Source organism: Meriones unguiculatus (assembly GCF_030254825.1).
Source record: "Meriones unguiculatus strain TT.TT164.6M chromosome 13 unlocalized genomic scaffold, Bangor_MerUng_6.1 Chr13_unordered_Scaffold_28, whole genome shotgun sequence".
Taxonomy (NCBI): Eukaryota; Metazoa; Chordata; class Mammalia; order Rodentia; family Muridae; genus Meriones; species Meriones unguiculatus.
In genome coordinates this window covers 12,023,278-12,095,366 of record NW_026843644.1, presented here as the reverse complement: position 1 = coordinate 12,095,366, position 72,089 = coordinate 12,023,278, and positions in this window count along the sequence as shown.

The window sequence follows — 72,089 nt, the reverse complement described above, 5'->3', positions numbered from 1 at the left end:
CAGGAGGCCCACTCCATGAGAAGGAACCTTGATCCAATACTGCTTGATTGGCCAGGAACCTGAGTCTACAGAGGCCAAGGACATAAGAGAAATCTAAATGCTACAGTTGTGCTAAAGGAGCACAGCCATACTCACAGATTAGTGCCTTGCTAGGTCATCATTGGAAATTCCTCCTGCAGGAGATGGGAATAAATACAGAGACCCACATCCAGTCGATATGCAAACAGTGAGAAGCCTTGGACCATTCCACCCTAAATGAGATGTCTGCAAGAAACCCTAAGCCCCTAAGGGCTCAAGAAACTCTGTGTGCAGAGTGTAAGCGCCAGAGTGGATGAAGGACACAAGGGTAACAAGGCCTTGTAAACACAGCAGGACCAACACACATATGAATGCACCCTGACCCACAAGCTATCTTTTCTTTCACTTTCCCCTGTTGGGGTTGCCTCGACAGGCAAAGAGTATGTGTTCGGTCCTGATGCCACTTGATATGCTGGGGTGGGTGGGTATGCACAGGAGAGGCAGGGTGATCCTCTTTTCTGAAGAACCAGGTGAGGGATGATAGTGGAAAAAAAGGGAGGGTATGACTGGAAGGAGAAGAAGGGGAGGTCTAAGACAGGGATGTAAAATGAATAAATAAAAATTTAAAAAATAAAAATAAGAAATAAGGGGGCAGGAGAGATAGCACAGAGTTTAAGATCACAGGCTGCTCTTCCAGAGTTTCTGAGCTCAATTCCCAGCACCCACATGGTCATATCAATCTATAGTGAGACCTGGTGCCCTCCTCTGGCATGCAGACAGAATAGTGTACAAATAATAAAAAAATCTTCCATAATAAAGAGAAGTACACCAGGAATCATAAATAAAGTTTCCCTCACTCCAAAAAGAACACTCATTCCCAATAATAATAATAATAATAATAATAATAATAATAATAAAATGAAAATCTTTTTTTTCTCCAAGGGACTCTCATTGAGGCAACAAACCAGACTAATGTGTAGGTCCCATGAGAAGCAATAGATGGCAAAAGAAAAACTCAAGGGTATACTTGTGGGTTGTCAATGCTGCCTCTTCAGGCACCAGGCATCCACCTGGTACACAGGCACACCTATCCATGCAGGCAAAACAGTCATACGTGTAAAAATAAACAAATAGATGGGATTTACACTTCTTAGAAGAAGGGAAAAAAGCACAAGGGTCCATTAGTAAGTAAAGCTAGTTTATTGCACACATAGCCCCAGCTTAAATTTATGTATTCCCAGTTTAAATGTGCCAGTTCAAAATTCCCTGCTCAGCCAGGGCCCAGCCATTCCCTGCTCACTGCAGAAGGAATCCTGTAGCCCCTTCCCCCCATTTCTTTTCGTGACTGCCAACTCTCCCAGTCAAAACAGTGCTGGTCTCAGGAAGGCAAACAGAGATTATAAGTCGTTTTTAAAGACTATAACAAGAAGCCAGGTGTGGTGTCACATGCCTGTGGCTGTCAGTGGGGCAAGCAGATGCTGGTGTGAATTCCAGGCCATATGGGTTTGCAAAACGAGTTCAGGACATGCAAGGCCACAGAGAAACCCTGTCTCCAAAGGCAAGGGTTTGCACCCCTGCCAGCTCTTCACACTCACTTGTCTAGACATGTCCTAAGTCATAAAGTATGACTACAACCAGGCTATAAGAAAGCCCTGCCAAGCACAGTGCACACACATTTAATCCCAACACTCGGGAGGCAGAGGCAGGTAGATGTCTGTGAGTATGTCTGGGAGTTCGAGGCCAGCCTGGTATACAATGAGGCCTGGAAAGCCAGGGCTACACAGAGAAAACCTGTCTCAAAAACCCAAATTAATAATAATGATAATAATAATAAGATTGAAATAAAAAAATCAGAGCCAGGCCTGCTGGCACATTGTCAGAACCAGGTTCCTTTCCCAAGGAAAGCACACAGTAGAGTTTATGGGAAAAATAGCAGATGGAAGAAAGATTTGAAACTTCATTTTATTTCATTTTTTAAAATCTCAATTACATTAATTCTTAGTGGATTTGACAGAGCAAAGACTTAAAATCAGTGGGTATTGTTTTAAAGTTTAAAGCATAAGCATGAATAAAGCCTAGTTAGTTGGAAACATGTCCAGCCTCCTTTGGGGAAGAACTAGCCTTAAGGGGACAAATTAACCTTACTGCATTCTTTCCTGCCCACTAATTATACAGTTGCTAGGAAACTGGCCCATAGGACCAGGCCAGAACTGTTTGTGGTCTTGATGCCCAAAGTAACCAATCATTTCAAACTGAGTTTCCATTACACAATCATGTAAAGCCAAAGCATGTAAGTCCCTGCTTGCAGTTTTGCCCCATAAAAACCTTGCTTCCCTAGATCTCAGGGCTACATTCCTGTCCTGTGTCCACAGGAAGTTTGTGTCCCATGTCTGAACATGTATACAATTTTAAAAACCTCATGTATTTACAGCAGAGTGTATCCCAGGTCTTTTGGGGTTCCCAAAATGGCATAACAGTTTCACTCTGAATAATACCATTAGTAATTTATAAACATCTCCCAATGACAATAAACACTTGTAGCCACAGAAAACAACCAAAAACCTACCCAAACCTATTTTCCATATTAAGGAAAATATGACATCATTCTCATTGATTTCTTCTAGCTGACATTTTGGACATGCAGAAATCCTGTTGGGGGCCCAAAGAAAATTGGAAAAATGTTTAATTAAGTAAGCAATATTTGTGGTCCAGTCTTTGAATGTTGAGAAAATAATAAAAGTCCTGTTTAGAACAGTTTAAAATGCCGGACCAATTAAGATTTGTAGCTTTCTTCAAAGCTCTCTTGGGAGCAGGCCGTGATGAGAAACAGCAATTGAAGTTGTTGAGGCAGGAACAAGCACAATTCTGGAACATGCAAGATACAAACAGATGTGTCAATGTCTCAGCATGCTGGAAGAAAAATTCTGTCAGGTTTGGTCCAGCATCTCCAGTATTCACTCCTTTTGTTCTAAACACATATAATTTCTCACAAGCATCACACAGTTCTAAAATTATAAATGTATGAGATGTTCAGAATAAAATTGAACTGTGAACCAATTTTGTCAATGCCAATTAAAAGAATGGCATAATAAATTTTGAGGATATTATAGCCAAGGATTTATTGGCCATGTACTGCTGAAGTTCTGGTTAGAGACTTTTTTTTATGTCTCAGTCAGTTTTAGAGTTGTTCCCATGTGAAGGGATTATCAAATTATATTACCTGTTCTGTTTGGTCTTCTTGATTTCTCTCTTCTTGTGTGTGGCCAAGGTCTTCAGGTGGTCTTCCTCTGTGATACCTGATATTTATTAGTTTTGAAGGAACCTACAATTTCTCTTCTCCTGTATGAACATATGCAAAACCTCTTCCCCAGTGTAACACATTTCCTACTGTCCATTGTGAAGTTAGGGTATCTTTGAAATATATAGACTGAAATAATTCAGTAGTTTTTTTTTTCTATAACCCAGTGTCTCTGTGCAGCTGCTGATTGCTGTTCATTAACATTTAAGATATTAAAGGTCAATAAATCATTATGTAATCTATCTCTGGGGGTGGGTAATAACCTTCTCTGTTAAGCATGTCCCTTAAAGTATGATTCGATTTTTCAATGACTGCTTGACTGGCAGAATTGTGAGGTATACCTGTTACATGTTTTATCTTAAAATATGTAAAAAAAAATCTTTCCATTTTATTAGAGACATATAATGTAGTATTATCAGTCTTAATTTGTGTAGGAATAACCATAACTTCCATCACCTCTAATAAATACATAATAACTGAATCAGCCTTCTCAGAACTTATGGCTTTTGCTCATTAGAACCCTGAACATGTGTCTATAGTATGGTGCACATATTTCAGCTTACCAAACTCTATAAAATAAAACACATGATTTACCAAATTTCATTTCTTTATTTACCGATAGGGTTACTCCCTGCAGTTAGTGAAGTTTAGTTATATAATGAATAAGTGAGACATTTTCACACAATTTCTTTGGCTTGTTGCCAAGTGATAGAAAACTCTCTTTTGAAACCTTTGCTGTTAACATGGTGTTTTAATGAAATTCTGAGGCCTCTAACACACTTCCTATCAATAGTTGATCAATTTCATCATTGTCTTGTGCTAGAGGGCCTTGTGGACCCATATCAGATCTTATCTACGTTATATACAGTGTATTATTTCTATTTCTGATTACTCGTTTTAATTGAAGAAACAGTGACATTAAATCCAAATTATCCTGAATTAGCTCAGCAGTTTCTATATGCAGAAAAACTCTTTCTGCATATTGTGAGTCAGTGACTATATTAAGAGATTCTTGAAAATTTGATAACACCAAGAGAATTGTATATAATTTTGATTTTTGAACTGAATCATAAGGATTCAGTTTTTAAGTTTTTATTTCGTTTGTGTGCCAAAAATATCCATTCTAAGACAGTCCTCCCTCTGCATAAGAATTCCAGTGGGTGAATGAGTGGAAAGCAAGATAACCAAAATACAGGCCCTCTTTGGATCAATATGGTCTATATATGCATCTGTAATTTCCTTTCTACCAGAGCCAATTCATTTTAATCTTCAGTTGATAACGTTCTTGGACTTCTAAAATCCTTATCATCCTGTAAGGTTTGAAATAAGTTACTTAGCTCTTGAGTAGCTAAACCGAAGGTAGGCTATAGCCAGTTAATATCTCACAGCAATTTTTGAAAATCATTAAGAGTTTTTAATTGGGTTCTTCTAATTTGTACTTTTTGTGGTCAAGTTTTCTGTAGACCTATTTTGTATCCTAGGTAATAGAATCTCTTCTTTGTAATCTTTCAGAAGCAATCTCTAAACCCCAACAAGGCAAAGTTCTGTTTATATCATCAAAAATATTTTCTAATGTTTTTGTATCTGAATCAGCCAATAAGATAGCATCTATATAGTGATAAATTATGGATTGAGGAAACTGCTTACGAATTACCTCCAACGGTTGTTGTACAAAATATTGGCACAAAGTAGGACTGTTCAACATCCCCTGTGGTAAGACCCGAGTGATATCTCTTTATTGGACAACTTCTATTCAAAGTGGGTCCTGAGAAAGCAAACCTTTCCCTATCATGTTCATGTAAAGGAATTGTGAAAAAGCAATCCTTTAAATCAATCACTATAACAGGCCATTCCTTAGGTAACAATGAAGGCAATGGGATTCTGGATTGTAACGATCTCATTGGCTGAATAATTTTGTTAACAGCTCTGAGATCTGTTAACATCCTCCATTGGCCAGATTTCTTTTTGATGACAAATACAGGAGAATTCCAAGGGCTGTTGGACTCCTCTATATGCTGAGCCTCCAGCTGCTCCAGGACTAACTGTTCTAGTGCCAGTAATTTTTCTTTACTCATAGACCATTGTTCAATCCAAAAAGGTTGGTCACCCAACTACCTTGATAAGGCTGTGGGGGGTTTATTAGCAGTGGCTTCCCAACAGGCAGTTGAAAAGAATGCCTCTGTTGTATTTTGTTTATGGACAGCCTGAAACTGTTGTTGATGACATTTTTTTTTAAAAAAATTAGCTTCTTTATCAGTAGTATTACCTGTTTTTTGGCTTGTCTCAGAACTTGGGGGGATGTTAATCTGGGTCTTCCATTGTTGTAACATATCTCTTCTCCATAAGTTTATGGCTATCTCAGCCACATATAGTCTTAGTTTTCTTATTTGACCTTCTGGTCCTGTACGCTTAAGGCATCTAACAATTTGTATCACTTTAGATAAAGTTTCAACTCTTTGGAATTGAATATCCACCTCAGGTGTAGCACTTCCACAGGGTACCATTCAGCCTCATGGTAATCCTGTGGGTGATCATCTTCTGCTGGTCTCTGTTGTACACTGAATAAATAAGCTAACATTTGTTTTCTAACCACCTTTCTTTGGCTTTCTTTATTATTATCTTTTGCGTCTGCCTGAGTATTTTCTTTACTTAGTATTCTAAACTCTTCTTTTAAGGTCAGTACCCATATTTCACACCTATCTCTCTGTTGTTTGTTTTGTTCAATAATCTCTTGAATGTCTTCTTTTATGCCTTGCTTCTAACTTTTAATTTTTTCTTTATATTGTTCTAGTTGTTCTTTGTGTTTTCCAGTATCTTTTCTAAAACCTCTCCCCTCTTTTCCTGTTGTTTATCATGTTCTATAAGTTTTTGTATCTCGTTTTATGTCCTGTTTCCAAACTTCATTTTTTCTTCATATTGTTCTACTTGTTCTTTGTGTTGTTCCACTATCTCTTCTAAAGGCTTTGCCTTTGAGAAGACATAAAAGGCTAAGTCAATTATAAAAGTTAAATTGAGGACTATGAATGTAACCATAGTCATAATTTCTAAACTTTCCTTTATTTCTGTCTTAAAACCATAGAAGAGATTATCAGCGAAGCTCTGAGAAGTCTGTTTTAATGTTTCTCTCATCCTGTTAGAATGTAGTGGCAGCCAGTTTTGTTCAGTCTCAGTTCTGCCCAAAGTAGGCTGTCTTTTGTTATGAGGCATGTTTAAGAGTCTCTTTTAAAGAGCCAGTAATTTACCTGGGAGTTTTTAGGTTTAAAGTTTGGGTTGTATCGCTGAGAGCTTATTCCTCTTCCCCACCAAATTAAATTGAAGTAGGATTTAAAGGGTGTGGATACTTAGATTAGTTGGGTGCCATTTGTTGTAGATTATTAATATTTACTGTTGATTAATCTTTTAGTTAAGCAGTGGTTATTCCTAAACAGCTGTATAGCCAAATCACCACACAGAGACTAGGATTCATTTAATTAACCTAAAGCACAATGCTGGCCAACAGTTACTCCATCCTAAACCTCTAAGCCCACAGAGTTTCCTACCATTAAGATTCACCCATCATATGGATTTTAGTGATATCTTAGTTCCAGTTCATTTCTACATGTGGTGCCAAGACCTCTCCTGCAGATTCTCCTCTTCTCCTCTCCTGCCTCCTTCCTCTTCCTCCTACTCTGGACCAGGATGTCTCACCCTATCCTCTCTATTGCTCATTATTTGGCTGGTTGTTTTAACTGACAATATAGAGAACAAATGGTGGCATGTTTATGCAAACTTGAGGCAGGTGATGCTTAGAAAAAGCAACACAATGCAATAACTGGATTGAAACCAGACAGTGGAGGAGAGAAATCAGTGGAGGATCTACTTTTTCAGATATGGCTGTTGTGAAATCTCAACACAAAGACAAATATTTTAAATCCAAATTTGGCATCCAAATAAACACAGTCAGTGTCAAATACATAATTTAAAATATCTTCTGAATAATGTCTTTATATATTGACTATACATTGAATTATATTTTGGTAATATCGAGTTAAATAAAATATACCCGGATCTTCTCTGTTAAAAACAAACAAACAAACAAACAAAAAACAAAACAAAAACTTCTGGAGGTATCTCCATCTTGGATCTCAAGCTGTACTACAGAGAAACAGTAAAAACGGTGTGGTATTGGCATAGAAACATACTGGTGGATCCGTGGAATTGAATCAAAGAACCAGAAATAAACCCACATACCTAAAACACCTGATTTTTTACAAAGAAGCTAAAACCATTCAATGGAAAAAAGAACATCTTCAACCAATTGTGCTTGTCTAACTAGATGTCCACATATAGAAAGATACAAATAGATTCATACTTATCACCCTGCACAAAAATAAAGTCCTGGTAGATAAAATACCTCAACATAATAACACTCTTAATCTGTTATAAAAAAAAAAGTGAAGAAGAGGCTTGAACACATTGACACAGGAGACAACTACCTGAACAGAACACCAGCAGCACAGGCTCTAAGATCTACAATCAATAAATGGGATCTCATGAAACTTAAAAGCTTCTCTAAAACAAAGGACACTGTCAGCAGAACAAAATGATGGCTTACAGACTGGGAAAGGATCTTCATCAACTCTGCATCTGACAGAAGGCTAATACCCAGAATATATAAAGAACCCAAAAAATCAAATAATTCAATTAAAAATTGGGTACAGAGCTAAAGAGAAATTCTCAACAAAGGAATATTGAATGGTGTAGAAACACTTAAAAATGTTCAACGTCCTTAAAAATCTGAGAAATGAAAATCAAATTCCTGTCATAACGCAATGTCTATACTTCATATCTTTGTAGAATTTATTTATGTGCTAAATCTAAGTATTCTTTCATTATTTTGGTCATACAACACCAAAGTGATACTGTGCAAGCTAATATTTCTAGAAAAAGTTAGTCCTAATACAAACTTTGTTTGCCTTTTAAGAATACATTGTTCTGATTATTTTCTTCTTGAGGAGGCACAGGGGTAGATTTTGCAAGACTATCTTGGAGCTAAAGTCTCATAAGGAATTATCTGCCATTTTTATGTGAGTGACAACTTCCACGAGGAAGACATTCATGTAGGGCCAGATAATTGATATTTTTCCTAAAAGTGAGCAGGACAGTATGCTCAGGATTTTTCTGGAGAAGCTTAGAAGCAGTACTCCAGGGTGAAGGCATAAATGATTCATTAAAAAATTTCCCATTGCTCCAATGGCCCCAGGTTGTACATGTACTGTAAGGCCTCTAAGCATGTAGCAAGTGGAGATCAAGACCAAGCCTGAAAGATAGCATGAAGGCTATTGTAACATGCAACTCAGCTATGCTGTTTGTCAAATAACTGTGCTGACTTCAAGACTTTAACTGTATATAAACTTTGGTGAGGTTTTAATCCATTTGGAGGTGACTTTTGAGTGAAAATAGGCATCTATTTCCATGTTTCTACATATAGGCATCTAGTTTGGTCAGCACCATTTGTGAAGATTTTATGTTTTTCCAGTGTGTATTTCTATTTTGTTATAGTACTAGTGTATTTACATAATCAAATATTACTCAGACATTTAAAAACTCAAATCATGAAATGTGAAGGTAAATTCACCTTTGCAGATAACTGAGAGTGAGAGAACCTAGACCCCAAAAGACAAATAGGGTGTGTATTTGCTTTTACATATATATTACTTGCAAGATGTATGATATGCAAGCAACTGAACATAATAATGCAGGGGATACATACAGATTAAGAACTGGAGGTTAGGGGAGGCAGAAATTTCTCCAGAGGAAAGGGAAATAAATACTTGGAACAAATGGAAGGTGGGCTAAAAAGATAGAATTGAAGGATATTGGGAAAGGAAGAGGGCAATGACATGGTAACATGAGGAAAGACAGGTAAAATTAAGGGTCATTTATTTGGTACAGTGGAAACCTAATGCAATAGAAACTTTCTAAAATATATACATATAAGAAGCCAATATAAATGAAATCACCACACAAGGAGAAAGTCCCAACTGGAAATCTCTTGGCACTAAATTAGGAATCCAGTACTGGTAATGGTTTATATTTAACTGAGGTATTGGCCAAAGTAGTGTGATAGTAATGCCAAAACAATACAGGCTTTTGCCAAAACTATAGGCTGCTCTCCACAAATTGACTGCAATGCTCTGTTGCTGGAGACAACACTTACATTTACATGGAACATAGATAAATGGAGCTTGTGCCTACATAGAACCTTCACACTAACATTCTAGCAACTTTGATATAGGGAGTACTCTGCAACTACAAGAGGATAAATATAAACACTAACCCAGCTACCAAACTTTTGAACTATAACAATGTTCTACCTGTAAGACATATTAGTGCAAGAGTTGTAGGAGTAAATAACCAATCTATAGTTTGAATTAAGGAACACTTCACATGATGGAATCCATACCTGACATTGGTTTATTGATCAAGAAAAAGAAATTACACAGCCCATGGTTCTGGGGGAAAAGCAAATACTGCATTCTACTAAAAGTAATAAAATGACCATTGACACCATTCTGCTATACTCATAGACCAGTATCTTGTTCAGCCATCATCAAAAAAATGTCATCCTGCATCTGATGGAGACAAAATCAGAGACCCATAGGGAAAATAGACATTCAGTGAGAGACCTCAGAATATGCCCTTCAGGCTCTTAAGTAATTCAGGCAGAAGAGTGTAAGAGCCAGAAGGGATGGAGGATATCAAAGAACAAAGCACTATAAATTTAGAGGACTGAAGACTAGATAAACTGTGAGAGACTGAGGCAGCATGCACAAGCCTTTAGCGTTCTGTCCTTAGCCCTATCTCTAATTGATAAATGCTTGCAAATGAAAATGTAGTTTTCTCCAAGGGACACTCATTTTATCCAAGAAACTACTCTTAATTGTACATTTAAGAGTACATTCCAAAAGGTAGATGGCCAAAGATTTCCCTCACTGGCAAGTTAGGATTCTCATGTCCTAGAATTCTGGCATTCATTTAAAATGTTTTTATCATAGTTCTCATTTTAATTTGCTGAAGATTGTTTTTCTATTTTTAAAGCTACATGTCCTCTGTGTGTATACTATTGTTTCAAGTTTAATATTTTATGAGATTCCTGCATGTATGAACAAGTCTGCATCTTTCCCAACTTGGGCTCTTTTACTTTTTTTTCCTACTCAGATGTGTTTGCTTTTGTCTTTTTGCTATTTTATTTTCTTATTATACATTATGGCCCTCCTTGTTTAATATGAGGGTGAATTTAGACAGGATAGAAGTGGAGATGGGAAAGAGATGCCAGGATTAGAGGAAGGGAAAACTTTTTTCCAGATGAAAATATAAGTAAAGTGACTATTTTTAAAAGAAAAAAAAGGAGAAGGGGGAGGATGAAGAGAAAGAAAAAGAAGAAGGAAGAGTTGGAGAAAGAAGAGAAGCAGGAGGAGAAGGATGAGAAGAAGAAGAAGAAGAAGAAGAAGAAGAAGAAGAAGAAGAAGAAGAAGAAGAAGAAGAAAACAGCAATTGTGTCAACAGAAATGTTAAATAGCCATGCACAAAAGATCCAGAAAATCTAAAAAGTGAAAAAAGTAATTTATGAATAATAGAAATAGAAAAAGAAGAAAAAACTCACATCAAAATCCTAGAAAATATTTTAAGCAAAATAATAGAAGAATGTATCCTTAATCTAATGAAGAAAGGGGTAGCCTATAAAAGTACAAAACATATATAGAACAACAATTAATGTGTACCAAAAAGAAATTGTGCTCAGAACACAAAATCAAAACATTAAATGTAAAAAAAATATATTAAACAAGGAAGGGATATTAAAAGGTGCAAGTTGAAAATACTAAGTTGCATATAAATTCAGGCTCTTTAGAATAACTCCTGATCTTTCAAGAGAGAAAGAATGAATAATCTCAAGCATCAAATCAGGAGGCAAAAACCCCACAGCATAACTACAAAATAAAGGGAAATAATAAATTTGCTCATTGAAATCTCTCAACTTGGATGTTCAATTCTCCAATAGAAAGACAGGAACTAACAGAATGGACTAGACAACAATGTCCATTCTTCTGCTGTACCTACTGAACACTCTTTATCATCCAGGTTGGACAGCATCTCTGTGTAAAAGGATGGAAGGAGACAGTAGAAGAAAGTGGACCAAAAAAGACGTTTAGGGGAACTTTATTTTATACAGTTTACACACAAAAATTACCTAAAATTCTTGAGTCAATTTAAACCAGAGTATGTACTGTACACACTGAATGAGGAATTCCACCATTATCCATCTGAAACAGGTGATGTGGGCTGCTCCAGCACACATCTACACTCATGTTTACTGAGGCACAGCTTACCATGTGCTAAGATAGAATGGACTTGATTGTCCTGAATCACATGAGTGCAAAATATATTATTCAATTTTTTTTTCATGGAAACATGTACTTTTGTTTTTTGAGATTTTTAATATAATCACATTATTTCTTGTTTATTTGTCTTTCCTAAAAAAATCTCTCATATAACACTCTTTTGGCTCTTTCAATTTCAAGTCTTTATTGCCAATAACTGCTATTACATGTATCATGCGTGTGCGTGCGTGCGTGCGTGCGTGTGTGTGTGTGTGTGTGTGTATGAGAGAGGGAGAGAGAACATTTAACATTTCAAGAAAGGCAAGCATTTTACTTTGAAATTGTGGATGAACTCAAAATGTATCATCAAAAGTTATGACCTGAGTTAGACACAGAAATCAAACATTGTCTGATTTCAGTCCTAATTTGGCTAAAAGCAGTCAGTGCTCTGAAATAAGAATTGAATAGTCAGTATTAGAGCCTGAACATCACGGTGTAGTGGCATGACTTTTCAAAAAACACTTTTCAGTGACAAGAGGAATAATATAAAGAAATACTTCGGGGTGCATGCATAAGAGCTATTAATAATAGCTTACATTGTTTACTTGAGAAATATTCTGTGTATATTTTTTTAAATCTCAATAACCAAAATGTTATAATTACTGTGTAAGAGATATTAATTTATTTATATATTATTTATTCTTCCATCAATTTTCCTTCCATTTTCACTCTCCTGAATTTTGAGTAATCATTCTTTGCTCTTTTGAAAATTCAAGCCACTTTGTCAAAAACTATTTTTACACACTTAACATATCAAAATTTGATTTGTACAATATTTTATAATATTATAATACTAGGAATATATAACAAACCACTGAATTTTATCAAGGGTACTTATTATATATAGTATTACAGGAAAAAGGAAAATGTGAAGCGATGAAGTACTATTCTTTCTAGTTGTTTTTAAGAGACACTTGCCTGAGTCCAACCATTTCAGGAAAAAAAAACTCATTTTTTTTCTTTTTTATTGATTATTACAATTTATTCACTTTGTTTTCTGGTGTAAGCCTCTCCCTCAGCTTCAACCAGTTACAACCTACCTCCCTCATCTAAACCTATGCCGTCTTTCCTAGTCCACTAATAAGGGAAGTCCTACTTCCCTACTATCTTATGCTGCCTATCTTATCAAGTCTGACAAAGAATGACTGCACCTTCTTCCTCCTTGCAGTCCTGGCAAGGCTGCACCTTCCAGGAGTAGGTGATCAAGGAGCCTTCCACTGAATTCATGTCAGAGACAGCCCCTGTTACCCTTAATAGGAAACTCACATGGAAACTAAGATATTTATGAGCTACATCTGAGAAGGGATTCTAGGTGTTCTTCATGCATGGTCCTTGGTTGGAACAGGACCTCCTGGGCCCTATTTTTTGGCTCAATTGGCCTCCTTGTGGAGGGTCTCTCCCATCCAGGTCTTTCTACCTCCTGAATCTTCCATATTTTTCCATGCTTTCTGCCCAAAATTTGGCTATGAGCCTAACCATCTGCTTCAATACCCTGCTATGTAGATTCTTTCAGAGGCCCTCTGTGGTAGTTTCCTGCCCTGTTCCCTATCTTCCCCCATTACCGAAGTCTATCCCATTTGCCTTTCTGAATGAGGATTAAGCATCTTCCTTAGGGTTCTTCCTGTTGTTTAGATCTTTTTAGGACTACAGATTTTAGTATTTTTAAACCTTATATTATATGGCTAATATCCACATATAAGTGTGTATATACCATGAGTGTCTTTCTGCTTCTGGATAGCTCACTCAGAGTGATCTTTTCTAGTTGCATCCACTTGCCTTCTGATTTCCTTGTTTTTAATTGCTGAATAGTATTTCTTTGTATAAATTTGCCACAATTTCTGTGTCTATTCCTCAGTTTGGGGACATCTAAGTTGTTTCCAGATTCTGGCTATTGTCAATAAAGTTGTTATGAGTATAGTTGAGCAAATGTCCTTGTTGTATGGTTGATAATCTTCTGAATATATGCCCAGGGTTGGTATAACTAAATATTCTAGTAGCACTATTCATAATTTTCTGAGAAAGCACCATATTGATTTCCAAAATGGTTGTACAAGTTTATATTCCTACCAGCAACGGAGGAAGGTTCACTTTCTCCACATCCAGTCCAGCTTGTGTTGCAGATGATGTGATAGTATACATTAATAACACTAAAAATTCAACCATGAAACTCCTACAGTTGATAAACAACTTCAGCAAAATTACTGGATACAAAATTAAATTTAAAAAATCCGAAGCCCTCCTGTATACAGAATACAAATGAGCTCAGAAGGAAATTAGGGAAGCAAAACCCCTTCACAAAAGCCACAAATAACATAAAGTACCTTGGTGTGACTCTAATCAAGCAAGTGAATGACTTGTATGAAAAAAAGGAACTTCAAGGAAGATATCAGAAGATCTCCCATACTCCAGGATTGGTAGGATTAACATAGAAAAATGGCCACTCTACCAAAATAAATCTAAAGACTCAATGCAATTCCAATCAAAACACCAGCACAAAGTCATTACAGAACTTGAAAGAACAATTCTCAGTTTCATATGGAAAAACAAAAAAACCCAGAATTGATTTAAAAAAATTCCTGTACAGTAAAAGATTTTCTGGAGGTATCTTCATCCGAGATCTCAAGTAGTACTATAGCACAACAGTAATAAAAAAAATGGCATGGTACTGGCAACTGTACTTTAAATCTTAAAGGGGTGTGTATCTACTCATTAATCATTTTTATTAAATCATATCAAGAAGCTGAGGGGAAAAACAAATATAGGGGAATCAACTGCTGTCTCAGTTTTAGACCCAGTTTGAAGGTCTAATGTTTCCTTGGGCTATTGTTTCAGCTCATCAACCTTAAAACATCCATGGCTTTACTATTAATAGTGTACTTTTCTTAACTTTAAATTGTTCTCTAAGATTTTTTACATCAGAGCCATTAGCAAAAACATCTTCCCTGACCTTGTTAAACAATCTATTTTTCCAAATTTTTTCTAAGTATAATGGTCATTGCTTACAATCTATATCTATGGCTCCTTTCAAGGGCAGTAGTTAATACATTAATCTGCTCCAGTAACCATGTGGAAAGAGATCAAACATTGTTAATTTTAAATACCAGTGATATTGCCCAGTGACAAGCTAGAAGCCTTCTTAGAGTTTTCATACAACTCATGTTATGAGGTGTATGGGCATCGTAAGGGCAACAAGTAGAGATATGCTACATAAGAGCACAATTCCTCAGGAAACTCAGTTCTTGGGATTATGCTTCTCCAAGACAAACTCATTGTGACTATGCTAACAGGGGAGCCACATTCCATGAGTTCTACAGCTGTTTTACTGTTGCTCCTGCATGGCTCTTGACAGGTAGCCAAAATAATTTGCCTATAGATAGGTGAGGGGAGAGTGAGGTTAGCTCAGGCCCTGGGAAGGAGAATTCAGGGTGTTGCATGGGCTGTACTAGCCTGGAGGACCAGATAATATGGAAGGAGTGAAGGATTGCTGAGAGAAAATGGCAGGTAGGTTTGATTTGATATGTTAACTAGGAACCTCTGCCATTAGTTTCAGGTTTGAATCCTACTTCTATGGTAACATAAACTTCAGAGAGAAAATCATGGTCTCCATTGGATAGTGATCTTCAACTGAAACCACAGGGAAGAAAGGTGACAAAGACAAAGATTCTGTTTTTCTTTTCTTTCTATATATCTTCTTTCTTCTCTTTGAGGGAGGGCAGTTACCCAATCTAGACTCAATTTTTTGCTCTTTTGCTTTGTATTTCTTACTATATTTTATTTTATTAATTGTTTTTATTTTTCACAATTTATTCATTATATATGCTGATTGAAGGTCACTCCCTCAACTCCTACTGGTCCCACCCTCCCTCCACCTTCCCCCATCCCCTTCCCATAGACTACTCAAAAGGAGAGTTCCTCTTCTCTGCCATTCACCCTTACATTATCAGAACAGTACTCAGCTATTAAAAACAGAAAAATAAAATTTCTGCTTGTATTTATTTTCCATGGGCCACTGTACTCACCTGAGAAGATTTCATACCATGAAGCTTGCCTGCAACCTTACCTTGAACTAAACACTAAGTATAACTCATTTTAATGAGTCCCACCCCAAGACACTGTTTGACTGACCATCTCACATCCAGAAACATGTGAAATTTGAAATGCTATGATGTCTGAAACATTTTATCACAGGCATTTCAGAGAATGTGATTCTCTTGCTGTCTGGAGGGCTGGTTCCCACCAGCCCAGAAAGGCATAAGGGGCAGAAGATGATTAGCATAAAGCTTGGAAAGCCCGCAAGCATAACTGTGGTCAGCCACTCTGGGAACCACCTTAGAAAGTAGGTTCAACTTTATTTCCATAAAACAGAAAACAGAGGCTTATATCCCTTGGGGAGTGCCTGGGATGTTCCAAGCATAGGTCTAGATAATTGTTTAATGCTAGGCAATTCAAAGATGCTCGATTTGCATTAAACAGCACATTCCTATTATATGAATAAGAACAAGGACACAGATCCAAATTATCCAATATTTAAAGGGAGGGGAGAGTTATCAGGGATCTGTGTCAAAGGCCATCCATCAAATTTAATTGGTGGTGTCTATGTCTAAAGATACTTTCCAGATGAAGTCAGGCAGAGAAAACTCACCCTTGACATGGTTACCCATTTAGGCCAGAAGCAGAGTCATACATGGAAAAGAAAGCCTCCTCCCTCACATCTCAAAATTCAGTCTGAGTTGTGATGGTTTTCAATAGAACCCCTCGAACAATAGGTATGTGTACACAAAGAAACTTCTACAGGCTGCCACTGTTGTGTTACTCTCAGAGAACTTCCTGGCTGGTGTTAGTTCACCATTCCATACATATTCATCCACTGGACTCAGTTTCTTGTGTAAAGTGAGGCAATTGAAAACAGTAAATATTGAGAATCAGGATTATCAATAAGTCTTCCATAAACACCTTATTATATAATACTGTTCCATGTAATTGATATTCACCATTCATAGTATTCTTTTTAAAAATAACTTTATTTACTTTAAAATCCAATCGTAGTCCCCCTTTCTTCTCTCCCCCAGTACTACCCTTCATTCCTATTCCCCGTATTCCCTTTACCCTTTAGAAAAGGGAGGTCATTTCCATTGAGCTAGTTTTTCAGTTCTGTTGGATCTCAGTAGACCAAAGAACACAAAGGCCTTTCCATATTGCTTATAGTCACAGAATTCCTCTCCAGTAAGGATACTTTTATGATGATGATGACTCTAGATTTGTGAAAAGCCTCACCATTTTAACACATTCATAAGTTTTCCTCCATTATGAATCCTTTCGTGATGATGAAGATTATACAAATGTGGAATGGTTTCACTATGTTAAAAGGACTCACAGGATTTCTTTCCATTAGGATTTCTTTCATGAGTGTGAAGATGATTCTGAAATCCAAAAGTTTTATTCACATTGGTTACAGACAGACAGCTTCTTTCCAGTATGTGTTCTTTTATGTATTAGGAGATGTTATGTGCAAAGGCTTTGCCACGTAGGTATATTCATGTGGTTTCCCTCCAGAATGTGTGGTTGTCTTAGGAGATGATTGTTAAATGCAAAGGCTTTATCACACTAATTACTCTCACAAGGCTCCTCTCCACTGTTTTTTTTTTTTTTCATGTTTTAGAGACTACTCTGCTGTGCAAACACTTTATCACATTGCGTATATTTATAAGGTTTCTTTCCAGTATGTGTTCTTTTATGGCTTATGAGATTACTGTTTCGTGCAAAGGCTTTACCACACTCATCACAGGTTTCTCTCGAGTGTGTGTTCTTTTATGTCTTATGAGATGACTGTTTTCTGTAAAGGCTTTGCCACACTGGTTACATTCATAAGGTTTCTCTCCAGTGTGTGTTCTTTTATGCCGTATGAGATTACTGTTTTCTGCAAAGGCTTTACCACACTCATTACATTCATAAGGTTTCTCTCCAGTGTGTATTCTTTTATGGCTTATGAGATGACTGTTTTGTGCAAAGGCTTTACAACACTGGGTACATTCATAAGGTTTCTCTCCAGTGTGTGTTCTTTTGTGGTTTAAGAGAGTACTGTTTTCTGCAAAGGCTTTACCACACTCATTACATTCATAAGGTTTCTCTCCAGTGTGTGTGCTTTTATGGCTTATGAGAGCACTGTTTTGTGCAAAGGCTTTACCACACTGGGTACATTCATAAGGTTTCTCTCCAGTGTGTGTTCTTTTGTGGCTTAAGAGAGTACTGTTTTCTGCAAAGGTATTCTTTTATGCCGCATGAGATGACTCTTTTTTGCAAAGGCTTTACCACATTGATTACATTTATAAGACTTCTCTCCTGTGTGTATTCTTTTATGCCACATGAGATCAGTGGTATAGGGGAAGGCTTTACCACATAAAGTGCATTTAAAGGGTTTCTCTCCAGTATGACTACTTTCATGCCTGCAAAGATAATTGGCACATGTGAAAGATTTACCCCAGTAATTTCATTACACTAATAAATATATTTATCTAAATGAATTAATTTTAAAATTTAGTCTAATGGTAAAGAATAAAATTTTAAAGTTTTGTCACCTTATTTACATTCATGGTATTCCCCTTCATTATGGGTATTTTTGAAGTTTCCTATGATGGTAAGAGAATTTGTTATTTGATTCCATCATTTTTCTATAAGAGATTTTCTCAAATATATGAAGAGTATTGTAAGAATTCAGAGTTTTACCACAGCAATCCTATTCACAAATTTTTGTACTGTATGAATGACACTTCATTTAAGAAGTGAGCAGAACAAGCAGAAGAAGTTCCAAATTCCTATTATTCATAGGTATTTTCAGCAGTAAGTGTTTGCTGATGGATTCTCAGTGAAGTTGCAAAACCAATTAAGAGTAACCATTTATCACATTCACAAAAAATCTACTCAAAGTGGGGACTACTACAAAATCAATTGTTTTTTGGGAAAGATAGGTACACTGCTTCTTTCAATATCCCTATGCTCATGTGTCTTAGAAACATTGTGACATATGATACACCTATTTAAATTAAAATTAATAAAAGATTCCCACATTGAATTAACACATTTTTTTGTTCATTATAGACATGTCATATAGGGATTAATGTTTCTCCACAACAATATTCTTGATTCTCATAAGCTGCTGATTTCCCTCAACTTTACAATGTTACTGCATGAATATGAGTAACACTGGTTATACTATGAAATATTTGCTCATTAGAAGGTTTTGGACATATACTAATCACCTATTCAATGTGTATACCTCTTACAATATCTGAGTAGATAAAATTAGACTAAACAGATTGGTAGTGCAAGTCAGTAGCTGTAATATCCATATGATTCAAATGGTATTTTCTGTTACAATATTATTTTATTTTCTTCTATCTTAGGGGAGTGCCTTGTAAACACAAATCAGATACCTGACATTTAAGTTCATGGAATTGTGAGATTTTAATGATCATCATCACACTTAAAGCAGTGCTGTTTTTGCACTGGTGATTTTTTTAAAACTTCCAGGACACAGCCAGTTGTGCTGGTACATGTCTTTAATTCCAGCGCTTGTAGAGGCAGAAGCAAGCAGATCTGTGTGATGTTAAGGTCAGGCTAGTCTAACAAGCAAGTCTAAGTCAAGCCACAGCTACACAGAAAAAAAATATTTCAAAAACAGAAAATAAAAAGCAGCCAACAAAGAAATAGACAAACATACTTCCAGGACACATTAAAATTTCTTATGATTCATATCTGTATCATTGTGCACATAAAAAATAAGTAGCACTCCTGTATACAAAAGACAAAAGTGCTGAAACAGAAATTAGGTAAACAACACCTTTCATAATAGTCAAAAAGGACATAAAGTATATTGGTGTGACCCTAACCAAGCAAGTCAAAGACTTGTATGAAAAAATTTCAAGTCTCTAAAGAAAGAAATAGAAGAAGATATCAGAAGAAGGAAAGATCTCTCATGCTCATGGCTTGGCAGGATTAACATAGTAAAAATGGTCCTTTTACCAAACGCAATTTACAGATTTAATGTAATTCCCATTAAATTACCAACACAATTCTTTACAGACCTTGAAAGAAAAATTCTCAACTTCATAAGGAATAACAAGAAACCCAGAATTGCTAAAACAATCTTCCATAAAGAAGATCTTCTGGGGGTATCTCCATCCCCGATCTCAAGCTGTACTATTAAAGCAACAGTAATGAGAACTACATGGTACTTCCATAGACACCAACTAGTGGATCAACAGAATCGGATAGAAGTCTCAAAAATACACCCACACACTATGGACTGCTGATTTTTGACAAAGATGCCAAAACCATACAAAGGAAAAAAAAAGCATCTTCAACAAAAAGTGTTGGTCTAACTGGATGTCTACATGTAGGAAAATGCAAAAAGATCCATATTTATCACTCTGCATAAAAGTAAAGTTCAGGTGGATCAAAGACCTCAGGATAAAACCAGACATACTAACTCTGTTAGAAGAAAAAGTGAGGAAGAGCCTTGAACTCATTGAAACAGGAGACAACTTCCTGAACAGAACTTCAACAGTACAGGCTCTAAGAGCAACAATCAATAAATGGGACCTCATGAAACTGAAAAACTTCTATAAGTCAAAGGAAACTGTTGTAAAACCAAATGACTGCCTGCAGATTGGGAAAGGATCTTCACCAACCCTATATCTGACAGAAGGTTAATATCCAGTATTTATAAAGATTTCAAGAAGTTAAACAGCAACAAATCAAGTAACACAAATTAAAAAATTGGGTACAGAGCTACACAGAGAATTCTCAATAGAGGAATATAGAATGGCAGAGAAAGACTTAAAGAAATGTTCAACATTCTTAGTCATCAGGGAAATGCAAATCAAAACAACCCTGAGATTTCACCTTACACCCATCAAAATGACTAAGACAAATAACTCAAGTTACAACTCATGCTGGATAGGATTTGGAGAAAGGGGAACCCTCCTTCATTGCTGGTGGGAATGTAAACTTATACAACCACTTTACAAATCAACCTGGCACTTTCTCAGACAATTAGGAATAGCGCCGCATCACGATCCAGCTATACCACTCCTAAGCATATATACAAAAGGCCCTCAAGTATACAACAAGGACATCTGCTCAACTATGTTTGTAATAGCTTTATTTGTAATAGCCAGAAGCTGGAAACAGCACAGATGGCCCTCAGTTGAGGAATGAATACAGAAATTGTGGTATATGTATACGATGAAATATTACTCAGCATTAAAAAACAAGGAAAACATGAAATTTGCAGGTAAATAATGGGAAGTGAAAAAGATCATCCTGAGTGAGGTATCCCAGAAGCAGAAAGACTTACAGGGTATATACTCACTCATAAGTGGATATAGGATATAAAATATAGGATAAAAATAGTAAAATCTGTACACCTAAGGAAGTTAATCAGGAAGGAGTATGCTTGCTAAGATGTTCAAATCCCATGCAGAAAGACAAAGAGGATGGACATCAGATGAGGGAGAATACAGGGACAGGACAGGAGCTTACCACAGAGGGCCTTGGAAAGGCTCTACCCTGTGGAGTGTCAAGGCAGATGCTGAGACTCATAGCCAAACTTTGGGCAGAGTGCAGGGAATCTTATGGAAGAACTGGGAGATAGTAAACCTGGAGAGGACAGGAGCTCTACAAGGACACTAACAGTTTCAAAAATTGTGGGCACAGGGGTCTTTTTTGAAACTGATACTCCAGCTAAGGACCACTCATGGAGATGGCCTGAAACCCCTGCACAAAAAGGTAGCCTATGGCAGTTCAGTATCCAAATGTGCTTCATAGTAATGGAGACAGAAACTGTCTCTGACAGGAACTCATTGGCCTGCTCTTTGATCACCTCCCATTGAGGGGGGATCAGCCTTGCCAGGCCACAGAAGACAATGCAGCCACTCCTAATGAGACCTGATAGACTAGGATCAGAGTGAAGAGGAGGAGGACCTCCCTTATCAGTGGACTGGGAAAGAGACAAGGGTGGGAAAGATAGAGGGTGGGATTGGGAGGGGAGGAAGAAGGGAGGTACAGGGGGAATACAAAGTGAATAAACTATTGTTAATAAAAATTAAAAAAGAAAACAATAAAATGTTGAAAGATTATTTTAAAAAAACTATGCTGTTACACATACTTTCAAACTTTGAAAATATTGCCTGATATCAGTTATTACTCCTAAATAATAAATAAATTAATTAATTAATTAATTAATTAATAAAAAATGAGGAAGGATACTTCATACTCATGAAAGGAAAATTCCACCAAGATGGCATCTGTATTCTGAGCAACAATGCCCCAAATACAAGGACGCCCACATTTTTAAAAGAAACATTAATAAAGCTTAAAGAACATACCAATTACCATACGTTAATAGTGGGAGAGGTCAACATGTCACTATCATCAAGGGACACAGAAATAGAAAATGACTTAAACTGAGAGATAATGACACTAATGGATTTCATCAATCAAATGAACCTAACAGATATCTAGAGAATTTTTTAAGCCAAACAGAAAAGAATCTTTCTTCTTTCAGCACCTCCCGGACCCTTCTCCAAAACTGAACATACAGTAGGTCACAAACCAGGCCTCAACGGATACAACAAGATTGAAGTAATATCTTGTATCCTATCAGACCATGATGGACTAAAGATGGACCTCAACAATAACAGAAATAACAAAAAGCCTACACACATGTGGGAACTGAACAACTCTCTACTCAATGAAATCTAGGTCAGGGAAGAAATAAAGAAAGAACTTCTCTAATTCAATGAAAATGAAGGTACATCATACCCAAACTCATAGGATGCAATGAAAGCAGTCCTAAGAGGAGTTTTAATAGCACTAAAGGCCTTCATAAGCTATTGGAGACATCCCATACAAGCAACTGAACGGCACACTTGAAAGCCCTAGAAAAAAGAAGCAGACACACCCAACAGGAGTAGACTACTAGGACTAACCAAACTCAGGGCTGAAATCAATAAATTAGAAACAGAGAGAATAATTCAAAGAATTAACAAAACCAAGAGCTAGTTCTTTGAGAAAATCAAATACATAGACAAAGTCTTAGTCAAACTAAGTAAATGGCAGAAAGACACTATCCAAATTCACAGTCTGAAAGGAAGAGAGAGTGAGATAACAGACACTGAAAAAATCCAAAGAACCATTAGCTCTTATGTCAAAAGCCTATATGCCACAAAATTTAAAAATCTAAATAAAATATACAATTCTCTTGTTAGAGTCCACTTACCAAAGTTGAATCAAAATCAGGTAAAGATATTAAATAGTCTTATACTGCCTAAAAATATAAAAGCAGCCATCAAAATCCTTCCAACAAAAAAAAAAAAAAAAAAAAAAAAAACCCAAGGGTGAGATGATTTCAGAGCAGAAGTATACAAGACCTTCAATGAAGAGTGAAAACCGATATTCTTCAAATTATTCCACAAAATAGAAATGGACACATGACCAAACTCCTTTTGGAAGACCACAGTCACCTTGATAAATCCTCAAAGACCCCCAAAAAGAAAGAGACCTTCAGACCAATCTCTTTTATGAACAATGATGCAAAATACTCAATAAAATAATCACAAACCAAATCCAAGAACATACCAAAAATACCATCTAACATGACGAAGTAGGCTTCATCCCAGACATTGTTTTTTGAAATGTCATTGTGGTGGTATTATCTAGAACCTCTAGAAAATTTTTGTACAAGGCAGAACTTCTGCGTGATGTTCCATAGGGCACAAATGAGAATGTAAAGAAGCATGTAATTTTAAACAATACATATATATATATATATATATATATATATATATACATTCTATTAAGCATTTTAATATTAACATTGGTAACATGTTGACTAAACAGAACACATTGGGGATGCATCTTCCATCTTTGCACTTGTACTGAGAAAGCTGACACATGAGAATCAAGAATTCAAATATAGCCTTGACTAATTACTAACATCCAAGCCAGGTTTTAAAACAAACATCACAACCTAAGTAATAAGTCCCCAATTTTTTACTCTACCTTACTTATTTTTTTTTTTTAGATTATGACCATAATACGAAAGATCTGAGGCCAAATTAAAACACAAATGTCCTTTAGCATAATTTTTCATTGAGCCTATTTTCTACTGAAATCCTATGAGCTCCATTTCCTCTGTATCTATTACACTCAACATTCTGAAATTCCAGGTCCTACAGGAAGAGCCAATTAAGCTTTGGACTTTTGCTATCACAAGTCCTAATATTTTCCACATTCCTCAAAGAAGAGAACATTACCAGTTCTTTCCAGGAGCCAAGTCACTTGGGGCATAACTTTTTTTCTTCTAACTGCTACTGTAATGCCTTGAATGAATCTCCTAACCACAAACATCTCATGTCATGAATGGGTTAACTTATTTGGTCCTGTCAGATCAGACTCCTCATTTTGGAAGCCTAGAAAACTCAAGTTTTAAGAAAATTTAGGCAAAAACCATGATAAATATTGTTTCCTGCCTTGCTCTCTTGTTTTTCATCGTCTCATGCAATGCTAGCTTTCTTACCCAGACCAGGGCAACTTGCTTATGGATACTGCCACCCTCAATTGAAGAGCATCCTATAAAAATCATAACTCAACAAGAATCTCTCACTTACATAGAAACCAGCCATTTTCTCATTACTTTATTTATTTTTTCACTTTATATCTTGCTTGCAGCTTCATACCTCCTATTTTCCTAGTATCATCCACCCACTCTCTTACCCTACTCCTCCTCCCCTTATTCTCAGGCAAGGGAAGCCTCCCCACACCAACTCTCCTTCAACACATCAAGTTACATATGTACTAAGTGCATCTTCTTCCACTGAGGACAGTGAACGCAGCCCAGCTAGTGCAAAGTGATTCATAAACAGACAACTGTGTCCATGTCACAGACAGCCCTATTTCAATTGCTAGTGACCGACATGAAAACAAAGATGCCCAGCAGTTGATATGCATACGGTGCCTAGGTTCAGCACCTGCATGCTCTTTTGTTGGTGGCAACCAGCCATTTTATGATGGCATTCCACCAACTGAATTTACCACGTGAAAAACTAACTCAGAATTCTCAACAGGATTATGAAGATGTATTACACACAGAAACAAATATGAATTCTATACTTACTTTACAACCACAACAATTAAAATTGTGCACAATTTTTGTGAAAGAATGAATCAAAAGTGCCAAGAACATAAACCCAAAAATATAGTCAAGATTTCATCAAGATACCTAAGGAAACTCAACCAAGAAAAAAGTAGACCAATGATACCTATGATTGTATAAATATAGAAATTAAATAAACAGAAACATCACAACACCCACAAAATAACTCAAAGTGACACCGACACTATTCATATTATCTTCTAGATACAACTGATCTTTTTCAAAGTCCCCATGCTCTAGACCTCTCTCTGTAAATGGAGCTCACCAGAAAGGTGGGCTATTAGGCTGTAGGTTATTCCCCCTAGTGACTGCAGGAAAACCCATTCCTACTGATTCCCATAAACAAAACAATGTTAAATAGTAATTTTATGTCTCCTTCTTGCCACATGTATTCCAGCAGAAGATGTGAAATCTGTCCTATATAAATGCATAACACCATGTACACCTGAGAAACCTATGCAGCTCAGAAACTTCTTTTAATCCTGGAATTGAGTTCCTTAAGGCACATCATTGTGCTTGCTGTTAGTGGAAAGGAAAAATACTGCTGAAGTTTCATCAACATTTCTTCCTTGACACCATTCTGTAACCTCAACATAAAACCAGACACACTAAACATCTTAGAAAGAAAAGTAGAGAAGAGCCTGGAACTCATTAGCACAAGAGACAACTTCCTGAACAGAACACCAACAGCACAGGCTCTAAGATCAACAATCAATAAATGGGACCTCATGAAACTGGAAAGCTTCTATAAATCAAAGGACAATGTCATAAGAACAAAACGACAGCCTACAGATTGGGAAAGGAACTTCTCCAACTCTATATCTGACAGAGGGCTAATATCCTAATACATAAAGAAATTAAGAAGCAACAAATCAAGTAACCCAATTAAAACATGGGGTACAGAGCTAAAGAGAGAATTCTCAATAGAGGAACATTAAATGGCAGAGAAACACATAAAGAAATGCCCAACATCTTTAGTCTCAGGGAAATGCAAATCAAAATGACCCTGAGATTTCACCTTACACCCATCAGAATGGCTAAGATCAAAAAATCAAATGACAACACATGCTGGAGAGGATGTGGAGAAAGAAGAACCCTCCTCCATTGCTGGTGGGAAATTAAACTTGTACAACCATCTTGGAAATCAATCTGGCCCTTTCTAAGACAACTAGGAATAGTGCTTCCTCAAGATCCAGCTATACCACTCCTAGGCATATATCCAAAAGTTACTCAAGTATACAACAAGGACATTTGCTCAACCATGTTCATAGAAGCTTTATTTGTAATAGTCAGAAGCTGGAAACAACCCAGATGTCCCTCAACAGTGAAATGGATACAGAAATTATGGTACATTTACACAATGGAATACTACTCAGCATTTGAAAGCAAAGAAAGCATGAAGTCAGCAAGCAAAAGGTGGGATCTAGAAATGATCATCCTGAGTGAGGTATCCCAGAAGCAGAAAGAGGCACATGGTATATACTCACTTAAAAGTGGATATTAGACATATAATATAGGATAATCATACTAAAATCTGTACACCTAAGGAAGCTGATCAAGATGGAGGACCCTGGTACGATGCTCAATCTTCATTGAGAAAGGCAAACAAGACAGACATCGGAAGAGGGAGAAAACAGGAAACAGGACAGGAGCATATCACAGAGGGCTTCTGAAAGACTTTACTCAGCAGGATATAAAAAAATATGCTGAGATTCAGAGCCAACCTTTTTGCAGAGTGCAGGGAATTTGGGGGAGGAAGGGGGAGATAGAGGGGGACCTGGAAGGAAAAAAAAGCCCCACAAGAGCAACAGAACCAAGAACTCTGGGCACAGGGGTCATTTCTGAGACTGATACTCCAAGCAAGGATCATGCATGGAGATAACTTAGAACTCCTGCGTAGAAGTGGCCCATGGCAGTTCAGTGTCCAAGGGGGTTCCCTGGTAGAGGGAACAGGGACTGTCTCTGACATGAACTCAATGACTGGCTCTTTGATCACCTCCACCTGAGGGGGGAACAGCCTTGTCAGTCCACAGAAGAATACAGAGAAGCTGGTCCTGATAAAACCTGATGGACTGGGGTTAGATGGAAGTGGGAAGGACCTACCCCATTATTGGAATTGGGGAGGGGCATGGGAGAGAAGGAGAAAGGGAATGTGGGATTAGGAGAGGAAACGGGAAGGGGATGCAGCTGGGATGGAAAGTGAATAAACTAATAAAATAAAAATTAATAAAAATAAAATTTAAAAAATACAACAACAACAAAAAGCTAGGGTGGGAAGGTCTTGCACAATCTACATCTTATCCTAACTAAGATTCTTGAGAAGAATAGCATCTTGTACACTACTTCCTGGAAAGAAATGGAAGGAAACAGGAAACGTCTATGAATTGATCAGAAATTCTCATACAATGGGATAAAATCATGAGGAGTCTAAAAAACAATACTGCATGAGAGAAACACAAGATCTCAATAACATTATTTACCAACACCACAGTGACTTTGGAACTGATGAGGGTATCTCCATGTGTTTGAAAGAGGTGGGTTCTCAGAATCAGAAGCAAGCACTCCTCAAATGTCCTTACCCTGCTGCTCACCCTATTTCTGGTTTTAGAAAAGGAACAGTGCTTTATTTTAAATAACTCAGAATCTTGGGGAAATCTCCCAAGGCCTAGGCCACAGGATATACTGGCTCTGCAAAGCATATTTGAGGAGTGTGAGAAGTTAGATTATTCTCCATCATGAGGACCTCAAGGAAGGTTTTGTTTGGTCAGGGCAGCCCTCAACACAACAGTGTTTTCTCTGTTCAACTGTTTTCATCAGATGTCTTGCCCATGTGGCTGAACTATGCTTTTCTTAAGAAGAAAACTGCAACTTTATGGCACATCAGGCTTTAATGTTGGCTCTGATTCTGTAATGGCCCACTAAGCAGCTTGTTAGATGTCTCTTTTTTGACATGGAGATGGGCCAATGGTTGGTATGAATCAGGGGCTTTCTCCTTGGTTATGGCTGGAGACAAATTTGTTGACTATCCTCTTGAGCAAATGGGTTTCCTAGCATCCCAATCTCTAACTGGCTGGGTTGGCATGCTACTTATCTGTTTTAAAACAGCCCTTAGCTATTCTACTTGGTGTGATGTCCTGTCACCTAAGCACTGAAAAATTCTGTACATCAACTGTTCTATGCATTTACATCACAGCTTTACACCGAAGTGCTACTCAATACATATGTTACAACTTCCACAAAACATGCATACACATAGTGTGTAAGAGGTGGCCTCCAGAGCCCAACCTTCCCCAAGCAGCTCTTCCATTTTACTAGCAAGATAAATCTAACTTTACAGTCCCAAGGTTGCAGCGCCGTTTTCCACTGAACACATTGAAACATTTTCCTAATTATCAGTTAACTGGTTAAACTTGCTGTTACTTTGTAAGATATATATATATCTTACAAAGCCCTCACTTAGTAACAGTCAGAGGATACACTTCTCTGTTGCCTTATCACCTTGAGCTCTGGAACAAATGTCAAGTGATATAAATTAGAGGCCTTAGGTTCCAGGCCGAATGTCTCAGAAAACATTTAAAAGTGTTGAGCCCAGGTGTACTGGATCAGCATAGCCTCCAACATAAACTCCCTTGCTTAACCCACATTTGATTGGATGACCCCGACTCTCTCCAAGTGGCCCTCACCTTGTGGATTTAACCCTTTAAATATACAATAAAGCATACCCTGGGGCACCGTTCAGATCTGAACTGGCCGCTTCCCTGAGCCCAGAAAATAAAGCATTCAGTTTAACCTCCTGTTCCGGAAGTGAGTTCCCTCTGTTCCCAACCAGAAGTCAATATACTGGAGATATTCAGATGCCCTGCTATGCTCAGTGCTAGGAAATGGGGCCTCTCTGGTGCCTGTTTCTGGTTGCCAGCTCCCACCCAGCCTCAGGAAGGACCCTAAACAGCTTCTACTGCTGTTCAGCCTCCTGCTCCACCAGGATGGGGGCAGTGGACACACACCATGTTGCAACTTCGGAACTTGGCTGAAATCCCCTCACAGTACACAGCAGTAGCGCTTATACCAGAGCAGACCAACCATTCAACCCTGCTCAGCTAAAGAGCGAACTTGCAGCAAGGCGCCAGGAATAACCCGCCTCTCCCTCTGACTGCAGGAATGAAAGCATCTGATTGGCCAATGAGTCTTAAGTGACATGAGCACCTCCCTTAGGATTACAGTGTACTGAAGGGACAAGGCTTAGTGATTCCTGGTCCAGGCTTCTCTTTTAGGACCAAACTTTCTTCAGATCTGGACATGTTTGCATTTCATCATCATTTGTGCCTGTTCTCCCATAGCCTACCCTATGTCTTTCAGCACTCAGGATACAATTACCCTCTTCCTCCTCGAATCAGCTTGCATAGCTGCACAAACATTATTCAACCTGTAGCAGAGTGAACACTCTGTCCAACAGGTGGAAGAAGGCCAAGAATTTTAAGAATTAAAGAGAGATTTTAGAAAATGCAAAGAGTTTTTTGTTCTGTGACTTCAGGTAAACTGGAGCCACTTTTCTCCTGGAAGAGACCCAGGAGAAAAAAAAGCAGGGAAAACATGACACTTTGGAGTACTATCATCAGGTAAAACTTCTTCCTCAACAGGAAGATGAAGAACACAGAAACCTCTCTGCATGAAATGACCTGAGAGAATAAATTTTTCTGTGTATGTATACAGCTAATACATATATATTTATGTATACACACACACACACACACACACACGATTTGGTATTTTGAGACAGGGCTTCTTCTTTTAGCCCTGGTTGTCTTGGACTAGATCTGTAGACCAGGCTGACCTTGGACTCGCTGAGACTGGCCTGCTTCTTCCTGCCAGAAGGCTGGGATTAGAGCCCTGTGCCACTAAATCCATCTTAGATTTTCTGTTTTATTATATTTTTTTTAAAGACCGGGTTTCATCATGTAGGCCCGTTTGTGCTGGACTCTTTGTCAACGAGGCTAACACTGAACTCACAGAGCACAGCCTGTGTCTGCCTTTCAGGTGCCTGGATTAAAGGCTTGTGCAAGCATGGTTGGCAAGACCTTAGACTTTTAAGGATATGTTTAAAAGAGGGTTTCTTATCTAACTAATTTTTTTTTAAGATTTTTGAGTAGGTGGATGAGGGGACCTCTGACTATTATTATCTGTATGTGTCTGTGTGTGCATTAAATCAGACATTGTTGCCATGCTCACAGACCTTCTTAGATCAGGGTTTTTACTCTTATGCCTAAGAAATTTTTATTTTATTTTATTTTATTTTATTTTATTAGAAAAACATCTCCCCAGGCAGTGAGTTCTGTGCTGAGTATCACTTGCACTGTGGGTCTGATCCTCTGAGGGCAAGGAATCATATGAAAGAAGAGAGACTTAGTATCATCTGGAGAGGACAGGAGCTCTACAAGGACCAAATATATCTGGGCACAGGGGTCTTTTATGAGACTGTATCTCCAATCAAGGACCATGTATGGATATAACCTAGAACCCCTGCTCGGATGGAACCCATGGTAGCTTAGTAGCCAAGTGTGTTCTATAGTAATGGGAACAGGGACTGTGTATGACATGAATTCAATGGCTGGCTCTTTGATCTACCCCCCCACCTCCAGGGAGGAGCAGCCTTCCTAGAACACAAAGGTGGATATTGCAGTCAGTCCTGAAGATACCTGATAAGCTAAGGTGAGGTGGACCTCTCTTATCAGTGGCCTTGGAAAGGGGCATGGAGAAAATGAGGGAGAGAGGGTGGGATTGGAAGGGAGTGAGGGAGTGGGCTACAGCGGGAATAAAAAGTTAATAAACTGTAACTAATATTAAAAAAATAAAATAAATAAAATAAAAAACAGAGAACAGATCTCAATGTAGAATTCTCAACAGGAGAATCTCAGATGGCTGAGAAACACTGTTCAGGTTCAGCATCCTTAGCCTTTAAGGTAATGCAAATGGAAACTACTTTGAGCTTTAATTTTACGCATGTTAGATGGTGAAGTTTAACAGGACAAGTGACAGCTCACTCACAATGACAAAGGTGTTGGGGAAGGGGAACACTCCTCCATTGCTGGTTGGAGGTCAAACAAATACAGCCAACATTGTATTTTCTCACACAACTGAGTTGTCCCAGGAGGTTGTATGAGGATGCCCAAAAGCCCAGGCTGATGTTACGAGAGAGCATTGCTCTCTGAAAAACAACAGCAGGGCCACACTCTGGAGGAAAGCTTATACACAGTGCACTGAAAGTGGAGAGGTGGACGAAGTGAAGGTTAAAAGATTTCACCCCTATGTTCTAGTCTCTTTGGGGTAAGACAGTACTGTACAGGCTATCAAAAGAGAAACCCGGACATAAACCCAGAATAAAAACCACTCCACCTAAAGTCTGTACTGCTTACAAGATGTAAAGGGGGCATGATTATACCAAACTTGCTTGAGTGGTGAGCTAATGTTTGGTTTAACTTGCAGCACAATCCATTAGATGGAACCCACTCCCTTGATGGCCAGGAATGTCTCCAAGACATAAACAGCAAGGATTGTGTTTGTATGTGTCCGCTCCAGGTCCACTGCAGAGATGTCATGGCTGTTAGTTCTATATTTTTGTGAGACTCCTAACATTAAGAACAGGTATAACTTTGACTCTCTCACCTGCTCTTGAGACTCTTTTTCCCCTATTTAGGGTTCCTTGTCCATCCTCACTGTGAGGTCTGTTGGCCTTGTCTTTTTTGTATTTTGTTTGGCAGTCCTATCTTAGAGGCCTGTTCTTTTCTGAAATGGATGCAAAGGAAGGTAGTAGTTATGGGGAAGAAGGAAGGTATGCTGGATGTGGGAGAAGTGGAGGAAGGGAAAACAGTCGTCAGAATATATTGTATGAGGGAAGAATCCTTTTCAATTAAAAAGCATTAATTTTCCTACCTAAAAATGCAAAGAAGAGAAGCAATCAAAGAGAAGTGAAATAGTGAAGACAAGGAAAACAAAATCATGATGTACAGTTATTATTCTGTGTACAAAGAGGGGAAACATCACTCAGGAGTTTAACAAGCTTATTCTTTAGTCTTATCTAGATCTATGAAATCAGATGTTTTGCTCTCACCAATCTGAAATATATATCACGCAGGTAAAATAAGGTAATTTTCTGCTGTTATGTGGAATTTCAGGGGTCCCTGCTCACTGAATTCCAAAAGAGTACTCTTTCTTCTCTACAATAAAAACTAAATTTTGGAGCTAGAGAGGTGGCTCAGCAGATAAGAACACTCTCTGTTCCTTCAGAGGTCGTAAGTTCAATTCACAGAAACCACATGGTGGCTCACAATCATCTATACTGATATGTTGCCCTCTTCTGGCATGCAGGTGCAAATGCAGATAGAACATTAATTAAATAAATAAAATATTTAAAAAAACATAAAGTAAATTTGAATAATGTTCACAATAATAGAAATAAATATTTAATGTTATACACTATTTGTACATTAACTATATAATACATTAAGTATATACAAAATGATATTTTAAAATGCTAAGTGTTTAAACATGTTTTACCAATAAAAATAAAAGTGTCATTATCTAAGGTGGGTTAGCTGATCAAAACAAAACTAAGAAAAGTGTTACTTGTCTAAAACTATTACATTTTTATTCAACTGTAATTTACTGTCATCATTTCAATTCAATCAAAACAAGTCAGTATGTTTCTTAATTCATTTTCACTTCATGCAGCATGACTCATTGGCAGAAAGCTCTCATATCATCAAAATAAACCAACTTTCTGCATTTCTATAACAACTTTTGCTCTAAAAAGCCTGATATTTGATTTTCCTTCTCCACATACCAACTAAAAATATGTTATAAAAATCCTTTGAAAGTGATTGCTTCAGCTAGGTTGTGCTGTTTCTTCCCTTCATTTTCTATTGTGACCTATAAGGTAGACAAGATGACTGATGTTCTCCTATCCAATGGACAAATGGGAATGCATCAAGACTGAAATCAGAGAGAGAGAGTTTTGTTGATTTGACTCTGCTTATGCTGTAATTATATGCTGTTTCATGACCAATACAGCACTGACTGTGAGAGTCTTTTATAAGTGTGTAATCTTTAACCATTGCTATTGTCTTAATTAATTTGCTATACTGTCCTTCTGAGGCATCCTGCGTGACCTCAACAAATGAGAAATTAGGTTATTTTAAAAGTTATGCCACCATGAATATAAAAGCATGAGAATTCGGATACTTCCTTAAAACTAATCAAAAGTACATGGAAAATTACTGTTGGAATCCATAGTCATTCTGTCATTTTATGAGAGCTCCATGCAATGTAGGCACACATAAACATGGATACAAGGAGAATGTATGAAGAACATGGTTTATTGTGTTGTTTTTGGTAATGAGAGGGTGTGGGTATAATCTGCAAATACATTAGATTACATACACTACATACTTGCAGTTTTACATGAACTATAACAACACAACTTGATGTTACCTAATTTTAGTTCGTATACATGGGAAACCCCAAATTCAGCTATCAAGAGTTTAATTTGTACGATAATACACAATCTCATATCACATTAATATTTATTATTCAGTTCTAGACCATGTTTTATTTTCATTTTTTGTCTTCTCAAGTTATACTTGGTGAGATAGCTTTTGTGACCATAACAATGTATTTTGTGTCAGTAAACTCTATACTGAAGTCTTCTTTCTATGGCTGTGTAAATTATTTCATATCACTTTCAATTTTATATACTAACTATACTTTGCTAAACAAATGATTATATAGGATATCATTTAACCTTTTATACTATAGTAAACAACACCAATTGAATGAAGATGTTGGCTATTTTCTATTTCAACCTGAATTCAACACAATCCAGAGAAAATTTCTATGAATTTCTAAGAGGAAAGCTGATTGCAAAGCTATGTGCCATGAAAAATGACAGACTTCTGAATAGGATTATGTAGTAAGAGTACACACATGGCAGCTGTGACCTCAGAACATTTATCTCATAACTCCAACTATCCAGAATGTGTACAACAATTGTGAAAAAAAAATTAGGAGAGGAAGACAGAAAGCCAAAATCATAAACCTAAAAATATATTCAAAATTTCCTCAAAATACCCAAGGAAATCTGCCAGGAAAAATGTGTACTTGACCAAGGTTACCTTTGGTTATATGTGTATAAAAATTAAATAAACACAGACTTCAAAACTCTTACAAAAGCAACTCAAACTGACCCATAAAGTATTACATTTCTGACCCACCAGCTACTGTAGATCACTCTTCCAAAAGGAGAGACCACATGCCCTATGCTCTGGAGATCTCTGTGGAAAAAAGTGATCAAAAAAGTGGACTATGATTCTACAGCCCCTCATGCCTTCTTGTGGTTTCAGGCATATACAGCCCCACTGAAAGCCACACAGAAACCAATGTGGTGAGTGTTTTCATGTTTGCTTACTTCCACATGGATTGTGCCACAAGATATGGAATCTGCCTTATCCACCTACCCACACCATGTACACCTTAAAAACCTCTGCATCTCAGAAATTTCTTTTGTGTCCTGAAATTAAATTTTCTGGAACCATACCACTGTGGCTGAAAGTAGTGAAAAGATAAAAAGATTCCAAACAAAAATTGCTAGAGCATGCGCATCACCCCCTTTCTACCAACTTCAAAAGTATTTATGAAATTTGCCAAACAAACCTGAATGTGGAATGCAAGGTTCAGAACTTCTGGAGAGCAGACCATTAGTTTTCCAGTCTGTCTTCCCAGTATACACCAAAAGCAATGTGTGTGTGTGTGCACACTAGACAGTGACATTTTAAGCATCATAGCTTTAAACTGCCAGGGCTCCAAAGGAATTCTCCAAGCACCCCACCGACCACCCCCAAGGAATCCACACTTAAGGGAGAGTCAGAGACTAAGGACTACTCTCCAAGTCACCACATATATCAACAAAACAACAGTTGACCCACAGTCTCAGAACCACCATATCAGACTCTGAGAGCTTAGCAGACCTGTTCCTCCTCATTTTGGGACAGTGGCCCTCATACTCACCATTGCATGGTTCGTGGCCCCCCTCACAGTTCTCTTCAGCTGCATCATAAAAAAAATCCTGGAAATAAACTATGAGCTACCTCCCACTGGTGCTACTGATTAGTAGGTCTGCCCAGAGTCCCTCATTTCATTTGATCATCCAGTTGGGCTTCAGGACAGTAGCAGCTCCTTAACTGGGGTATCAGATTAAGCGACTCAGACATCTGAGGCTTTCCCAGTTGGGCTCTTTAACCTTAGGGGCAGACAGAGCCCTACTTTAAGAAATCTGTATTTTAGTACAATTTTCCAGTGACCAAGACACAAGGAGACAGTTCTTATTCAAAGTCACAGGGCCCTTTGTTTGCACATTCAAACATACAATTAATGTTCAGTGCAGACATCTCTACCACATAGCTGAGAAATCCCAAAGTCAAACAAGTCAAAGCCAAACAGTAACAACAATTAAAGCAAAAAGTGACCATGAATTTGAAAGTAAGGAGTGGTAAATGGGAAATGAATGAAAAACAGAAGGAATAAAAAGGAAAGGACATGGATGAATCTAGATACGGTAGTGTAGGAAGTTTATTACATATAAAAGGGACAGCACAGCCAGATGCAGGGACATCTGGGAGAGTCCAGAGGGGACATGATTGTGAGCCTTATGAGGAAAGGCAGGAGGGGAGAGGGGAAAGCCAGACCAAGATGCCAGGATAGTAAATGATAGATGAAAAAGACCAGGTAAACAAAATAGTTGAATTACATAAGGAAGACCATCCAGGGGAAGTGGAACTCAGCCCCTGGGCTAGAAGGCTGGGGATGCCAACCATTACCCTATCACAGGTAGAAACAGAGGGATGCTGGGAGAACCAGGAGCTGGGCCTCCTTTGATTTGTTAAATAGGTACCTCAGCCATTTGTCCCAGCATTTGAGACTTAACATTAGGGAAGAATGAGGAGGTTGAAATGATTTAACTATAATCTCAAAAATTGTTGTAAAAAGTTAAAACAGGCTTCATGCTCCAATAGTTTTCTGGGACTAAACATGCGTAGCAGAGCACACCAAGAATTATAAACTCCTTTTCTCTTGGGGTGCACCATTGTTAGAATAGTAACATTCCATTTATGCTTGGCCACACCAGATTATCCAGTTCTTCTGTGTTTGTTGAACCAGTGTAACTACAGATATTTGGTTTCTAGAAATAAGTTTAGTTGCTTTTCCAGAATCTTGATTGCCTTGGTCTGTGAACTCCAAGTATTGCCAGTTTGGACATTTCCTAATCATCTAAAATTGAATAACTGACATTTCTGTCCAAGCAGGAAAGCTCTCACAGTCTTTTTTCTCCATCCCTTTCTGTGCTATGATGACACCAGCTTCAAAGTTGGTCACTGAACTCAATTCATACACAAGTGCCTCTTTATTTGTAATTACCCAACCTATGAAAGCCAGGGGTGTTTGAGGAACCTCATTCACTGGTCCCTTTTCCATTTCACTGAGTAGGTTAAGGTCCAGCCTGAAATGAGTTGCAAGACACTGGGCCACAAAGGCAGGATTAGGTGGTTCAAAGCAAGTCTTAAGTACATAGCATGAAGAAAGGCTGAGTTTGGGGAGACATTGCTCTAAACAGAAACTAATGAAAAATCCATTTTTAATTAGGAATGAAATTCTTTTTAAAAAACATTTAATTTTATTTTCTGCGCATTAGTGTGAAGGTGTCAGATTGTTTGGAATTGGCATTACAGACAGTTGTGATCTGTCACATGGGTGCCAGGAATTGAATCTGGGTCCTTTAAGAGAGGAGACAGTGCTCTTAACCACTGAGCCACCACCTCTCCAGTCTAAGGAATGAAATTCTTAATGACTAATAAATGTTGGAGAAGAGAAAGAAATAAGAGATTAGAGCAGTGATGCATAAAGAAAATAAAACTTACTAATTAATACCAACAATTGACTTTTTTAGAAAGATAAATATAAGTGAAAAACTACATGGGTATACTTACTGACTTTGAACAAAAGCAGCCCCTTCTCTGGTAGAGCTAATAGCATTAATCAGATACTGATTGACCTTGATTCTACCTGCAGTGTTAGCTGCTGAGATTGGTAACCTGACGTACAAAGCTACCGCAAATAGCTGAGTCTCAAATTTCTGAGCAGACATAGCCCTATGTATGAAGACGGCACATAAATGCATAGGATAGACCTACTTGGAAATTCAATATTCACTGGTTCACCCTAACCTGCCCAAATTGAATACCCACCAATCTGGTCTGTTTTCACTCACATGCAAAAGTTAATGTGTGCTAGATATTGAAAAATCACTAACTCTGTGGGGATCATGTCTTTCTTCGTAGCCTGATCCCTACAGCTGACTGCCTTAAAGTTTAGTTTTTGATCTAACTATTGCCTACCCTGTTTCACCCAGCAATTGTACATAAAGAATTGTTCTTACTGTTCTGAACAGAAGGCAGAAACCATGCTCCACATGCAAATCCTTTCACTGTAACTACAATGGACAGTATTACACTCCCAAACATGTTCCTGGCTTTTGAGAGGGAACTCCATTTTATTCTCAATGCATGGAGAACTTAGTGAAAGCTCTCAAGGCCTAGGCCCCAGTCTGTTACTGGCTATGATAAGAATGATAATGGGTTTGAGAAAGAACTATGCCATTTCCCTCATATGAAGGCCTCACGGAATGCCTTCATTGATCAGGTCAGCCAAAAACACAAACAAGTTTTGTTTTGTTTGTTTGTTTATTTAGTTTGTTTTCCTTTTCAAAGAGTTATCAACCAGTATAGACTTGCCCCTGTGGAAAAATTATTCTTTTCTCAAAAAGAAAACTGGACCTTTAGGTAAATGAATTTTAATTCAGAACATGGCTGTTCTGTCAAGAGATCACATCCAAAGGCTATAAGATCTAGTTGGAATTCAGACACACCTTTAATACCAGGAGAAAGAGATAAGCAGATCTTTGTGGTCAAGGCCAGGCAGGTATAGAGCAAGCTTCAGGTATGGAAAAGCTTAGGTCTGGGTGTGGTTGTGCAAACCTTTAATCCTAGACCTAAGGAAACAGAGAGATGCAGATGTTTGAGTTCTAGCCATTTCTGCTCAGGCTGTTCAGCTGAGTCAGTGAGTTGAGAGGCAATGCAGTCAAGTTCAGTTGGCAAAATTCAGGTTTTACTGGGAGACTTTTACAAACACAAGTTGAACAGAGAAACTAGGCACAGGTGAACACAGACAGAGTCAGAGAATGAGAACCATCCAGAAGATTATAACATATTGCCAAAGTTAGTATGAGGCCAAGTGGAGCAATTTAGTCATAAACTAGGAAAAGGCAGATTGATTCAGTCACCTTGAAGGGGAGTCTGAGCCAAAACAGCTGAGTTGAACAGGCCACCAAGAGTTCAGAAACAACTAGAAAGGGTGAGCTTATTCAGCACTAAGTCTCAGAGGATAAAAACATTCTAGGCCTAGATTAGATTGTATGGAGGCTAGAAGCTTGCAGCACTAGGCCTGGGTTAGCAGATGAAGGCACTAAGCTTCTGGAGGACAATAACATCAGGGGAATAAAAGTTACTTTAACACCTTTATGTCATCACAGGCTATAATGTTGGTTGTGACCCTGTAAAACCGCCTTGAGCAGCTTGGTAGAGGCCTGTTCTTTGATATGAGGATCGGCCTGGAAGCTGGTTGTAAATCAGAGTTGTCTCTCTCCTTTGCTAGGGTTGGAGCCAAATTTCTGGAGAAGTCCCGTGAACATGGGTATGTTAGCATGCTAATCTCTAATAGGCCTGGTTAGCATACTGTTTACCTGTGGGGTGATTTGGAGGCAGTCCTCCCCCTGGCTAAATTCTATTTAGTGTCACCTATTATTTCCCAAGTATTGGCTATCCTTTACATCATCAATTCTTCTCTTCCTCATCCCAGCTTAATATTGGAGTGCTACCCAACACACAAGATGCTGTTTACAACCCACACAAAACTACCTCCGAATGGACCTCACACCTAAAGGTTAAATACTAAGAGCAGAACTTGTACAAGACGCGGGAGAAACTGGAACACAGAAGACAAACTAAAGTACTCCGAGTTTGGCATCCCGCCACATGGATGATTCTGTACACACACACCCGCTGCAAACACTCTGCGTGGATGCGGCCCCCGCAGTGAAGTGACTCAGATGCCCCTGTTGGGTCCAGCAAGTGCCCAGGACCACATGGTCCCTCCCCAGTGGCCGCCACTGACAAGCCAGTCCCGGGAGAGACCCTGCACACCAGCTCCCGCCGCTCAGCCGCCTTCTCCCCGCACGCACCATGTCGCGAATTTGGAGGTTGCCTCAGTTTCCCTCACAACACCGAAGCATCAGTGGCTGCGCTCAGAGCACTTCACCCTGAACCACTTGAGCCTGCTCAGCAGCGGGAGCTGAACCTGTAAAAAGAAATCCGGAAGGACACGCCCCCTCTCTTGATTGGCAGGTCTGGTCTGAAGCACTGATTGGCCAGAGAGTCTTGAGTGACAGGAGCCCCTCCTTTAGGGTTAGGGTGTCTCCCTTAGGGTTAGAGTGTGCAGAAGTGACACAGTCCTTTAGTCCCTAACCCTGGATTCCAGGCCAGGACCGCGCCTTCTCCAGATCTGCGGAGATTCACATTTCAGCAGCACTAGTGCCTGTCCTCCGATAGTCTACACGTCTGCCTGCACACCCAGCCTCGGGACCGCCCAGCCCTCCCACCCTGGCCACTCAGCCACTTGCTGCTCCTCTCTGTGGGAGGGGACCCTAGGCTCCCTAACTCGAGATCTCAGGGCTTGCCTGAGCTCCCCCATAGCACTCAGTAGGCAGTTCTTCTTCTTCCTCCTGGTGGATCAGGCTTCCATAGCCCAATACTCAACTGCAGTGGAGTTCCCATCTGTCCCACAAATGAAAGTGGTCCTTGAATATTAACAAGTAAAGAGAATTTTTAAATTTTTAAATTATTTATACATTTTATAATTAAAGAACAAAATAACATAATGCAAATTAAGGTGACTTCTCTATTAAACTACCTTGGTGCTTAAATGCTTTAGCAGTAATATATATATAAAACATAGGAATCACATACTCCAAGAAGCCCATTCCTGTGAGATGATTAATATGTCTAGAGAACATATTCAGTACAATCAAACAATGCTGACGGAATGATTGCAGGATTCTTAAGTTATGCTAAATCATATTTATCTTTGGTGGATTGTCAAGTTTATAGTGATTTACAAGTACAACAGAAGAGTTTATTAGATTTTATAAATGACTCTCACATGAGTTATATAGTCTTCTCAGAGAGCAATATGCATTGTGCTTTGTAATAAATGCAAAATGCACTCTTGGCAAAAAGTATAAAAGCTGCAAACAGAAATTTTATTGGGACTGTGTGTTCCTTTAACATTTCATTTCTGAATATTGTGAATATTTAAATTTTATTTTTTATTAATTAAAGTTTATTCACTTTGTATCCGAGCTGTAGCCTCCTCCTTTAATCCCTCCCAATCTCACCCTCACTCCCTCATTTCCATCCACACCCCTCTCTGTCTTTTTTTGAGACTGATACTCCAACAAATGACCATGCATGGAGATAACCTAGAACTCCTGCTCCGATGTAGCCCATGGCAGCTCAGTATCCACATGGGAACTCTAGTAAGGGGAACAGGGAATGTCTCTGACATGAATTCAGTGGCTGGGTCTTTGATAACCTCCTCCTGAGGGGGGAGCAGCCTGACCAGGCCACAGAGGAAAACAATGCAGCCAGTCCTGATGAGACCTGATAGGCTAGGGTAAGATGAAAGGGGAGGAGGACACAGTAAATTACTACTAACAATGTAAGATCCTGGTGATTCCCTTGCTTATGAGTGAGGCTTACCTGCCACGGTAGAAGCCAGTCCGTGTTTCTGTCTTCTTTATATCCCATTTCAGTTTTGCTCAATAGCATTTTATGGAGGGCATGGGTCACTGCATACACTGCATTTCATATGGAATAGCTGGACTCTGAAATGGTCATCAGATCAATTTTTTTTCATACTTAATCCTTAGGGAAATATTTGCTGAGCAGGGTTTAGGATATTTACAATGCAAAGCAGGAGGTGAACAAAGAATTTTGTCAATCCAGAATTTAAAGAAATCAAAATCTCCTGGGTACTGGGAGGGTGTAAGATCCTCAAGAAAGTTCTTGAAGCCAGGGATAATTCTTGTCTTTGAAAATGAGATGCTTCCTCTGAAAAAGTTTATCAATTTATACTCCTCTGCTGCAGACTCTAAATATATGAAGTGTTGCTTTGCCATGATCCACACCTTCCCTCTGGCTAAAAAGATTTGATTATCATTGCAGAATAACAGCAAGTCATCTATATCACCATAAAATACCTGCACATTTACTTGGGTATGTTGGTTCAAGTCCACCAAGCCAGCAACATATTTTAACCCTAGCTTCCAATAAGCAGGGAAATTTTGTGTAAAAGCCACACAGATATCTTCTGTGGCCATCTCTGCTTTCAGGTGAGAGAGGAACTCCTTTCCTTTCAGATCATCAACCACAAAAAGCCCCACCCAATTCCAGCCAAAGTATAGCAATAAAGAGATCACTCCATGGGCTAGACCTCTGTCTTTAAGAGACATCTGGTAAAGGGATGGGAATGTAACTTGGTCATTTAGCTTGGTATCAAAAGGTCCATATGTGACCTGAAAAAGCAAAGAAAAAAAATGTGAGGATTCTGACTTTAGAGGTATTTAGGGTCATAATCCTAAGAGAGGAAATGGGTTTATTCTTCACATATGAATTGTTTAACTGAGTGATAATAATCAGAGTTACACTGTGGGTTTTGTGATCTTGATTATTTCTGACCTCTACATTCACCCACTGGTTTCTCTGTTTGCAGTAAAGCCTTCTGATGGATGCTTTGCTTCAGCATAGACTGGCAATACTCAGTAGTGGGAATATACCTAAGTTGGTATTATCTATCAATTTTCATCTGAGATCTACTACCCTGAATGAGTTCATAAAAGTTTCTTGGAGTTTTTCACTGGTAATGGTCTTGAGGATTGTTCCAAATTTATTTACTGTACTCTGTACTTTGTATTTTCTATGTCAGATATTGACCACTGTATCAATTATGAGATTTTTATAAGCTATATTGGGTAGTTAGGTATCTGTGTTTTAGAGTTTGACTTGTGAGCACATACAGCCTGAATATCCACAGTACACCTTGCCAGCATTTGGAGTTAGAATCATGAATATTACTAAGTGATCTGCTTTGAAATTCTCAGAATGTACTGCTCATTCTTTTCACCACACGCTTTCCACTGTTAATCATTGCCTTATCAAGGTAATCCATTCATTGCTTTTTGAAATCTGCTTACACTGAACATAAACCACTTGTCTGTTTTCTTTTTGGTCAGATTTCCTACGTGATTGTGAACAAAAGGACTTTTCTAACTTACTTGTGGGACTTTGTAGAGTTCCGAAAGTGTTTCAATAGCAGCAAAAAATTCTGGCCTGGTTCTTGAAATGATTCCTAGAGTTTTGTGTTGCACTTTGCATCTGTAGTTAGGGATATAATCACTCTTTCCAGACAACAACATCAGAGGGCCCTCCAAGGTTCTTTTGTTAGAATTAAAGGCATTGTAGACATGGAAACCCACGGTCACATTGGGAAGCAGTTGTGAGTCCTTATTGATCTCCTCAATGGCAAAGTATAAGGTCAGAAAATTTTGATAGTTTTTCCATCTCGAGCTAAACTCATAGAGTTAGAGTGAAGAGTACAGTCAGTCCATTTTTCTCAGAGAATTTTTTTAAAGACTTTTTTTTCAAATTCAGGAACTTAGAGTTCTTAGGACTTCACTTTCCTGTGACATGGAAAGCTGTTGTGAATAAGCCCTTGGCAACTGAGTTACCTCATGGAATGCCTCTTAAATGCTCAGAAATTAAACTGCATCTAGTAATTGTTTTCTTGAGATACACTGTGTGGATAACATGTCTCTTGTCTGTGTCCTATGACTGCTGAATGCATAGGTGCTTATGCTGTTTCTGTTCATGGAAGCACTGTGTCATGGGAGAGTCAATAAGATGTCCACTAGGTGTATGGATAAGAGCTTCATGTCTTTTTATTTTGTAAAGATTCCATTTCATACTCACTGGAAAAATTGTAACAAGTGTGTTTGTATGTACTCCCAGTGTTAAAGTGTCTCTTTGAGGGATAGAAAGATCTTTAGGCCTCTAGGAACACTGACCACTTTAAAATAAAAGCTAGCCTTAGTTCTTAGTGCCCACAGTGTGGCCTTGGTACCATGTGTAGCTATAGGTCATAAGATCATTTCTGGCATCTTTGGGCACCAGGCACATCTGTGGCATTCACACATATACAAGAATGTAAACACTTAAATACATGAAATAAAAATAAATAAACCTGTGTAAAATACTGTTCCATGGGCATGAGATATTATGACTACTTGCTGCTCTTGTGGAGGACCCTGATTCTTATCACAGTAGCCAGGTTTAGGTTCCAATAATATGTTACAACAGGTCTAGGGGATCCATGTCCTCCACTGGCCTCTAAAGAAACTAGGAAGAGAAGTGGTGAACACACTCAAACATGTAGGCAAAACACTTGTAATCATAATGTAAATATTAATATATATTTACAAAAATGTAAAAGGTAGTAACTAAAGGAAAAGTGTTTCTATGAGTTTTCAGACTAATCATTGAGTAGAGTTTCCTGGGTAAGGTAAGGCAGTGGGAAAAAAAGTAAGTTAAACTAGCATATAAAAGAGAGGAAAAGAGGATAGTAAGACGTTTAAAAAATAATGTTCACTATGAGAGGACATTGAACTTTGGTGCAGATATGTGGGCTGAATTGTGTCACTCATGGCTTTTGTGCTTGCAGATGTGTTGTCAGAAGTTTCTTTCAAAACCTGTGGTAGGTAAGAGTCTAGGTGACCTTAATAGAGGTAGATTAACATAAATAATGAGCCTGAAGTCCACTGGGTTGTACTGAAGGAACAATTCTGCCTTAAGACCAGCTATCACAGAAAATAAATGCTATTTGGCTGTACTGCATTATCTCTGAGGTCTATGGCTAGAAGCTATGTTAAGAGATGCTATTGATCAAAACCAGGCAATTAGCAACAACTTCCCCAGGGATTATTCCATACTAAATATTGAACTGTATGAATGTATGCATGTGTCAATGAGAACTCCTGGCAACAGCTGTGCCTGAGAAGACTGACTATAAAAACTTCATTGATGTGGAGAGATCAGAATATAGTAGTTCTAAGGGCTTACTATCATAGTGCAGGCTATCTTCAGCACCCTACATAGCCATTTTTTGGACACCTCTGAGGTTGAAATGATATATCTATATCTATATCTACCTTCTATAGCTAATGAATAAAATCATTTTGGAATGTAGTACCCCAGCACACCACTGGCTTCTGCCAATCTAAAAGACAAGAATGACATCACATAGCATCATGGGCCTGTATGATAACTTGTCCCATCTTGATGTAAGCTCCTCTCTGATATTTCCAGTGATGCATTTGATTTATAGCTTTCTTTATACTGTTATTATGAAAACTGCTGAAGGTTCTTCCACATTGTAACATGGAATGTGGGATAACATAAACTATGTTCAGAGACTCTCAAATATATTCTACAATATATTCTCTCTTTTTCCATTTTAGCTGAGGGCTGATGTTTTTCCCATCCCATAAAAGCAATACTAAAGAATTAGCAATGGATTCAATTTGCAATTGGCTATATCCTTATACTTATTCATTTATATATGTGTGACAGGAACTCCACATGAAGGTCATCAGGGCCAATCAATATGTGCCCAAAGGGGCCTAAGGACCCTGAAGCACCCACCAAGGAAAAATGCATGGTCTAGACCTACACACAAGTAGCTGATGAGCTGATTAGGCTTCATGTGGCCCTAATTAGGGGAGGGGGAGATATCTCTGGCAAGGAATATCTTTTCTGTTTGTTGATCACTTTCCCCTGATGGAACTGCCTTAACAGACTACAGGGAAGATAGATGAACAAATCATCATGAGACTACAGGAGATTGATTTTGTAGGTATGGGGTAGAATAGGGGAGGGGAATTGCTAGAGGAGGGTGAGGTGCATGACCAAGTTGTAAATTGAATTAATTAATAAAAAATGTTCAAGTGAAAAAATATGGAAATAAATTTGATGTTCTCCATCAAACCCCTCAAAGAGTTCTGCTGAGTATGGATTTAAGGAATTTAATGAAAAAGGCTTTTTCTGACAGACTTCAAGAGTCAGTAGCTATGCCTATCCACAAATAAGATAGGCAGAAATGACCTTTTCTTTGATCGTATTTCAACTCTGGTAATGTTGACAACTGAACTATGAATTGCCATATGTTTCACCAATCCATTCCTGCCCAACCTATGGACATTGTTGAGTTAAATGCCCTATTCTCCCTGACAAGTTAGGTTACTTTTTCCAAATTTCCGTCCACAGAAAAAATCTTTCAGACCTCACTTGTATGGTGTTTGAAGGCTGCTAACATTCTGTGTGGCAGCTGAAGCCTTAATGTTGTCTTGGGTAACATCCAAACACTGTCAACCTCTGCTCCCTACAAAGTCTTTGAGATTGCTATGGAGGATCCCAGACTGAGTGTCCAGGTATTCCTTAAGTCTGTCATTTTGACTCACATAGAGACAATTGGATTATACTTCCTGCTCAAATTTACCCCTCTCAGATCTCTTGATATGTTGACAGCAAGTTGTCACTGTAGAAGTTTAGCAGAGGTAATGAAACCTTAGGTAGCTCCTCTGAACAATGCTGCAGCTTCATGGTTAGTCCATATCATACATAAAAATCAGCCCTTGTTCTTTTCTACAGATACTAGGTTCCCTGATGAAGAAATCATTACCTTGCTAGCTTCACACTGAAAAATCCAATCTCCCAGTTTGAATGAAATTCAAACTGAAGCTACTAATACCTAACAGTTTACTTTTTACAGTTCTCTCACTGAAAAGAACTTGATTGTCAAACATTTATCCCAGTAAACAAACAAATCTGTCTCCTGGTAAATGCTTGGATGGGGGAAACAAACACTTCAAAGTTGATGTAAATTTTGAATGTCTAAGAAAGTGAGTTAAGCTATGAAATTCCAAGTTGTAAATGTTTGAGCAAGCGGTTTAAAGTATGTGAAAATGAGAGTTGAAGATTTTTAAATTTCAGAGATTTAAAATATTAATAGGTGACTTTCTGATATGCTATGAAAACTACGATATGAAAGTTCTGGCTTCTCTCTCATAGTTCCAGAATTATACTTTTTATTACCTTTTCATTCCTGCTGAAGACATACTTTCAATTTTCATTGTGCTGAAATCTTATCTGTCATTACATTAAAGAGAAAGGAAATGTTTTCCTTTTTAAATCCCAGAACCAACCATTCTTCTTGGTGCTCAAGGGTTAGCTGTAAAACATGAGTTTAACCCAGATGTTTACAGACAGTTGTTACCTGTCTTTCCTACAGTGAGAATTTCAGTGTAGATTACAGATTGTGGCCATGTTAATATATTTTAAACTTTTATATCTTTGGGTAAACTTTAAAAACTGTGATGTAAGCTTCAAGGAATTGAGATTTGATCCACCTATCACAAGTGAAACAGAATCTACATTAAGACTTCTGTCAATTAACAATTCAGTCTTTTCTACCTATTATTTATGTCTGAGGATGGGTTCTTTCCTTGCTCTGGTGTAGTGATTTCTTCTCTTTCTGGCTGCAGTGCGTTACTGAGCTATAGTTTCTCTATCTTGTGAAAGCATTCCTAAGAGTGCTTTATTTCCAAAATCAATCAGGCATCCTGACATGTTTTTTTTTTTCTATTCAAATATTCCATAATGCTACAACTACTAGGACCACAGGCTTGTAATTCTGTTTCCTGCTCAAAGGTGAAATATGTACTGACGTTTCAAAAAGACACTTCACAGCAAAGGACCATACTCATTCCTAAATTGATGTTCAAATGAACACATGTACCAATCAACAGAAAAACAGGTAATATGAAAAAGCCTAATGATTCCTCCACAGTGTCATAAATAACCAACAACTGAACTCAGTTTCTCAGAGAGTTAAATTTGCAGAAAAATACTTCAGATAGCAAAAAGATGAAAAACAGAAAAGAAGACAGAATCAAACAATGAATTAAACTGGATATTGAGAGAAGAATCAACAGTGTACAAGAAAATTTGGAATAGCAATAGAAAAAAATAGCAATCCACAGGAAAGCCTCAGTACCATAAAAGACAAATCCTAAGACAAAATTGAGGGGGGAGGGTAAAAGGACAGATACACATGTTGTAAATGAAAATCATAAACCTCCTATCAAAACACAAAGCACTGGGTTTCCAGCAGGTATGAATAACATGACTATCAGAACACTTCATTAAAATGTCAATGGTAAATAAATAAGGCATAAGTATGACCATAGTGTCTAAACTCTGAGCGAAATTAAAGATACTAAAACCAGAACATGTGGAAGGAAATTTTAAGATTTGTACTGAGGACATGGGTATATTCAAGTTCATTTTAGCAGAAACTCTCTAAGTCCCTGGAAAGAAACAGATATTCAGACATAAGACATTTAGATGGCTAAATAGAGGTGAGCAGAGTGGAAATGTATCTTGACATATTTAGAGTCAATGTGTTAAAAAATATGTAAGTCTGACCATGGAATAACACTATGGAGCAGACACAAAAGTTGGTGGTTTCTTTCTCTAATTTCTTCCTGACTGGAAACATAGCAAAGCAGAGTGGAAATATTTATAGATGCATAAGGAAGCAGGAAAATGTGAAACCATCTTTCACATTGCTCCATATCTATTTCATTATTCTCAATGGAATTACATGTGTTTAGCAGGTCATATATTATCTTGTAGCCAGAAAACCCATAGCAACAAGTACTCACAGAAAGGTGTCCCATAGTAGACTTGGTTCACTCTCAAAAATGTTCTGAACATTTTTGAGTATTTCAACTTGGATGTGAATGGGGATAAATGTACTGAGGATTATGTCTGCCTCCATGTCGGTGCTGGGCTCCCAGTATTGGTGACAATTAAGCTGAAACATCTCCATTGATGTATATACAGATTGCAGGAGGAGGATGAGACCAAGCAAAGGTAAGGACATGTCAGGATCTTCACTACACAGAGATAGTCCCCTGTATTGAGGCTGGTTGAAGGAGATTATTGGCTGTGATCATGGAACAGGTTCAGACCTCAACAGTGTCAGAGAAGACTTTGTATGCTACAGCTGCTTCCTACTCTTGCTTTAGGCTCTCAGTCTATGCATACCCAATGGTTCTAATGACAGGCCAGCACACACACTGCAGCAAAGTCCAGACAACTGTGGGTCACAGTGCTGAAATATTTCTGTCACTGTAGCCAGATTTGCTCTGAATTTTCTGTCTTTCCATTGTTCTACTTCCCTCTCATCCATGTGCTCTGGGAATCCCATAGCTCCGGGGCTCTGCACCTGCTTCCTCCATGTGGGTGAAAAACATGTTTGGTTCTTTCTTTCTTCACCAACATGGATGATTTCATCATAGTCCATAGTGACTTTAGTGAGCACCATAGTCTGACACAGAATTATAGGTCATCAAAAACATCTTGTTTGTTTGGGATTGTTATTGTGAAAGTAGTTAGAACATTTGATTTCCTCTAGTAAGGTGAGCTGAGGCAGATACTGACATGAATTTTGTTGCCTGCTCACTTCCTCCAGTCAAGGTGGCTTTACTAGGCCACAGACGAAGGGGGTCCAGACTGTCCTGATGAAATCTTATAGGGTAAAGTCAGATAGTAGTGGAAGAGAGCCTTTCCTATTAGTGGACTAGGGGATGAACACAATGGTGGAAAAGATGAAGGGAGGGTGGGACAGGGAGTAGATGGGGGAGGGGACTAAAGTTGGGATACAAAATAAATAAACTGTAATATATAATAATAATAATAATGAAAAAATCATCAAAAAGAACAGGTGATTTGAAAACTGCCATAGCTGTTTTCCACAAAGCTCACTTAAAATATTCAGTTTTAAAATATTCAGTGCATTTTTTTAAGAAGAAGAACTTATGATATCAGTTTCCAGTGTCTGACATTCAGAAGCCCATTGTCCTTTTACCTATCTTGACTCATTTGCAGCTACAATAATAAATATGTAAAAAAGTAAGTTTATTACAGCCAAGTACAGATGATCATTTTCTACCTCACTCTTTCATATTAATAAGATCCTCAAGCCTTAATCTCACAATTTGTGTTTTGCTGCTAGTACACTATTGTACCAGCCATTCCACAATTATATTTTTTAGTAAAACACAATGTGGGGTCAGAAATACCAAAATAATCAAAGAAGTTGCAAAAGTCCATCAAAGCAAGATCTTTATTTGAATAAGGAGGGAGAAACTGATTAGTCGGGGACAATAGCACAGATGTGGGCACTGACTGATTCTCTGAACATTTGTCATAGTATAAATATTTAAGCAGATGACAAAATGTTTCTGTGTTCAGGCTGCTGGTGATTATTCAGGCCCTCATAACAGATTCAAGAGCTGAACTATGACCTAAAGTGAAATTGTATACCATTTTTTATAGGATGGAACCACAAGTCAATGGGGAGCAGAACAGGTTTTAGCATTTTCTAATCATACTTAGACAGGGGATTTTTGCCAAGAAAGTAAGCACTGGTGACTCAGGCTTATCCAGGACACCTGGGTTCAGGGTTCTCAACTCAGCTTTTGCATTCACATCTCCTCCTGGAATTCTGGCCCCCAAATCAGAATGTTACAGGAACAAAAGAGGGGGAAATCTGCTCATAGTCGATTTAAATCATGACAAGAAACACATTTATGACTTTTGTGCCTTAGTTTAGATGATCAGCAACTTTGCTCATTACATTCCTTCCTGATTAACAGACAAACATGAAACACCTAAAGAAGCAGGATAGGAGAAGGTTCCTGGGCCTGTGTATATGAACTCAGTTTTGAACCTGGCAGCAGAAGTGCTGAGATGTCTGGACTCAGGCAAATGTCTCCTAACAACAACAAAATGATACTTCATCTCTGTACTTTTTCGAACTTGCTGTAATACTGTTTATCATAAATAATATTGATATAATTTTATGGTATTATTATATATTATTGTTATTATAATATAATATAATGCAAATCAAATTTATATATCTAAATTATGGAAAATCCATTCATGAAAACACTGCCATGAGTTTTTTTTTAATTTCACTTTCATTCATTTTAATTTTAATTTAATTAATTTATTTATTACAATTTATTCACTTTGTATCCCTTCTGTAGCTCCCTCCCTCATGTACTCCCAGTTCTATTCACCCTCTCACTTCTCTCCCTATGCCCTTTTCCTAGTCCCCTGATAGGGCAGGACCTCCTTGCCTTCTAGCTTATCCTAGCTTATCAGGTCTCATCAAGGCTGGCTGTATCATCTTCCTCTGTGGCCTGGCACATCCCCTAGGGTTAGGTGAACAAAGAGCTGACCACTGAGTTCATGTCAGAGACAGCCCCTGATCTTCTTACTTGGGAATCCACTTGGAAACTGAGCAGCCTATGGGCTTCCTTTGAACAAGGGGTCTAGGTCCTCTCCTTGCATGATCCTTTGTTGGAGTATGGGTCTCTGCAGATGCCCCCATGCCGAGGTGTTTTTGGCTCTGTTGGCCTCCTAGTTGAATTCCTGTCCCTTCCAGTCTATCTCCCTCTTCTTCCATAAGGATTCTAGCACTCTGCCCAAAGTTTGGCTATAAGTCTCAGTATCTCCATCCATACCCTAGTGGGTAGAAACTTTCAGATTCCCCATGTGGATGGCTCCTGTTCATTGTCTCCTACTACTTTGTATGTCTATCCTGTTTACCCTTCTGTATGAGGATTAAGCATCTCCCCTTGGATCCAACTTGTTATTTAGCTTCTTTAGGACTATGGATTTTAGTGTGTTTATCCTATATTATATGGATAATATATACCTTAAGTGAGTATATACCCTGTGGGTCTTTCTACTTCTGGGTTATCTCACCAGGATGGTCTTTATTAGTTCCCACCATTTGCCTGTAAATTTCATAATTTCCTTGTTTTTAATTGCTGAGAAGTATTCCATTGTGCACATGTACCACACTTTCTGTATCTATTTCTTGGTTGAATGACAAGTGGGTTATTTCCAGATTTTGGCTATTACAAATAAAGCTGCTATGAACATAGTTGAGCAAATGTCCTTATTGAATGGTGGGGCATATTTTGAGTATATACCTAGGAGTCATATACCTGGATGTGGAGGTAGCATTCTTTCTATTTTTTTTTTTTGAGAAAGGACTAGATTTATTTCCAAAGGGCTTGTATATTCCTACCAACAATGAAGGAGGTTCCCCTTTCTCCACAACCTCTCCAGCATGCATAATCCCTTGAGTTTTTGATCTTAGCCTTTCTGATGGTTATATGGCGAAATCTCAGGGTTTTTTTTATGTACATTTCTCAAATGACTAATGGGCAAAAGTTGGGAATATCTCCACTGCTCATGGATAAATAAGATTAATATAGTAAACTCCACATCCTAAGAAAGACAATCAACATATGTAATGCAACCTCCTTGAAAATTTCAGACAATTCTTCCCAGATGCCAAAGGGACAATTTTCAGGTTCACATAGAAGCACAAACAAACCATGATAGCTAAAAGAATTCTGAATAATAGCTGCTTGAGGGATCACGCATACAAAAATCAAATTCAACTATAAAATTATAGTAGTAAGTAAGAGCAAGTTATTGGCAGAGTAACAAACCATTTAGTCAGTAATGAGATTGAAGATCCAGGCAGAATTCCACATATTTATGGAGGCATGATTTTTTAAATAAAATTCCAGAAATAAACAATGGAAAAAGAAAGCATCTTCAGCACATTGTGATGGTCATACTGGATGTAAGCATGTAAGACATTTCAAGTAGATTCCTACTTATAACTCCACACAAAAGTCACCAACAAAATAGATTAAAGAGCTCAGTAAAATCAAGAAACAGGGAATCTAATGGATGACAAAGTAAGGAATAGCCTTGAACTCACTTGCTGAGAGAAAAAAGACTTACTAAATACAGTAGCATTTCTTCTGATATTGAGAGTTTGTTTTTCATGTTTTCAACTGTGTTGGTGAGGCTTATCACTTGAGATTTTGTTTGACCTCTTCAAATTTTTATTTCTAGGTTTATCTTACTTTTTAATTTTAATAATTCTTTTCCACTATGATATCTTCAATCGTCTTCAGCATTTTATTTCACTGTTTCTTTGTTTTTTATGGTTTTCATTATGGTTTTATTCATATCATGGGTAATGTCCTTGAACATATTTATATTTCAAAGTCATTGTCTTGTTCTGTGGCTATAGAATTTCTCATGGTCTTCTCTAGTAGTGTTGATGTGATTTGGTGGACTAGTGTTTTCTTGGGTGATAATGATTTCCGTTTCACACTGGTGTCTAGGTAACTGGGTTTTGAAAGATTGTGACTCTAGTTCTTGCTGTCTGAACTTGTCTATTTTTATTTTAATTTCTTCATCTCTGTTTCCCTCTCTGCATCTTAAGAAAGATGTTGGCTGTGTTTTGTCTTTTAGAGAATTTTTCTGAGGGCATGTCTTGATAAGTCATTAGTGATACTAGACAGAGGATATTTTTAGGTGTTGCTGATTACACTAAAAATAATGATGGATAAAGATAGACATTACCTCAGAGTATAGGGCTGACATAGGTTTTCCAATCAAACAGACCCAAAAAGCAAGATGGAGTAGCCAATTTCATATTTCATAAAATAGGTTTTCAACCAAAACTAATCAAAAGAGATGCGGAAGTACACTTATGCTCATCAAAGGAAAAATCCTCCACAATGGCCACTCAATTATGAACATCTATGACTCAAATGCAAGGGCAGCCTCATTCATAAAAGAAATATTACTAGAGCTTAAATCCCACATTGAATCCCACACATTAATAGTAGGATATTTCAACCCTCTTCCTCCAGAAATACAGATCATCAAGACAGAAACTAAATGGGGAAATAAAGAAATTAATTCACAATTTGAATCAAATGGTCCTAATAGATATCTACAGAATATTTCTCAGCAATTCATGGAATTTTCTCCAAATTAGAGAAAATTCAGTCACAAAGCAAGCCTCAGCAGATAGAAAGAAATTGAAATAACCCTCTTAATCTCATCAGACCACCATGAATTAAAGCTGGACTTCAACAAGAGAAACAACAGAAAGCCTAAAAATTCTTGGAAACTGAACTGCTCTACTTATCCACGACGGTCCTATAACCACTACGAATATAGAAGGAGTCATCAAAAAATCTGCCAATCCGCCCCCGAAAAAATACTGAGGTCTACAAGGTTTTAGAGCAGAATTCTACCAGACATTCAAAGACGCGATAATATGGATACTGTTTAAACTGTTCCTAAATAGATGGTACATTGCCAAATTCATTCTATTGTGCCACAGTCACCTTGATACCTAAACCACACAAAGACCCAACAAAGATAGAGAGTTTCGGACCAATTTAATGCATGAACGTTATTGCAAATATACTCAATAAAATATAAACTGAATCCAAGAATACATCATATACATGAGTGTAGTGATGCAGGGATGGTTCATTTTACAAAACTTCATTAATCTAATACACCAAATAAAGAAACTCAAAGGAAAAAAAAATCATATGATCATCTCATTAGATGCAAAATGCTTCAGGCAAAATCCAACATCCTATCATGATGAAAGTCTTAGAGAGATCAGGGACACAGTGTCTATATTTAAACTTAATAAAAGCTATATACAGTAAGCTGATTGCAAGCATCAAACTAAATGGACAAAAACTGAAAGCAATTACAATAAAATAAGGGACAAGAGAAGGGTGTTCACTCTCTAAATATCTCTTCAATGTTGTACTTGAAGTTCTAGCTAGGGCAATAAGACAATTAAGAGAGATCAAGGGCATAAAAATCAGCAAGACCAAGTCAAAATATTCCTTTCTGCAGAAAAGTTAGTAGTTTGTGTATACAACCCAAAAAATTCCACAGAAGAACTCTGACATCTGATACACAGCTTCAGCAAAGTAGCTCGATACGGGATTTATTTAAAAAAAATTAGTAGCCCTCCTGAACACAAGTTAGAAATGAGCTGAGAAAGAAATCAGGAAAACTACACCATTCACAATAGCCACAAATACTATAAAGTCTCTTGGTATGACTCTAACCAAAAAAGTAAAAGACCTGTATGTAAAGAACTTTCTGTCTGAAGAAAGAATCAGAAGAAGATATCAGAAAAGGGACAGATCTCCCATGCTCCTGGATCTGTAGGATTAATTTAGTAAGAACGGCTATCTTACCAAAGGCAATCTAAAGATTGAATGCAATCACCATCAAAATACCAACACAGATCTTTACAGAACTTGAAAGAACAATTCTAAACTTCATATGGAAGAACAAAGAACCCAGAATAGCTTAAACAAGCTTATACAATAAAAGAACTTCTGGACTTATCTCCATCCCTGACTTCAAGCTATACTACAGAGCAATATTAATAAAAACTGCATAGTACTGGCATAGAGATAGACTGGTTGATCAATGGAATTGAATCAAAGACCCAGAAATAAACACACATACCTTTGGTGAATTAATTTTTGATGAAGAAGCCAAAACCACTCAATCGAAAAACACAGCATCTTCAACAAATGGTGCTGGTCTAACTGTATCTCTGTATGTACAAAAATGCAAACAGATCATATTTATCTCCCTGCAAAAGACCCAAACCCACGTGGATCAAAGATCTCAATATAACAGAAGATACACTAAACATATTAAAAGAGAAAATTGGGAAAAGCCTGAATTCATTGGCACAGGAGATAACTTTCTGAACAGAATATCAACTGCTCCAGCTCTACAATCAACAATTATAAAATGGAACCTCATGAAACATAAAACTTCTATAAGGAAATGACACTGTCAATAGAACTAAACAGAAACCTACACATTAAGAAAAAGTCTCATTAATCCTAGATCCGACAAAGTGCTACTATCCAAAATATGCAATAAACTCAAGAAATCAAACACCAATAAACAAAATGACCCAATTAAAAATGGGGCACAGAACTAAACAGACAGTTTTCAATGGAAGAATCTTTGAATGGCTGAGAATCACTTAAGGAAATACTCAACATCTCTTGTCATCAGGGAAATGCAAATCAAAAGAACTGTGAGATACCATCTCACACCATTCTGAATAGCTAAGATCAAAATCTCAGTTACAGCACATGCTTGTGAGGATGAGGACAAATGGGAGCACACCTTCATGGCTGGTGGGAGTGTAAACTTATGTAACCACTTTGGAAATCAATCTGGTGCTTTCTCAGAAAATTAGGAATTACCTTACCTCAAGACCCAGCTATATCACTACTGGATATATACCAAAAAGAGGCTCCACCGTACAACAAGGGCACCTACTTAATTCTGTTTTTAGTAGATTTCTGTGGTAGTCAAACACCTATTTGTACTTCAACTGAGTAATAGATACAGATATTGTGGCACATGTACACAATGGAATACAACTCATCTGTTAAAAACAAAGGAATTATGAAATTTGCAGGCAAATAAATTAAACTGGAAAAGATCATCCTTAATGAACTAACCCAGACCCAGAAAGACATACATGGTATGTACTCATTTATATGTGGAGTGCCATATAATACAGGATAAACACACTATCACACACAGACTCAAAGAAGATAAGCAACATAGAGGCTCCAAGGGTGGATGTGTAAATCTCACTCAGGGGAAGAGACAGAATAGACAGAAGTAGTGGTGGCAGAGAGGGAGAAAGGGTGGGGAGGAGATGAAGAGAGTTAGGAGAATAGAGATCAGCCAAGCAGAGAAAGAGGAAGAGAGGACAGAAGGCCTTTAGGGAAAAGAGAAACCAAGGGTGGGATATATCTTTGACAAGCTGGAGACCTAACTTAGGATAGGCTCCTGGGAGGCTATGAGAGAAATTCCAACAGAGACTCCTAATATCAGAGGCCATAGAGACTGAAGAGTGCACCCTCTAACTAGAGTAGTCTCCTAGTACAGGGAGGTGAACACCAACACTCCCTCAAAAAATTCAATCCCAAATTTACACTGCCTTCAAGATGTGTATGTGAAAAGATAGAGCACTTAGAGCCAAGACTGAAAGAATAAACAACCAATGTGTGACCCAACCAAATACCCACATTATGGAAGAATGGCACCCTCTGTCACTAGAAATAATACTCCACTAAGGTTCCAGAAAGGAGCCTGTCAGAGATATTCTCTGAGAATCTTTACCCAGCAGCACCTCAAAATAGAACTTGAAATTCACAGCCGTACATTGTGCCATGATAGGGAGTCTTACGGAAAGTGGGAGGAAAGAGAGAAGGACCTGGAATTGACAGGACCTCCACAGGAAGACCAATAGAGCCAACCAACCAGGTCACAGAGATTCTTGCTGAGACTTAAGGATTGTCCAAGGACTAGGTAAGGACTGGACATAGCCCCCTACTAAGATGCAGCAGATGGGCAGCTTAAGAATCATTTGAATTCTCTAATAAGGGAATTAGGGTCTGCATTGGACACTTACTCACTAGCTAGCTTTCTCATTTCTTTCCCATATTGGGACTTCCTTGACAGACCACAAGTGAAGATGACTTGCTATTTCCTGATGCAGCTTGATGATCTGGAGTGTATGTGAAAGGGAGTTTTCTTTTACAGAGGAACAGATAAGGGTAAGGTTTTGAGAAAGAGACAGAGGGAGGGTAAGACTGGGAGGGGAAGAGGGATAGGGCTACAACTATGATGTAAAGTGAATAAAAAATAAACTTAAAAACTGAAATAATATAGGAACAAGAGGAGAAATGGTAGATTATTGAATCTCATAGATATTTGGATAATGACACCAAAATTAAGCTTATAATTGCTTGCATTGGTATAGATCATTTGTATATTGATACAAAATTAAGGTTATGTTTTGGTTACAGCATACAATGTAACAACTCTTTTTTAAAGTATTGTACCTGTGTAAACCTTGAAAATGCAATGTGAAGTTCTAGTCAGGTTGAAAGCTACTGTCATAAACTCTTTAGGATATCTAAGAAATACAAACTAATAATCAAATTTGTTGTTTTGTTAGGAACTAGTTTAGTTTCACACAGATGTTTGCTAACCAAATGAGTCAGTTCATAGCTAGAAACAAGTAGTTCAAATATACTAGGTATAACTAGATTGTTTTCAGAAACCTCAGAAATCTGTAAAATTTAAAGATATTTTATTGATTTGAAAAAATTTTGGCAATGAGACATGTCATCTCCTGGCAGCACACTTTCCACCTCAAAGAATATGATGGGCCTAAAAATTCTCCTTCAGGATATGGCTCCATATGTGGCAAGGTAGCCACTGGGCAAGGAATGCCTTTGATTATAGTGCAAACCCAATGCTGGACAAACTGGATGTAGGAATGTCAACTACTTTGTAAGGACAAGGACTTGTGAGTGTACAAGGAGGTGTGATCGTGAGCATGCAAGCAGGTGTAAGCATGCAAGGAGGTGTGAGCGTGCAAGAAGGTGTGAGCGTGCAAGGAGGTGTGAGTGGACAAGGAGGTGTGAGCACGACAGCAGGTGAGAGCATGAAAGCAGGTGTGAGCCTGAGCATGCAAAGAGGTGTAAGCATGCAAGGAGGAGTGAACCTGCAAGGAGGTGTGAGCCTGCAAGCAGGTGTGATCATGAGCGAGCAAGGAGGTGTGAGCATGCAAGGAGGTGTGAGCGTTCAAGGAGGTGTGACCATGCAAGGAGGTGTGATCATTCAAGGAGGTAAACATGTGAAAAGAGATCAAGCATTGTTAATTTTAAATGCCAGTGATATTGACCAGTGATGGGCTAGAAGCCTCCTTAAATTTTTCATACAACTCATGTTATGAGGAATATGGACATCATAAGGGCAGCAAGCAGAGATATGATACATAAGAGTACAAAGTGCTCAGGAAAAACAGTTCTCAGGATTATGCTTCTCCAAGACAAATTCATCGTGAGTTCGCTAACAGGGGAGCCACATTCCATGAGTTCTACAGCTGTTTTGCTGTTGCTCCTGCATGGCTATTGACAGGGCCAGGTAGCCAAAATAGTTTGCCTATAGATGGGTAATGGAGGGTGCGGTTAGCTCAGGCCCTAGGAAGGAGAATTCAGGGTATTGCATGGGCTGTACTAGCCTGGAGGACTGGATAACATGGAAGGACTGAAGGATTGCTGGAAGAAATTGGCAGGTAGTTTTGATTTGATATGCTAACTACGAACCTCTGCCATTAGTTCCAGGTTCGAATCCTACTTCTATGGTAACATAAACTTCAGAGAGAGAAGCATGGTCTCCATTGGATAATGATTATCAAGTGAGCCCACAGGGAAGAAAGGTGGCAAAGACAAAGATTCCGTTTTTCTTTTCTTTCTATATATCTTCTTTCTTCTCTTTGAGGGAGGGCAGTTACCGAAACTAGACTCAAATTTTTGCTTTTTTGTTTTGTTTTTCTTACTATATTTTATTTTAATAATTGTTTTTATTTTTCACAATTTATTCATTATATATGCTGATTGAAGGTCACTCCCTCAACTCCTACTGGTCCCACCCTCTCTCCATCTTCCCCCATCCCCTTTCCCTAGACCACTCAAAAGGGGAGTTCCTCTCCTCTGCCATATACCCATACATTATCAGAACAGTACACAGATATTAAAAACAGAGAAATAAAGTTTCTGCTCTTATTTCTTTTCCATGGGCCACTGTATTCATCTCAGAAGATTTCATAGCATGAAGCTTGCCTGCAACCTTGCCATGAACTAAACACTAAGTATAACTCATTTTAAAGAGTCCCACCATAAGACAATGTGTGATTGACCATTTCACATCCAGAAACATGTGAAATTTGAAATCCTATGAAGTGTGAAACATTTTATCACAGGCATTTCAGAGAATGTGATTTTCTTGCTTCCTAGAGGGCTGTTTCCCACCAGCCCAGGAAGGCATGAGGGGCAGAAGATGAAAACAGAAAACAGAGGCTTATATCCCTGGGGGAGTGCATGCAATGCTCCAGTATATGTGTAGATAACTGTTTAATACTAGGGAATTCAAGGATGCTCAATTTGCATTAAACAGCACATTCCTAGTATATGAATAAGAAGAACAAGAACACAGAACCAAATTATCTTATATTTGAAGGGAGGGAAGAGTTGTCAGGGATCTGTGTCAAAGGCCATCTATCAAATTTGATTGGTGGTGTCAATTGTCTAAAGACACTCTCTAGATGAAGTCAGGCAGAGAAAACTCACCCTTGACATGGTTACCCATCTAGGCCAGAAGCAGAGTCATACATGGAAAAGAAAGCCTCCTCCCTCACATTTCAAAATTCAGTCTGAGTTGTGATGGTTTTCAATAGAACCCCTGGAACAATAGGTATGTGTACACAAAGAAACTTCTACAGGCTGCCACTGTTGTGTTACTCTCAGAGAACTTCCTGGCTGGTGTTAGTTCACCATTCCATACATATTCATCCACTGAACTAAAAGTTTCTTGTGTAAAGTGAGGCAACTGAAAATAGTAAATGTTGAGAATCAGGATTATCAATAAGTCTTCTGTAAACACATTATATAATACCGTTCCATGTAATTGATATTCACCATTCATTGTATTCTTTTTAAAAATAAGTTTATTTACTTTAAATTCCAATAGTAATCCCCCTCCCTTCTCTGCCCATGATTAACCTCCGTTCCTATTGCCCCTATCCCCTTTCCCCTTCAGAAAAGCGAGGTCATTTTCATTAAGCTAGTTTTACAGTTCTGTTGCATCTCAGTGGACCAAAGTACACAACGGCCTTTCCACCTTGCTTATACTCACAGAATTCCTCTCCAGTAAGGATACTTTTATGTTGATGATGACTCTGGATTTGTGCAATGCCTCACCATTTTAACACATTCATAAGTTTTTCCTCTATTATGAATCCTTTCATGATGAAGAAGATTATACAAATGTGGAATGGTTTCACCATGTTAAAAACACTCACAGGCTTTCTGTCCATTAGGATTTCTTTCATGAGTGTGGAGATTTTTCAGAAGTCCAAAAGTTTGTTCACATTGGTTACAGTCAGACATCTTTCCAGTATGTGTTATTTTATGTATTAGGAGATGTTATGTGAAAAGGCTTTGCCACATATTCATATGGTTTCCCTCCAGAATGTATTGTTGTCTTAGGAGATGATTGTTACATGCAAAGGATTTATCACACTAATTACCCTCACAAGGCTTCTCTCCACTGTGTGTCTTTTTCTGTTTTCGGAGACTACTCTGCTGTGCAAAGGCTTTATCCCGTTGGGTATATTCATACAGTTTCTTTCCAGTATGTGTTCTTTTATGGCTTATGAGATGACTGTTTTGTGCAAAGGCTTTACCACACTCATTACATTCATAAGGTTTCTCTCTAGAGTGTGTTCTTTTATGGCCTAAGAGAGTACTGTTTTCTGCAAAGGTTTTACCACAATGGTTACATTCATAAGGTTTCTCTCCAGTGTGTGTTCTTTTATGTCTTATGAGATGACTGTTTCGTGAAAATGCTTTACCACATTGATTACATTTGTAAGGTTTCTCTCCAGTGTGTGTTCTTTTATGTCTTATGAGATGACTGTTTCGTGCAAAGGCTTTACCACACTGTTTGCATTCATAACGTTTCTCTCCAGTGTGTGTTCTTTTATGGCTTAAGAGAGCACTGTTTTGTGCAAAGGCTTTACCACACTGGTTACATTCATAAGGTTTCTCTCCAGTGTGTGTTTGTGTGTTCTTTTATGACTTAAGAGAGTACTGTTTTCTGCAAGGGCTTTGCCACACTCATTACATTCATAAGGTTTCTCTCCAGTGTGTGTTCTTTTATGGCTTATGAGATGACTGTTTTGTGCAAAGGCTTTACCACAGTCATTACATTCATAAGGTTTCTCTCCAGTGTTTGTTCTTTTATGGCTCAAGAGAGTACTGTTTTCTGCAAAGGCTTTACCACACTCATTACGTTCAGTACTGTTTTCTGCAAAGGCTTTACCACACTCATTACGTTCATAAGGTTTATCTCCAGTATGTGTTTATCTCCAGTATGGCTTAAGAGAGTACTGTTTTGTGCAAAGGCTTTACCACACTGGTTACATTCATAAGATTTTTCTCCAGTATGTGTTCTTTTATGCCGTATGAGCTGACTGCTTTTTGCAAAGGCTTTACCACATTGATTACATTTGTAAGGCTTCTCTCCAGTGTGTGTTCTTTTATGCCATAGGAGAACAGTGATATAGGGGAAGGCTTTACCACATAGAGTGCATTTAAAGGGTTTCTCTCCAGTATGACTGCTTTCATGCCTGCAAAGAAAATTGGCACATGTGAAAGATTTACCACAGTCATTTCATTACACTAATAAATATATTTATCTATATGAATTAATTTCATAATTTGGTCCAATTGTAAAGAAGAATCAAATTTTAAAGTTTTATCACTTTATTCACACTCACGGTATTCCCCTTCATTATGGGTATTTTTTAAGTTCCCTGTGATGGTAAGAGCATTTTTTATGTGGATCACTTTCATAGCATCATTTTTCTATAAGAGGTTTTCTCCTATATATGAAGAGTATTGTAAGAATTCAGAGTTTTTCCACAGCAAATCCATTCACAAATTTTTGTACTGTATGAATGATACTTCATTTACAAAGTGAGCCTAGACAAGCAGAATTTCCAAATTCCTAGTGTTCATGGGTATTTTCAGCAATATGAGTTTGCTGATGAATTCTCAGTGAAGTTGCAAAACCAATTAACAGTAACCATTTATCACATTCAGAAAATTTACTCACAGTGGGGACTACTACCAAATCAATTGTTCTTGGAGAAAGACAGATACACTGCTTCTTTCAATAACCCTATGCTCATGTGTCTTAGAATCATTTTGACATATGATATACCAGTTTAATTTACAAAAATAATAAAGATTCCCACATTGAATTAACATAGTTTGTTTTTGTTCATCATAGACATGTCATATAGGGATTAAGGTTTCTCCACAACAATATTCTGGATTCTCATAAGCTGCTCCTTTCACTAAACTTTACAATGTTACTGCATGAAAATTAGTAACACTGGTTCTACTATGTAATTTTTGCTTATTAGAAGGTTTTGGACACATACTGATCACCAATTCAGTGTGTATACCTCTTACAATATCTAAGTAGATAGAATGAGACTAAACAGATTGGCAGTTTAAGTCAGTAGCTGTAACGTCCATATGATTTAAATGGTATTTTTGTTACAATATTATTTTATTTTCTTCTATCTTAGGGGAGTGCCTTGTAAACACAAATCAGATACCTGACATTGAAGACATGGAATTATGAGATTTTAATGATCATCAGTACACTTAAACAGTGCTGTTTTTACACTGTTGCTTTTCTTTAAAACTTCCAGGACACAGCCATGTGTGCTGGTACATGCCTTCAATTCAAGCACTTCTGGAGGCAGAAGCAGGCAGATCTGTGTGATTTTGAGGTCAGGCTGGTCTAACAAGCAAGTCTAAGAAAGTCACAGATACCCAGAAAAAAATCTATTTCAAAAACAGAAAATAAAAAGCAGCCAATAAACAAAGAAACAAACAAACAAAAAACACCAGACTTCCAGGACACATTAAAATTTAAGATTTATATCTGTATCAACATGCACATAAAGTTACCTTTTATTACTTGTAGAACTTTGAAAATGTTCTTCAATATTATGGTCATCCCAATTGTAGCCTAAAATATAGTACCAGAAAATATATATTATTGGAAATATCATGTTATTATTAAGGCCAAACTTAAATCACTATCTTCTGTGACCCTTAGAACCATGCCTGATTTATTTACCTCATTCCTCCTCATTCTCAATTGGAATTGCAGAAGAGGATCAATAACAAAGTAAAAGTTGTCTCTTTATTTTAAAAGTGAAAGTAAAATTGCAGTCTTACCTATAGCAGTGAGGTTTTCACAGGTCTCTAGTATCACATCTTTGTAGAGTTGCTTCTGGGAAGGTTCCAGCAAGGCCCACTCTTCTTGGCTGAATTTCACATGCACATCATTGAAGGTCACCGAATTCTAAAATATGCCATACATTTCTACAACAGAAACAGTGGCAACAATATAATTTATACTTCATTGTCAATATAATCATATAATTCTACTGCTTCTTCAATTTATTTTCTGACACAGAAGTGCGAATGTTATACAGTTGGGTGCTGTGTTTGATATGAAGTAGGGGAGATGAAAAAGCCTAAAGGTTAGATTGAAAAAAATAAAAACAAAGGCATGCTTCAAAAACTTGTTTCATCAGTTTGTAAGACATGAATATAAAGTAGCCATTATTTGGGTTCTTGAGCAATCTATGAATCATCTTCAGTTACTTGGGTGAGTAGGTCAGGACCCTGTTATGAGACAGGTGGAAGGACAAAACACAGTCATGATATTTTATATAGCAACAAATGAGATGTGTTGATCAGCGGACACTGAACAGATGGGTAATATCAGTCAAAAGACAACATGGTACTGAATATTATGTTTTGACCAGGGCTCAGGGATGTGGCATATCAGTATGTGAAGAGGGGGGCTCATATATTTGTGGAAGGGAAAGTGGACTACAGTGAATACATGGATAAAAATAATGTGAGTGGCAAGCAACAACAATCATAGCCAATAACACCATATTTCTGAGTGACCAGAAAAAAGAAAAGGAATAGAACACATGATTATTCTTTGATCATTGTTTTGTATATCCTCCTTACTAAATAATGTAGTCTGTAGATTAAAAATAAAGATTAAAACTTTTCTGTTAAAAAGATGTGTTAATGTTATCACTAAGTCATTTTAGAAAAAAACGGAATAACAAGTTTTAACTGTATCATATCTGAACTTTTTGAAGAGGATATAGCTTTGGAATAGACATGGCAATTAATGTGGACAAAGACAAACAGAGAGAAGAGTGTGAAATAGAGAGACAGAGACATAGAGACAAAGACACAGAGAGAAATTAACAGATGAACAATACTAAGTACAGATCAGAGAAATTTATTAACAGTTACTAACTACAAAAAAATGGTGGACAACCTGGGTGTATTCTGTCATGCCTTCAATTCCATCACTCAGGAGGCAGACGCAGGTGTATCTTATTGAACTGGATGTCAGCATTATCTACTCAAAGAGTTCTAGGAGAGCCAGACCTATATAATAAGACAGAGCCTCCTCTAAAAGTCAATCAAAAAAACACAAAATATTGAAAGAACTCAGAGGTCTTTACTGAAGCTTCTACAAGGAATTATACATTCACTCCTGTTGTATATTTATTCTCCAGAAATCTGCACTGCCCCAGCTTAAACTGTAACTTCAATGATATCTTACTAAAAGGCAATGCATGTTTAGACAGCTAAAAATAGAAAGATGAAAATATTAACAATGTAAATGCTGATCATAAATAAGCAACATAAAACAGGACAGATGGCTCAGCAGTGAGGAGTTCTAGCTGCTCTTTCAAATAATTGGGCTCAATTGTCAGTGATTACCTGGGACCCACTACTATCAATTGCTATAAGTTCATGAGTTCTGAAGACATCTTGAGACTACTGTGAGGATTAGGCACACAAAGAGTTGCATATTCATGCATACAATCAAAATACTCATATTCAGTAAAAACTAAAAATAGATCCCAGATGGTTGGGCTGATTGCATACTGTGTCTGATAAGCTGGGTAGCAGAGACTGCATGGCGTCCAATAGTTGGATCTGTGGGTCCCAACTGACTGTGTTTCAAATGTAAGAAGAAAACCAATGATGAGGAAAACAATCGGGTCCAACCTCAGAGCACCCAGCTAATCTCTGGGAAAGTTCCTGGGATGTTGCAGCAGGAATAAGGTTTTCAAACAAATGGACCCAAGAAGCAAGCAGGAGTAGATATTCTAATATCTAATAAAATAGACTTTCAACCAAAATTATTTGAAAGGGATGAGGAAGGGGGGAATCCAAGATGGCGGTGCCAGGAGGACATTGGGTCTGAGGAGTAAGACAGCAATGTTGGTACAGAAACTAAAAGACTGAACTCTTGGCCCTAAAACAACAAAGATCCTTTTTCCCAGGTGAGAGGAAACTCGATGGTGTCAGGTCCACTCTCAGATCACTCAGCGAGAACTTGGAAGATATCCTGGGTCGCAGGACACACCTTTGTGTCCTGATAAACTTTCCAGACTAAATTATGTTCTCCAGGGCACCAGAGACTGGGAGCCCCAGTCTAGAAAAGAAACAGGAAAGAAGAAAGCAGGACTGACCTCAGGTCACCCAGTCTATCCCTGCAGACCGGTGGGTGCACAGCTGTCAAGCCTGAGTGTGCCTCCAGCTGCTAGCCCTGCATGCCTTACTCTCCATCACAGAACTTTGTGCCCCAGGACACTAGAGGCTGGGTTTCCCTGTCTGGAGAAAACCCCACAGGCAGGGAAACAGCAGGTCCCAGATTAGAGAACTCAGCCAACTCCCCCCACACACACTACATCCACCATACACAGGAACATTCTCGGAAAAGTTCTCAGATTCTTTCCCAGTCACCAGCTTGGAGCCATCATTGGCAAGTACCTACGCATTCTACACACTATATCAAACACCACAGACTGAGTCTTCCTATTGAAAGAAAACCCAAAGGTGGGGGAAATATCTGGCCCTACCTCAGGACACCTAGATCCAGAAAAGTTTCTGGTTATCCACAGGCTCCTACTCTAGCCTCCTGCTGTACACATGAGAGTGGTGCTCACCTGCTACACTGATTACCACTTGGGTACTGGGGCACAGAGCTCCAAACTGAGACCTACAGAAGCCTGGGTTTCCTGAGATCAACCCCCAGATACTGCTCCAAGGAACAACCAGTTATCCCTAACTAAACTGACCAAGCCACAGGGCACTCAGGTTACAGCAGCAGGTCACTACATTTACAGCAAGAAACCCAGTAGCAGGGCAGCTGTCTCCAGAACTTCTCTGGGTGAGAGGATAGCCCCTTTTACTAACAAAGGCAACAATTACTACTCGGGTCTGTACGCCTGAGATGAGCTGTGGCAATTCCTGAAAAACACCTGCCATTCAGTGACCATACCTAAAAAATGGAGGAGAGCTCCTTTGGGAAAAATCATCTTCCTGCCAAGGGGATTCGACCCACCACAGGATTCCAGGAAGTACCAGAAACTAACATCCAACACCTAGGATATCCCAATGGGTAGAGGCCAGTGTAAAAGCTCAACCAACAAAAGACAAAGCAATATGGCATCTCCAGGACCTAGTTATTCAGGAGCAAGCAGCCCTGGATACACCAGCATAAAGACAATTTCAGGCCAATCTCTCTTATGAACATTGATGAAATAATACTCAACAAAATACTTTGCAAACCCAATACAAAAACACATCAAAGGTATCATCCACTACAACTGAGTAGGCTTCAGGCCAGGTATGCAGGGGTGGTTCAATATGCAAAATTCTATCGATATGATCCACCATATTAACAAACTGAAAGAAAAATAAACACATGATAATCTCCTTAGATGCTGAAAAAGCATTTGAAAAAATCCAGCATCCATTCATTTTTAAAGTATTGGAGAGATCAGGGATACAGGGCATATACCTAAACACAGTAAAGGCGATATACAGAAAACCTATAGCCAACATCAAACTGAATGGAGAGAAACTTAAAGCAATCCCACTGAATTCAGGGACAAGGCAAGGCTGCCCCCTCTCTCCATATCTCTTCAACATAGTTCTCGAAGTCCTTGCTAGAGTAATAAGACCATTAAAGAAGATTAAGGGGATACAAATGAGAAAAGAAGAAGTCAAAGTATCACTATTTGTAGATGATATGGTAGTATACCTGAGTGACCCCCAAAATTCTACCAGGGAATCCCTAAAGCTGACAAATACTTTCAGCAATGTGGCTGGATACAAAATCAACTCAAAAAATCAGTAGCCCTTCTGTATACAAAAGGCAAAAGTGCTGAGAAAGAAATTAGGTAAACAACACCCTTCACAATAGTCAAAAAGGACATAAAGTACCTTGGTGTGACCCTAACCAAGCAAGTCAAAGAGTTGTTTGAAAAAAATTCAAGTCTCTAAAGAAAGAAATAGAAGAAGATATCAGAAGATGGAAAGATCTCTCATGATCATGGCTTGGCAGGATAAACATAGTAAAAAGGTCATCTTACCAAATGCAATATACAGATTTAATGTAATTCCCATCAAATTACCAACACAATTCTTTACAGAACTTGAAAGAAAAATTCCCAACTTCATATGGAATAACAAGAAACCCAGAATTGCTAAAACAATCTTCCATAATTAAAGATCTTCTGGCAGTATCTCCATCCCTGATCTCAAGCTGTACTATAGAGTAACAGTAATAAGAACTGCATGGTACTTACATAGACACCAACTAGTGAATCTATGGAATTGGATAGAAGTCCCAGAAATACACCCACACACTATGGACTCCTAATTTTTTACAAAGATGCTAAAACCATACAACGGAAAAAAAGATAGCATCTTCAACAAAAAGTGTTGGTCTAACTGGATGTCTATATGTAGGAAAATGTGAATAGATCCATATTTATCACTCTGCACAAAACTAAAGTTCAGGTGGATCAAAGACCTCAGTATAAAACCAGACATACTAACCCTGTTAGAAGAAAAAATGAGGAAGAGCCTTGAACTCATTGGAACAAGGGACAACTTCCTGAACAGAACTTCAACAGTACAGGCTCTAAGACCAACAATCAATAAATGGGACCTCATGAAACTGAAAAACTTCTATAAGTCAGAGGAAACTGTTGTCAAAATAAAATGACTGCCTGCAGATTGGGAAAGGATCTTCCCCAACCCTATATCTGACAGAAGGTTAATATCCAGTATTTATAAAGATTTCAAGAAGTTAAACACCAACAAATCAAGTAACACAAATTAAAAAAAAAGGGGGGGGTACAGAGCTAAACAGAGGATTCTCAATAGAGGAATATAGAATGGCAGAGAAACACTTAAAGAAATGTTCAACATTCTTAGTCATCAGGGAAATGCAAATCAAAACCACCCTGAGATTTCACCTTACACCCATCAAAATGACTAAGACAAATAACTCAAGTGACAACTCATGCTGGATAGGATTTGGAGAAAGGGGAACCCTCCTTCATTGCTGGTGGGAATGTAAACTTATACAACCACTTTACAAATCAACCTGGCACTTTCTCAGACAATTAGGAATAGCGCCTCCTCAAGATCCAGCTATACCACTCCTAAGCATATATCCAAAAGGCCCTCAAGTATACAACAAGGACATCTGCTCAACTATGTTTGTAGTGGTTTTATTTGTAATAGCCAGAAGCTGGAAACAGCACAGATGCCCCCCCCCCAGTTGAGGAATGGATACAGAAATTGTGGTATATCTATATGGTGGAATATTACTCAGCAATGAAAAACAAGGAAAACATGAAATTTGCAGGTAAATGGTAGGAAGTGGAAAAGATCATCCTGAGTGAGGTATCCCAGAAGCAGAAAGACTTACAGGGTATATACTCACTCATAAGTGGATATAGGATATAAAATATAGGATAAAAATAGTAAAATCTGTACACCTAAGGAAGTTAATGAGGAAGGAGTATGCTCACTAAGATGTTCAAATCCCATGAAGAAAGACAAAGAGGATGGACATCAGATGAGGGAGAATACAGGGACAGGACAGGAGCCTACCACAGAGGGCCTTGGAAAGGCTCTACCCTGCGGAGTGTCAAGGCAGATGCTGAGACTCATAGCTAAACTTTGGGCAGAGTGCAGGGAATCTTATGGAAGAACTGGGAGATAGTAAACCTGGAGAGGACAGCAAGGACATAAGGACAGTAACAGTTCCAAAAATTCTGGGCACAGGGGTCTTTTTTGAAACTGATACTCCAGCTAAGGACCACTCATGGAGATGGCCTGAAACCCCTGCACAAAAAGGTAGCCTATGGCAGTTCAGTATCCAAGTGTGCTTCACAGTAATGGGGACAGAAACTGTCTCTGACAGGAACTCATTGGCCTGCTCTTTGATCACCTCCCATTGAGGGGGGATCAGCCTTGCCAGGCCACAGAAGACAATGCAGCCACTCCTAATGAGACCTGATAGACTAGGATCAGAGTGAAGGGGAGGAGGACCTCCCTTATCAGTGGACTGGGGAAGGGACAGGGGTGAGAAAAATGGAGGGTGGAATTGGGAGGGGAGGAAGGAGGGAGGTACAAGGGGGATACAAAGTGAATAAACTGTTATTAATAAAAATTTAAAAAGAACACAATAAAATGTTGAAAGATATTTTAAAAACTATGCGATTACACATAGTTTCAAACTATGAAAATATTGCCTGATATCAGTTATTGCTCAAATAAAAATAAATAAATAAGTAAATTTAAAAAAAATGAGGAAGAATACTTCATACTCAACAAAAGAAAATTCCACCAAGATGGCATCTGTATTCTGAGCAACAATGCCCCAAATACAAGGACACCCACATTTGTAAAAGAAACATTAATAAAACTTAAAGAACATATCAATCACCGTACATTAATAGTGGGAGAGGTCAATATGTCACTATCATCAAGGGACAGAGCAATGGAAAAGGACTTAAACTGAGAGATAATGACACAAATGAATGTCATGAATCAAATGAACCTAACAGATATCTAGAGAATTTTTTAACCCAAACAGAAAAGAATCTATCTTCTTTCAGCACCTCATGGACCCTTCTCCAAAACTGACCATACAGTAGGTCACAAACCAGGCCTCAACAGATACAATAAGATTGAAATAATATCTTGTATCCCATCAGACCATGATGGAATAAAGATGGACCACAACAATAACAGAAATAATAAAAAGACTACACACACGTGGGAACTGAACAACTCCCTACTCAATGAAATCTAGGTCAGGGAAGAAATAAAGAAAGAACTTCCTACAGTTCAATGAAAATTAATGCACATCATACCCAAACTCATGGGATTCAATTAAAGCAGTCCTAAGAGGACTTTTAATAGCACTAAAAGCTTCATAAGCTATTGGAGACATCCCATACAAGCAACTTAATGGCACACATGAAAGCCCTAGGAAAAAAGTAGCAGACACACCCAACTAGGAATAACCAAAGTCAGGGCTGAAATCAATAAATTAGAAACAAAGAATAATTCAAAGAATCAATGAAACCAAGAGCTAGTTCTTTGAGAAAATCAAAAACATAGACAAACTCTTAGCCAAGATAAGGAAATCACAGAGAGACACTACCCAAAACAACAAAGTCTGAAAGGAAGACAGATATAACAGACACTGAGAAAATCCAAAGAAACTTTAACTCTTATGTCAAAAGTCTATATGCCACAAAATTTGAAAATCTAAATGAAATATACAATTGTTCACCTACTAAAGTTGAATCAAGATCAGGTAAAGATATCAAATAGTAGCCCCCTCCCTCATCTCCTCCCAGCCCTATCCACCCTCCTTCTTCTCCTTCTATGCCCTTTCCCTAGTCTCCTAATAGGGGAGAAACTCCTCCACTTCTGCCTGTCCCTAGCTTATTAGGTCTCATCAAGGATGGCTGCATCATCTTCCTCTGTGGCCTCACAAGGCTGCACCCCTCAGGAGTTGGTGATCAAAGACCTGAGTTCATGATGGAGAATAAATTACAGAAAACAATTTTAAATTAAATGTGAATTAAATAAACACATAAAGTTTAAAAAACACAACAGGTAATAAGAACGTCACACACCTGCAATTCAATGACTCAGAAAGCTCAGGCAGTGTTAGTGTCATGAATAGATGTCATCCTAAGAAATTAAATATACTCTCTGCCAAATTTTAACTGCCAGATTTGGATGAAGATCAGCACAATAACCTCTGCTTACATATACAAAACAAAGCAAAACAAAACAAAATAAAAACCCAGGATCAGCAGGCAATGATGATGATGTTTATGTCAGGCATGTTGGCCTAAATTTAAACCCAACACTCGAGTAGAGCTAAACCTGTAAGTTCAAAACCTGCTTGTTCTACATACCAACTTTCAGGACAACCAGGGCTACACAGAAACTTTTTCTTCAATGTCAAAAACAGAAACATCATCTTCTCTGGAAGCTTTTTTGATTCAAGAAAATAAGTTCTGACCAAATTCCCTATAGGCTTGTTGTCATCCCATGATGAAAATGTAGTCTAACTTCAATGATCCTAAAATTATGTAATAGCTCATACACTGTTCAAATATTCGATGTTTCTTCTGACACACAATAAAATTTCTTGGCTGCCACATCTTGTGACATTAGAAACAAATCACATCATTCCAACTTACATGCACAGAATGCCCCTTCCCATTCCAGTAAAGAGGAATGTATACATAGTGTGGGAAGACTGGACTAAGGAAAGAAGATTAGCAAGGAAAACAACAAATTCTGTTGCTATTTTTAAAGGCTTAGATAGCTCTATCCCCACAACATCTCATACATCTCAGTTTGGTTACTTCCAATCGCTACAGGCAGCACTCTATGGGAGGTATCTCATAACTTAGGCACCTCAACATCTTGTACTGTCAAGACACAACCCAGGCTACACCCTCACTGCTTCATGCAATGAACCTTTACAGTATCTTTACTGGGGATCTAACTCTGCCAAACACAGAAGGTTGTCACAGTGTTGAACTGAAAACACAAAGAAAGAATCTATTATCTTAAATTTTGCATCTTTCTTGTTTCCAGAATGTGCATAACATGAGTGAGCCTATCAAGTTGGATTTTAAGTCGGGATGGACAAATTGGGATGGACCGTGCCACACTTGAAACACATTTGGAGCAGGTTTTATATGAAGTTCTTTCCTGGTACTAGAAATCACTTAGCCTGCTCCATTGATTAACGGAAGAATTATCAGGAGGGAGTGTTAATTTAAGGACGCCATC